This window comes from Triticum urartu, chromosome 1 (genome assembly GCF_003073215.2).
Source record: "Triticum urartu cultivar G1812 chromosome 1, Tu2.1, whole genome shotgun sequence".
Taxonomy (NCBI): Eukaryota; Viridiplantae; Streptophyta; class Magnoliopsida; order Poales; family Poaceae; genus Triticum; species Triticum urartu.
In genome coordinates this window covers 393,914,863-393,983,283 of record NC_053022.1, presented here as the reverse complement: position 1 = coordinate 393,983,283, position 68,421 = coordinate 393,914,863, and the positions used below count along the sequence as shown (strand labels likewise).

Here is a 68,421-nt window from a genome sequence, read left to right as displayed (position 1 = left end):
AACCTCTAACCCATCATGTCCTAGCAAACCGTTGATTGGCTATGTTACCGCTTTGCTCAGCCCTTCTTATAGCGTTGCTAGTTGCAGGTGAAGATTGGAGACCGTTCCTTATTGGAACATTATTTACTTGTTGGGATATCATTATTTTGCCATGTTATCTTAATGCATCTATATACTTGGTAAAGGGTGGAAGGCTCGGCCTCTCGCCTAGTGTTTTGTTCCACTCTTGCCGCCCTAGTTTCCGTCATATCGGTGTTATGTTCCCGGATTTTTGCGTTCCTTACGTGGTTGGGTTATAATGGGAACCCCTTGATAGTTTGCCTTGATTAAAGCTTTTCCAGCAATGCCCAATCTTGGTTTTACCATTTGCCACCTAGCCTCTTTTTCCCTTGGGTTTCCGGAGCCCGAGGGTCATCTTATTTTAACCCCCCCCCCCCCGGGCCAGTGCTCCTTTGAGTGTTGGTCCACCTGTCAGCTGTCGGTGGCCACCAGGGGCAACTCTGGGCTGGCCTACCCGTACCTAGGACAATCTAAGTGTGCCCTGAGAAAGAGATATGTGCAGCTCCTACTGGGATTTGTCGGCACATTCGGGCGGTGTTGCTGGATTTGTTTTAGCTTGTCGAAGTGTCTTGAAGAACCGGGATACCGAGTCTGATCGGAACGTCTCGGGAGGAGGTCTATTCCTTCGTTGACCGTGAGAGCTTGTCATGGGCTAAGTTGGGACTCCCCTGCAGGGATTTGAACTTTCGAAAGCCGTGCCCACGATTATGGGCAGATGGGAATTTGTTAATGTCTGGTTGTAGTTAACTTGAACCTTAATTTAATTAAAATGAATCAACTGTGTGAGCTGCCGTGTTGGTCTCTTCTCGGCGGAGTCCGGGAAGTGAACACGGTGTTGGAGTAATGCTTGCGTAGGTTGTCCTCTAGTTACTCGCTCGCGCTTTGCCTCCTCTTCTCGCTCTCTTTTGCGAACAGGGTAGCCACCATATATGCTAGTCGCTTGCTGCAGCTCCACATATTTTCCTTGCCTTACCCATTAAGCTTAAATAGTCTTGATTGCGAGGGTGCGAGATTGCTGAGTCCCTGTGGCTCACAGATTACTTCCAAACCAGATGCAGGGCCTGATGATTCCGCTCCAGATGACGCGCTTGAGCTCAAGTGGGAGTTCGACAAGGACTCACGCCGATACTACGTGTCTTTCCCTGATGATCAGTAGTGGTGCCTAGTTGGGGTGATCGGGACCGTGTCGCATGTTGGGTTATCTTTTATTTTGGCGCCGTAGTCGGGCCATGAGTTTTTGAATGTTGTAATGCTATTTTATGTATTTTGATTGACGTGGCGAGTGTAAGCCAACTATGTATCTCCCCTTTTATTATATATATTACATGGGATGTTGTGATGATTGCCTAACTTGCGACATTGCTTTCAATGCGGTTATGCCTCTAAGTCGTGCCTCGACACGTGGGAGATATAGCCGCATCGAGGGCGTTACATTGGCCCACCGCCTCTTGCGAGACATGGCACTATATGCCGCATTCTGATTCTCGGTGAGGGGGTTGGGAGTATGTTTTGACCCCAGGTAGATGTGCCCTCACCCGAGTGGCCTCGGGCGCAACTTGTGTTCAAAGACTTGATGGTTCGCGGGATTATACAATTCACACCAGGTAGTTGTTTGTAGTTTTTATATGTTTTAGATCGATGGTAGGGCTAGTATGATGTCAATTTGGTCTCTGACGTAGTAGGCTTGAACTGTTAGTTATGGTATGTAAGATGTTAACGTCATGAAAGTGCCTAGTTTAAATATGCGTGTTCAAATGAGCATATGTGCGAAAATGTTTGATCTTTAAGGGCTTAAGTTTCAGGGGGTATGCTTGGTGAAAAAATGTTTAATCCTTTAAAAACTTATAAGAAAATGGGATAGGAGGAGGAAGGTTTTGCAGTTTTAAGATAGGCCCTCAACTATTTAGGCCAAAAGCGATGCAAAATTCACTTTTGCTTCATTTGACACCGGTGCCCTCCATTGTCCAGCTAGTGCCATAATTGTTTTTCAGAGAACCAGAGCATCTACTTGCTCCGATGACACATCCAACAAAGCAATAAACTAAGCCTGTCACTCATGGGAAGAACCGGCTGTGAGCCAGGAACAAGTCGCTGGTAGTGGGGCAACTGTCGCTGATATATAACTAGTTTATATGTATGAGTCTGACCTCCAATCGATGCCCAATTCTTTCACAGTGTGCGGGAGGTACTAAATATATTTCATCTGGCATCATCGTGTGCGTGGCATACTTTTCAGAGTTGTGGCATCGAACACACTGTGAAAGGCCTAAGGGTCCTGCTACACGTACATGTTCTAAAAGAAATCTCTTCGAAGGTAACACTAGACAGGTGAAGTATTACCATATCGTATGGTAGAAGGTTTACTACCACAACGATGACGTGCATGTCGTATAGTATCAGTTATAAATTATAACGTGTCTAATTTTTGAGAAAGATATAGCAATGAAGATCTTTTAAGAACAAATACAACAATACCATTCTTGCATGCTAAGGGCATCTACAATGCAGGCTCTTACGACGGGCGCTAGGGTCCCAATCCTGGCCGTTTCATCCAATTCCTGGTCGATACCAGGATTTCGGCTTGCACCGACGCAACTCCAGTCATCGGGTGCCTGTCTTTTTTTTTCTGCGCCAGTTTGTTTCAGAGGAGCCGGGCGCTATCATGGGCGCTAAAAAGTAGCTGGAAAATCTCGTGGCCTCAACTGTTGGTACAACACTCCTGCGATGGGGAGAATGGCGCTAGCGTAGCTGCATGTTCCTTTTTTTTGTGTGTGCAGCGCCTATGCATAGCATCGAGCATTGGAGACATGGACTATTACACGGGTGCTAAACATAAAATCCTTTTTTTTTATTTTCTCTTAGCGCCTATACAAGAGTCTCTCTATTGGAGATGCCCTAAGGGCAACGCGGACGCTTAGCATAGACGCCAGGATTTGATTCCGGTAGTTTCGTTCTAATCCAGTTCAATCCTGGTATTTAGGCTGGCATTGATGCCGAGGGAGTCACTGAGGGCTTAGTTTTTTTTTCTTTCAGTATAACCCTTTTTTGCGGCAGCATGCGTTGGAGAGAACCAGTGCTAAACTTTTTTTTAGCAAAAAAGTAATCTTGTAAGTGCTCAAACTTGTGGATAAAGACTCTTTCATCGATGCTAACTGATTAATTATTAATTTTAATAGTCTAAGTGTCTACGCAGGTGCGGTGCCCTAAATCTATGTGCGTTTACACATACTAGTGCCAAATAATGTGAATGTTGTTTTTTCGGATTTTTTTTTGAAACTATGATAATTTTTATAGCAAATTCGAAAACTACACACACTAATGGAGAAAAATCAAAAATATCACCCCGTCGGCCTCTTGCTGGCCGAAAAGGGACTTTTCGGTCTCCTGTTGGCCGAAGAGTCACTTTTCGGCCAACGGTTGGCTAAAAAGGACTTTTCGGTCAACAGTTGGCCAAAAAGTATTTTTCGGTCAACGGTTGGCCAAAGAGTCTCTCTTTGGCCAACATCTGCTCTACTTTTTAGAAAATTCATATAAAATAGGATTTTTAGTATTTTAATTTGATTCTTTTTGCATTAGATTAGAAATTTTATGAAGCTTCTGTAGATATCAAGTTTGACTAGATTTGGAAGTTTGAATTTGAATTTTCATGAATTTTTTCAAATCACTAGATTGCCTATAATTTGAGCTAGGAGTATTCTTTTTAGATGATTCTTTTTGCTACTGGTTCTTTGTGACTTTGTTTATCAGTACTAATTAATTGGTGAATTTTAGGATGATATTGACCGAACCTCGAGGCGAGATCCGATCCGTTATTGCGGCCCGACCTTTCACGACACTCCACCTTCAGCAGCAGTAGCCTCTCACCTGCGCACGCGATATGCACGAAATAGAGGGTTTGAACCTTACGGCCCAGCACGAGAAAATCAATCTCGACGATGATACTCACGCGCAATAACAATTTCTACAAAGAAATCGCAACACAGAGGTTTTCTAAAGATCCCTCTAAAACTTGATACGGGTGTCTACCCTTGAAAATACATCGTGTCTATTTTATCAAATAACCTGCCTTTACATTGACCGTACTATGGCTATTTATACTAGTATAGCCGACCCTTTTAACTTAACCGACAAACAATAAAACTAGTGTACGTAAACAAGTCAAACTCTTATCTCTAATTAAACTGCCTTTTACATCTCGGCATATATGATAATCTGAGGTGGACCCCAGCCCGTATCCTTTAATGAAAGCAAATCACGTACTAGCAACCTCCAAGTCTTGCCAGATTGACGGACATTCTTTTTACGTGGAAGTGGCAAGAATAAAAACAAATTCCTTTCTTTGATTTTATTGGCTGAGTCAAATAGATCACAGATCCTATATTCCCATGTATGTACGTAGGCTCCATTAGCTTTCCAAAATTTGGAGAGTGTTTCTGTTTCCTTGCCAGACCTTGCTTGATCAATGTTGCATGCAGATGTCACGTCTTGATTTACCTCTTCACCTTGCATGTAATTACTCTCCTTTAATACATGCACGTCCAGAGACTTCTCTTCCTTCTCGTTGGTGCAAAGATCAAACAAAACAATGTCCTGTTTTATTTTAACAGAAAATAATTCCTCTAACCCACTGACATGCGGTACTATTTTGCGATCATCAACGCTAACATCAGTTGCGGCCATATCATCCTCTCCTCCTTGAAACGAAACCGTCCTCGGTTTCGAATCTATCTCTTCAACAATATTTGTATTTGCAGTTTGAACGATGCTTGGAAAATTTTCAGCGGCTTCAACCTTCTTCTTCTTTACTTCTGATGCAGCTTGAGCAATGTCCCGCTTCTTGCGATCAGCCATATACTTCTCCAATGTGTACGAATCAAGTGCTACGTATTGTCCTCCACGAACAAAAGAAAATTCGCCAACCGAATGATATGTCAACTATCTTTTATCTGTCCATGGTTTTCCTAGCAGTATTGAACATGTATGTATGTGCGTAGGAAGCACATCACACATGACCATATCGTCATATCCACATAGAATAAACTGTACCTCAACGCGATGCATGATCTTGACAAACTTGTCCTTCCACCAAAGCTCATACGGTTCTGGATGTTCAATCAATGACAAGTTCAAAGCATCAACCATAGTCTGACTCACCATATTCATACTAGAGTAGCAATTCATCAATGTTGCACAACTCGTCGGCCCGACGCGCACGCGTAAAGCATTGGTACCAAGGCAAGGAACGCAAGGGATCCTTCTCGACCGCCATCATCATTTGCGAGCTACAATCTTTTCTCATGATAAAAAAACTTCAATAGTAACTCGAAGAAAAATATTGTGTCGTGAACAACCTGGCTCTGATACCACTTGATATTGACCGAACCTCGAGGCGAGATCCGATCCGTTATTGCGGCCCGACCTTTCACGACACTCCACCTTCAGCAGCAGTAGCCTCTCACCTGCGCACGCGATATGCACGAAATAGAGGGTTTGAACCTTACGGCCCAGCACGAGAAAATTCTTGACGATGATACTCACGCGCAATAACAATTTCTACAAAGAAATCGCAACACGGAGGTTTTCTAAAGATCCCTCTAAAACTTGATACGGGTGTCTACCCTTGAAAACACATCGTGTCTATTTTATCAAAAATAACCTGCATTTATATTGACCGTACTATGGCTATTTATACTAGTATAGCCGACCCTTTTAACTTAACCGACAAACAATAAAACTAGTGTACGTAAACAAGTCAAACTCTTATCTCTAATTAAACTGCCTTTTATATCTTGGCATATATGATAATCTGAGATGGACCCCAGCCCGTATCCTTTAATGAAAGCAAATCACGTACTAGCAACCTCCAAGTCTTGCCAGATTGAGGGACCTTCTTTTTACGTGGAAGTGGCAAGAATAAAAACAAATTCCTTTCTTTGATTTTATTGGCTGAGTCAAATAGATCACAGATCCTATACTCCAATGTATGTACGTAAGCTCCATAGGCTTTCCAAAATTTGGAGAGTGTTTCTGTTCCTTGCCAGACCTGCCTTGATCAATGTTGCATGCAGATGTCACGTCTTGATTACCTCTTTCACCTTGCATTAATTACTCTCCTTTTAATACATGCACGTCCAGAGGACTTCTCTTCCTTCTCGTTGGCGCAAAGATCAAACAAAACAATGTCCTGTTTTATTTAAACAGAAAATAATCCTCTAAACCCACTGACATGCGGTACTATTTTGCGATCATCAACGCTAACATCAGTTGCGGCCATATCATTTATTTAAAATTATGTTTTTACGTCATTCTCTCCCTCCATTTTCTCCCGCCATTTTATTTCCCGCCATTCTCTCCCTCCATTTTCTTTCCCGCCATTCTCTCCCGCCATCTTCTTTCCCGCCATCTTCTTTCTTGCCATCTTCACTTCTCAACTTATAAAACGAGCCTCATGGTGTCGACGATCGTAGATAACATCGTCTGACACGGTCTGTGTCTCCTGCGTCGGTGCTGCAAACACTTATGACTTCTCTCGGACAGTGTTTCACACTCCACATGAAGGCATCATCGTCATCCTCCGTTGATGCAGCACTCCTTAGTGTGGCGGGAGAGAATGGCGGGAAATAAAATGGCGGCAAAGAAAATGGAGGGAAAAAGATTGCGGGAAAGTATTTTTTTTCATGTATAAAATGGCAATGGTTGTACAGGATTTACAAGGCACTTTTAAATATAAACTCCTATGAAGCTCAAAACAAGTTTTCTAGTAGGATAAAAAAATAAAATACAAAAAAATACTACAAATAAAATAGCTACTGATAACTAAACAGAAACAAAAAGAATATGTAAAAAAACTAAAGAAAAAATTTAAAGCAATTAAAATTAAAAGAAATAGCATAAAACCTAACAAACACTAAAACAGAACTGTTTTCATAAAAACCTAATTTTAAATAATTATAAATTCGCCAATTAATTACTACTAATAAACAAATTCACAAAGAACCAGTAGCAAAAAGAATCATCTTAAAAAATACTCCTAACTTAAATTATAGGCAATCTAGTTATTTGAGCAAATTCATGAAAAAATTAAATTCAAACTTTCAAATCTAGTCAAACTTGATATCTACAGAAACTTCATAAAATTTCGAATCTAATGCAAAAAGAATCAAATTAAAATACTAAAAATCCTATTTGATATAAATTTTTTTAAACAGTAAAGCAGGTGTTGGCCGAAGAGGGACTCTTTGGCCAACTGTTGGCCGAAAAGTACTTTTTGGCCAACGGTTGGCCGAAAAGTCCCTCTTCGGCCAACAGGAGGCCGAAAAGTCCCTTTTCGACCAACAGGAGGCCGACGGAGTGATACTTTTGATTTTTCTCCATTAGGGTGTATACTTTCCGAATTTGCTATAAAAATCATCATAGTTTCAAAAAAAATCGTTTTTCGCAAAAAAAAGTGAATGTTATTGCCTATAAAAACTTGTCATCACCACTCCATGAATAATGAGGAAGGAGATACTAAGATTTGTAAGAATATTCCTTTTTCTTTCAAAGTTTTCATTTCATTAGATAGGAATATGGCAAACACCCTCTTAGAGTAAGCACGAGAATCACCACACAAGGAATATTTGTATAATGGTTAGTTCTTTCTTTCTACCAGTTCCTTTTTCTCTGATTTCCCCTATTTTATCGTAAGGAGGCTGAGAAATACATTAGACAGACAATAGAAATGCATTAGTCAAATGACACAAATGCAATTGACCTAATTAGAAAATGCTTGTTCAAATAAAGTCGGAGACTGAGGTAAACTTATACAAATAACACAGTCCCTTTTGTACATTAATTTGAAGTGCAAAAAACGTCTTACATTAGTGTACGGAGGTAATAATAGATAAACTAAGAAGATGCAATGTACTATTCAAAATATAAAATGCCATGCAGCAACCTAGAAAAATGTACAATTCACATTAGTACAAAATGCAATAGGAACTAATGTAATGTCGCAAGCCACTAACTAGTGTAAACTATATAATAGACAGAAAAAAAACAGTAAAACAATACAATGGGGATACACCTTTTGAAACAAAGCGAAACGAATAATGAAAAAAAATATTTCGACTGGACATGCTATTCACGAGCATCTAAAACTGGTGGAAAAGGGTGAGAAGGATGTTCGGGCAAAAATAATCCTTGTTGCGAGCAGCTAAATTATAGAATAACAATATAAATTATGTACTGATACTATATGAAAAGTGAACATGCATAATAAGATTCTTGCTATTTTTTTAGTATTAAACTTCCTTTTTGTGTTTCCTCCATACTCCTCCCAGTTTCCAGAATAATCCATCAAGCATTCGAGGAACGCCAGAACAATCCAATAAACTGTTCAACTCATGAAATGAAAAGAATATAAAAAATAGAAGTTGGTTCGCCGTCACGGATTGGATTTGAGACGTACGCGTGGCGAATACTGTCATTGCCGCCGACGGCACGTCACATTTGCGCCTATTCTGTTGAGCCTGGCTAGTTCGAGTCGTCCACGCAAAGTCGTAGCTCCGGTAAATCCATCTCGCACGCCCTGAGCCGTCCGATCCAAATCCCACGCTCTTTCTCCCTTCCCCCCCATTCCCGTCCCGCCGTGGTCCTCCTCCCCCGTGTCCAGCCCACCCACGCCACCACCGACCAGTCGACCGCCATCAATCCCTTCCCAAGTTCCCATCTCCACCTCCCCACCCCACCGCGGCGCTTCTCTCCTCGTCATGCAGACCTAGTGCTTGCTAAGGCCACCGCCACCGCTAGGTTTAAGCTTCTCCCTCCGTCTCCGCCACCATGGCCGTCGACGCCGCCACCGCCCCCTCCGAGCTCGACGGCAGCATCCGCGGCGAGGGGGAGGTCGCGGCCAAGCCGCCCCCCTCCGCCGCTGCACCGGCGGCGCAGGAGAGCCCCGAGGAGCTGGACCGGAGGTACGCTCCGTACGCGCGGCGGGACGCGTACGGGCCCATGGGCCGCGGCCCCCTGGGGGCGGCGGAGGCGGCGCGGATGGCCGTGGCCGCGGCCGTGCTCCTCCCGCTCCGGGTCGTGGCCGGCGTGCTCGTGCTCGTCGCCTACTACCTCGTGTGCCGCGTGTGCACGCTGTGGGTGGAGGAGGAGCGGGCGGGGGGCGAGGGCGAGGGCTACGCGCGGCTCCAGGGGTGGAGGCGGGCGTGGGTCGTGCGCTGCGGCCGCGCCCTCTCACGTGCCATGCTCTTCGTCTTTGGCTTCTACTGGATCCGCGAGCACGACCGCCGCTTCCCCGATGCCGAGGTAGCAATTGTAAACTAGTATAGTACTATTTTCTACTTCTGTATACGGCGTAGCCCAATGTGCCTATTTCCTGTTGCCTGCTTGCTTGATACCTCTGCAATGGTAGAACTGGATGCTGTGATAGCCCGTAGTATGTGATGCCTAGTTTGTTCATTGTTGTGGTGCTTGTCTGGTCTGGTCTGACGTAGTTGGAGATGCATATTTTGGGGGACGTCTCTGCTGCCTAGTCCGTTTCCTTGGACTGAATCAACGTGTTGTTCTAGCATATGTACTTACTTAAATTTGGTCAGGCATATGCCCATCCTGTCAGCCTAGCATCCCTTCATCAGTATACTTTGCGAATACTTGCCTGCTGCTGACACTCATGACATGATGCATGGGGATCATTCCTTCTGGTGCAAATGTTTCTACTATTATAGAACTATTTGTTCGTCACGGGGTTAAAATTGGTAGATCAAATAGTAGGATGCAACTATACTGTGCTGGACCTGTTTGTTATCTGAATTAGTATTCATTCATGGCTTTGTTCAAGGTCCTCTGTCATCTTCCAGTAAGCGAAAATAAGACCGTTCAAGATAAAGTGACACGTGTTCCTGTATCTCACTGTATCTCCAGACAGTTCTGTGCCAGCAGCCGTGTTGGCGTCGGCCACTCGGGTGAGGGCATAGCAGTTTTTGACTTAGTACAGCTCTTCCTTTTTTAGGCCTTGATCTTGTTTTGATTTGTTGTGCTTTTCTTTTCTGCGTCGGGCCTCTTGGCCTTATGTACTCTTGCACCTTCTTGGTGTTTCTTCTAATACAAAATGATTCATGTTTGAGAACAAAAAAGTGACACATTTCCCTTTTTAGTCAGTGAACTATGAATTTGAACTAATGTTTAGTGTTTGTTCTGAATTATGTATGACATATTAAATTTGTTTCCTATTTAAGACGGATGCAGATTATGAATGCTTGGGCTTTGTTCCATAATGCTACACCTATCTCTATTCTCTTATAAAAATATAAATAATGTTACATTGTTACGATGACTGATAATAGATGGCTAAGTATGGAGTATTTGTACGTATAAGGTTAACAGTCTGTTCAACAGTTTACCTAACCTTCTTTAATAATTGAGTATTGCATGCCACTGCTTTTGCGTCTATCGTATATCCAACTGGACAGTTCATTTCTTTTAGGGCAAGGATCTGGGCCACTCTGAATTATTGGAAAGACCAGGGGCAATCGTATCTAATCATGTATCATATGTGGATATTCTTTATCACATGTCATCTTCTCTTCCAAGTTTTGTTGCTAAGGTACTTCAGTTATGTATGTTCTAATGTTGATGTATTCATATGATTTCTTGAAAATCATGTCGTCAGAATATATTGATTTTGACATGCTTATTTTGCACATGACTATCATTCTTGAAGAGATCAGTGGCCAGATTGCCCCTAGTTGGTCTCATAAGGTAATGGCATTCTCTACTGTATTGAGTCTCTTGCTTCTCTACTTTTTGGTTGAAACAAGTCCACATAACCCCCTGAGATTTCACAGAACGACTACATAACCCCCTGAACTTTAAAACCGGGTATTCCACCCCCTGAATTTTACAATACCATTCAAAACACCCCCGGGAGCTTTGGAGATGGTTTTAAGAGTGGTTTTGTGTTTTGTCCACGTGTTGGGCTACAACCGGCATGCTTCTCCTGGAGCGCATCGCCGGCCCAAGGGCCGAGCAAACAGTGCATCCTTTGGAATCCCCACCTCCATCTCATGCTGCAACTCCCTCTCGCTCCCTTTCCATCCCCGTTGCTTGTGTCCAACCACTCAGCCCGTGGCCACGCACCCCGAGAGCATAGCGCCATGGCCACCCTGGCTTCGTCGCTTGTTGGGTCCAGCTCCGGAGAGGGCCTTCGTCTTGCTGTCGTCCATGGATATGAAGAACTCGTGGAGCTCTTGCCACGCCCAATTCCGGCGATGCCATTGCGCTAACGTCTAACTTGGCGCAACCATGCATGCCAGGAACCTGCACACGTCTTTGCGGCGGGTCTAAACCCTCATTCCGCCTGCTACGCGCCAGTGACATGAACCACTCCAACTACTGCTCGTCCTGCCGCCATCAAAAGAATCCAAAACAGGAGCACAAACAGCCGTCAGGCACTACTGGGTGGTGTGCCGCAAGCAGGCACTGCCGCCGGGTGTGGATACAAGGCTCTACCCATGGGTCCATGATCGACATGTACGCACCTCAGGACAGCAACTGCACCCGCCGGCCGGGCTGCTCTGGCAATGTGGTCATCCGCACATCGACGGCGGCCACCGTTGGAGAAGTGATTTCCAGCCCAATCTGCTACAGTGCAGCGACTAGCCAGGGACTGACTACGCTACTTGCAATGACTCGTCGACGTTATGGACAGGCTGACTTGCAACATCCCCGCGCGCACATATCCCCTTTTAGCTAGATGGGCATGTCGCTCAGCGACACGGACTTCAGGTGTGGTGCGCCCTCGTTCATAGGGCCGGCGCGTTATACATATGAACCAACGGGGCAAGGACAAAGTCGTCGAGCTCGAGCCATTGCTAGAGCCATAGAGATGCCGGATTTCCTGAAGGTGTCGGTCTGCCTCTGCCTGGAGGCTTAGACTGCGTAGGAATAGCAGCTGGACGCATGCCCACATGTGCATGCATGCATTGTTTGAGCTTCCATGCTTAAACTGCTTCCAGGCTTAAACTGTTTCCGTGCTTCCATATTTGGTTGTTTGATTTTTCTCCTTTGGCAGTTCCTGTGTAGTGTATTTTCAACCGTGTGGCAAAACCACCTGCTGAAACCACTTGTAACAGAGTGAGGGGGTGATATGACTGGTTTTGTAAACATCAGGGAGCCAAATACCCGGTTTTGTAGTTTAGGGGGTTAAGTGTCCGATTCGTGAAACTTTGGGGGGTTATGTGGACTTCTTTCCTTTTTGGTTAGAGCAACATTGTATTTTAGCGGATAGTATATGGCTAGATAGTTGCTTGTATTTTTTGTTAACTGAATTTACAACATGATTTCTGTTGTGATGCAGCAAATGCATTGGTTGTATTTTTGTTCAGCGAGAGTCTAAAACTTCGGATTTCAAAGGTGTTTCAGGTATATGACGATATCTAACCTTAAGTGATCATACTTAAAGTTTCTCATGCTTCAGTTATGGATTTCTTTTCATCGTCGTGGTTCATGCTTAGATTATGGCTTATGCAATTCATACTCGAAGAGTTACTATATTGGCACAATGAATCTCCACAAACTGATCGGTGCCTGCACTCTACAAGTATATCTTATTCATAATCATCATCGTGGTGACCTTTCAATATAGTCATGCCAGTCTTGAACTGTTAGTTTAATTGACGTTTGTTTATACAGTTACTGTAGGCAGATTCACTTCCGTTTATACAAAAATAGCTAGTTTTTTGTGGTCAGGCTTGTTGAAACAACATACCCTATATCATTCTATGTTGAATATACAGTTGCTGCAGATAGATTCACTTCTGTTTGTACATAAATGACTTTGTTTTTTGTGGTCAGGATTTGTTGAAACAATGTACCTTACGCCATTCTATTTTGCTTGTTGTTGCTTTCTAATTTGTACCATACAGGTGCTGTAACTGAAAGAATCCAGCGAGCTCATCAGCAAAAGAATTCTCCAATGATGTTGCTCTTTCCTGGTTGGTGTATAATAATACCTCTTTCTTTTGCCATTCAATCTGCATATGTACAGTAACTAAGCATTTTCTAGTTTATTGTTCTTCTGTGATGCATATTTGCATTGCTAGTGACCTGGTATATTTTCCTTTTCTTGTGGAACGCATTTTGTTCTTAGGAGTATATTTTTGTTTATTCACTATATCTTCTAATTACATCTATGATGTGACTAGTCTTATTTTAATCTTATTTTCCTTTTTGCTGGGATTGCAATCCAATCTTGATATAAGATCGAGATGCTGTATCTGTATTTGACTTGCAGTAGCTTTCCTGCTTGATGAATTTGGATTGTTAACTGCATTGGCTTTAAGTATGCATATGTTTACGTGCTCCTTGTATAAAAAGATACTTCAATATTTCATGCTATAGCTGTTCAAATTTAGCACAATCTATTTTACTACTACTTCCATACACTAATATAAGACGTTTTTGTAGTTCAATTTGGACTGCAAAAATGTCTTACATTAGTTTACAGAGGGAGTTCTTCTATATTTGTACTCAAAACTGAAATTGTGAAATTACGTATTGTGCTCCAAGAGCACTTGGATTAAGTGTTTGTAAATCTGCCTCTGTTTTTATATATAGTCTTCGTTTTATGCATCTTACTTACACTTGGTTATATTCCTAATTGTAGAGGGCACAACTACAAACGGGGATTATCTCCTTCCATTCAAGACAGGGGCCTTTCTTGCAAGAGCACCAGTACAACCTGTCATTTTAAGATACCCTTACAAGAGATTCAGTCCAGCATGGGACTCCATGGATGGGGTGAGTGTCAATGGCAAGTCTGCACACATTTGTACTTGTCAGTTCCAAATGCCTATAATGACCACATGTATGAACAATAAAATGAAATGCTCTTTATAGAATTGATGATGTCTTCACTAAAATAACATTTCATCGATATCATTTTGTGTTGGTTTCATTAGTGCATATATTCAGGACGTTACATTGATGAACTTCCTGTTATTAGCTACCATTTTGCCCATGTATCCTTTATATTTTTTTCACAATGGAATATACTGAGGTACACCTTTTGTTTTCTTAATTTATTTTCTCACCCTAAAGTCTAAAACAGTTTATATAGAAATTACATATAATGGACAGTTGACCTGAGAAAACTAGTACTTTAGTGATCTAAACGATCTTGAATTTCTTTACAGAGGGAGTAAGACTTGTGCGCAATTCATTCGATAATAATGGTTATAGCATGTTTTCTAATGTTTGTAAGGTCCATCCATAATGAGTGTGTTCTATGGTACTACCTCTGTCTGGAATTAGTTGACGCTCAAACGGATGTATCTAAACATATTTCAGTGCTAGATACATCCGTTTGAGCGTCAACTAATTCCAGACGGAGGGAGTGCTTTCCTGAAGTTACCCCAACTGATTTTAGCAGTCATCCAGATAACCTCAGTTAATTAAATATACGAAAGAGCACTTCCATATATGAGCATCTAGTATCCATTTTAACTTCGGTGAAACTTTCAGGCACGCCATGTATTTCTGCTCCTTTGTCAGTTTGTGAATCATCTAGAGGTTGTGCATTTGCCTGTGTACTATCCTTCTGAGCAAGAAAAGGATGATCCGAAGCTCTACGCAGATAATGTACGGAAATTAATGGCAGTGGAGGTACATATATTCATCTTTCTTGTTGATCCATCAGCCTTTGAAATCTTTTGTGTTAGATGTATATACCAAGTTATTAACTCTTCTTGACTTCCATGTTTCAGGGAAACTTGATTCTTTCAGATCTTGGGTTAGCGGAGAAGCGAGTGTACCATGCAGCCCTGAATGGTAATAATAGTCTGCCTCGTGCCTTACACAAGAAAGATGATTGAAATGTATTACCATTGGGATTAGTATACTGACAGTCTGAGTGTCTTGCTTGTAACAATAAATAAAAGTGGGTGTGTTACATGGCATCCATCCTCATGTTTGAGAGGAGCGTTGTGAATATTACCCTGATGTTTCACTGTAGAAAACAAGCAACTAACTGTTGTGGTACAGCGAATATGTGAGCAATAAATGTACACAACGGGCTTTCATACACCTCTTCCTAAGTTCCTATGGTCCATGTGAGCCTTTTAAACACTGCTTGTTCTGAAAACTGAATCGTCTATCTACTTGGTCGCCCCTGCAGGCTTATCATGTCGAAGTTAATTTGGATACCACTGCTGTTTATTTTCCTACATGTGCCTGAGAGCAGAAATCGAAGTTTTGTCACTAATCTTTCCCGTTAGGGGAGGACCCTTTGTAGATGACCACTGGCCACCCATTTTTTGCAGCAAGAATCAGGCAGGCATTTAATCGGGAAGGAGGTGAAACTTTAGGGATTAAGGCCTCACTTCGATCGACGGTAAAATTTGTGTGCTCTATGGTGTTTAGCTCAAGTTTTAACTGAACAACAGGCAGCAGACAAAATTTACACCCAATCCAGACAGGGCCCAAGGGGAAACTCCCCAATATATGGGGAGCAGCGATTTGGCTCCCGAGCTCATCTGCTCACTTCACACTCAACATCGAGAATTACAACCAGCATGGTAGAAGTCTGTCAACATCTTCATGACCAAAGCATAACCAAACCGCCGTACAAGCACTAGCATAATTGGCCACAAAGTGACTAGTAGACATGACGTGGAGTTTCTACACCTGAGCTCATATGTCCGCGTGTGAACAGTAAAATAAATAAAATAGATAAGCATTTAAAAAATTCTGAATTTTTTTGTGGCATACTTTAAGAAATATTTGTTGTGCATGCAAATTTTTATCATGAAATGACATTCGTGGAAGGCGTGGTAAAGAAAACAAAATTGATGTTATGTAAATGTTACTTTCAAACGCATTTGGGGCTTTGATATTTTTTTTGCCACGACTTCGATCAATATGATTTCATGATGAATTTACATGCACAACAAACATTTCTTAAAGCATGTCACAAAAAAATTCAAAAGTTTTTGAAATATTTTTCTATTTTATTTATTTTACTGTTCACACCAGGAGCATATGAGCTCAGGTGTAAAAAGGCACTTTCGTTTGACTATGCTTAACATGTGTCGTACAAGTTTGACGGGACTTTAGCAAAGTTTTAATTTCTTCCACCAAGGACGTGTGCACCAAGAGATTTTTGTCGATTTACTTGAAGGAAATATGCCCTAGAGGCAATAATAAAGTTATTAATTATTTCCTTATATCATGATAAATGTTTATTATTCATGCTAGAATTGTATTAACCGGAAACATAATACATGTGTGAATACATAGACAAACAGAGTGTCACTAGTATGCCTCTACTTGACTAGCTCGTTGATCAAAGATGGTTAAGTTTCTTAACCATTGACATGGGTTGTCATTTGATTAACGGGATCACATCATTAGGAGAATGATGTGATTGACTTGACCCATTCCGTTAGCTTAGCACTCGATCGTTTAGTATGTTGCTATTGCTTTCTTCATGACTTATACATGTTCCTATGACTATGAGATTATGCAACTCCCGTTTACCGGAGGAACACTTTGTGTGCTACCAAACGTCACAACGTAACTGGGTGATTATAAAGGTGCTCTACAGGTGTCTCCGAAGGTACTTGTTGGGTTGGCGTATTTCGAGATTAGGATTTGTCACTCCGATTGTTGGAGAGGTATCTCTGGGCCCTCTCGGTAATGCACATCACTTAAGCCTTGCAAGCATTGCAACTAATGAGTTAGTTGCGAGATGATGTATTACAGAACGAGTAAAGAGACTTGCCGGTAACGAGATTGAACTAGGTATTGAGATACCGACGATCGAATCTCAGGCAAGTAACATACCGATGACAAAGGGAACAACGTATGTTGTTATGCGGTCTGACCGATAAAGATCTCCGTAGAATATGTGGGAGCCAATATGAGCATCCAGGTTCCGCTATTGGTTATTGACCGGAGACGTGTCTCGGTCATGTCTACATAGTTCTCGAACCCGTAGGGTCCGCACGCTTAACATTTCGATGACAGGTATATTATGAGTTTATATGTTTTGATGCACCGAAGGTTGTTCGGAGTCCCGTATGTGCTCATAGACTTGACGAGGAGTCTCGAAGTGGTCGAGACATGAAGATTAATATATTGGAATCCTATGTTTGGATATCGGAAGTGTTCTGGGTGAAATCGAGATTTTACCGGAGTACCGGGAGGTTACCGGAACCCCCCGGGAGCTTAATGGGTCATAGTGGGCCTTGTGGAGAAGAGGAGAGGCAGCCAGGGCAGGGCCGCGCCCCCCTCCCCCCTAGTCTGAATAGGACAAGGAGAGGGGGGCGGCGCCCCCCCTTTTCCTTCCTCTCTCCCTCCTCTTTCCCCCTCCACTCCTAGTCCAACAAGGAAAAGGGAGGGAGTCCTATTCCCGGTAGGAGTAGGACTCCTCCTGGCGCGCCCCTCCTGGCCGGCCGCACCTCCCCCCTTGCTCCTTTATATACGGGGGCAGGGGGCACCCTAGAGACACAACAATTGATCGTTTAATCTTTTAGCCGTGTGCGGTACCCCTGATACGTCCATTTTGCATCATGCTTTTATATCGATATTTATTGCATTATGGGCTGTTATTACATGTTATGTCACAATACTTATGCCTATTCTCTCTTATTTTACAAGGTTTACATAAGGAGGGAGAATGCCGGCAGCTGGAATTCTGGGCTGGAAAAGGAGCAAATATTAGAGACCTATTCTGCACAACTCCAAAAGTCCTGAAACTCCACGAAAGTCATCTTTGGAAATAATAAAAAATATCCAGCGGAAGAAGCTCACCAGAGGGGGCCCCACCTGTCCACGAGGGTGGGGGGCGCGCCCCCCTACCTCGTGGGCCCCCTGTTGGCTCTCCGATGCCCATCTTCTGCTATATGAGGTCTTTCGATGAGAAAAAAAAAATCATAAGCAACCTTTCGGGACGAGACTCCGCCGCCACGAGGTGGAACCTTGGCGGAACCAATCTAGGGCTCCAGCAGAGCTGTTCTACCGGGACACTTCCCTCCGGGAGGGGGAAATCATCGCCATCATCATCACCAACGCTCCTCTCATCGGGAGAGGGCAATCTCCATCAACATCTTCACCAGCACCATCTCATCTCAAAACCCTAGTTTATCTCTTGTATCCAATTCTTGTCTCCAAGTCCGGGAATGGTACTAGTAGGTTGCTAGTAGTGTTGATTACTCCTTGTAGTTGATGCTAGTTGGTTTATTTGGTGGAAGATCATATGTTCAGATCCTTTATGCATATTATTAACCCTCTGATTATGAACATGAATATGCTTTGTGAGTAGTTACGTTTGTTCCTGAGGACATGGGAGAAGTCTTGCTATTAGTAGTCATGTGAATTTGGTATTCGTTCGATATTTTGATGAGATGTATGTTATCTAGCCTCTAGTGGTGTTATGTGAACGTCGACTACATAACACTTCACCATTATTTGGGCCTAGAGGAAGGCATTGGGAAGTAATAAGTAGATGATGGGTTGCTAGAGTGACAGAAGCTTAAACCCTAGTTTATGCGTTGCTTCGTAAGGGGCTAATTTGGATCCATATGTTTCATGCTATGGTTAGGTTTACCTTAATACTTTTGTTGTAGTTGTGGATGCTTGCAATAGAGGTTAATCATAAGTGGGATGCTTGTTCAAGTAAGAACAACACCCAAGCACCGGTCCACCCACATATCAAATTATCAAAGTACCGAACGCGAATCATATGAACGTGATGAAAACTAGCTTGACGATATTCCCATGTGTCCTCGGGAGAGCTTTTCCTTATATAAGAGTTTGTCCAGGCTTGTCCTTTGCTACAAAAAGGATTGGGCCACCTTGCTGCACTTTATTTACTTTTGTTACTTGTTGCTCGTTACAAATTATCCTATCACAAAACTATCTGTTACCACTTATTTCAGTACTTGCAGAGAATACCTTGCTGAAAATCGCTTATCATTTCCTTCTGCTCCTCGTTGGGTTCGACACTCTTACTTATCGAAAGGACTACGATAGATCCCCTATACTTGTGGGTCATCAGCCCCCCTCCACCATAGTCCACCTCGATAATACTGTAGCGGTGCTTAGGCGAAGCCCTGCATCGGTAGAACATCATCATCGTCACCACACCGTCGTGCTGATGAAACTCTCCCTCAACACTCGGCTGGATCGGAGTTCGAGGGACGTCATCGGGCTGAACGTGTGCTGAACTCGGAGGTGCCGTGCATTCGGTACTTGATCGGTCGGATCATGAAGACGTACGACTACATGAACCGCGTTGTGCTAACGCTTCCGCTTTCGGTCTACGAGGGTACGTGGACAACACTCTCCCCTCTCGTTGCTATGCATCACCATGATCTTGCGTGTGCGTAGGAAATTTTTTGAAATTACTACGTTCTCCAACATTACTATCTCCAGGCAATGGACCTCAAGAAACTAAAAAGATGCCTTTCATAGGTACACATAACTCTGTTTCCAGGACTTTCCTACAAGAGAACAATTGCCGACACAAGGGGAAACAACCACACCACACCCATGTGATCCTGAAGAACCATACCAACTCTTGCACTTCCATCTGCTGCGAGCGAACCGTCCATATTGAGCTTACACCAACTTGGAGAAAGAGGCACCCACCGAGGCATATTCACGGTTCTAGAGTCAGTAGCAGCCAATTTAGGACGGTCTTCGTCAAGCAATACATACTTTCCTTTTACGTGGAATCTTGTAGGTGGCAGTATTGAATCTAAGATAAGGACTCCATGTAACTCACAAGAAATCGTCGAGAGTCATCATTCGGTGGGGGATATTTGTGATGATCCACTTCATTCCGCACATGGCAACATCGTCACAACCCACAGGGTCATCAGCACCATTGCATTCTGAAAGATTTCTGATGGCGCTTAGAAGGACTTCCCTCCCCGTATTTTGGATACCTTCTAGTGCTGGAAGTTGATACACCTCGGCCATATAATTCGAACCTCGGCCATAGTCCATGGTGCACCACTCCCTCTCATCCATGCATGAGTGGGCCTTCGACCTCAAAAGATAATAATTGATCCTTGACTTCATTGTCGGCTTTGTTAATTTATTTTGCTCTTTTCTTTGACTTGTTGACCATGACAATTTGCTTGGACTTCCTTTGATCGGCTTGAACTTTATTTTCTGGCTTGGAATTTTGTTGAACACCTTGGATCTTGTTGACTGACAAGGTATGACTAGGTGAGAACCTCAGGTAGAATTAGTTATTTTTCCCTAACATGAGTGTTTCCTGCCAACCTATTTTCCTTATACGTGTGGTGCATTCTTAGAAAGCACAATTGTTAGCTACAGTTCTATATTAGCATGGCCAATGTGTTGTAGGCTCAACCTTATCAATTTTGTCGCACTTATGGCTTACTTTTGTGGTAAACCATAGTTTACCTTAACTTAGTTATGGCAATGTTATCATATCCAATATTGCATGTTTGGCTTAAGCACCATCCCACAACTAAGCTACTCATATTGATTTCTTTATGTCAATACAACAGTTATTTCTTAACATTTCGCGCATCAGTGGAGTTAGCTTAGTCTATAAATAAGACAAAAACAGAGAAATATGAATGTCATGTCATCTGCCTTGAGAATGTCACTTGTCACACTTGCAACATCAGTATAGATAATTTTGCATCATGAACATATGTGCATATATGAAATGTTCAATCCTCAATTTGTGCGATGATGTTGATATGTTAAGATTACTTATGAATGAGAACTATTTCATGATGTTTGCATGTCATCTACTACTAGAATGTGTGGTTCCATGTTCATTTTTTTAAAATTTGAATTATGATATTTGAAATTGTGAATTTGAATATGGTTTAATTATATATATTTGAATTATTGTGGTGTGAAACATGGAGAAATATAAAATGTATATGGAGATTGAAGACAAAAGGTAGTTGGGGTTGAGAAATAGGGGACTACGGTTGCTGGAGTTAGATCCACTATATTGGGGCTTGGGAGTTGGGACCAGCCCTAGAGGGCTATGTAGGGGCTACTGTTGGAGATGCACTAACAAAGTTGAATCCACAACTGCAACAAACATTGGCCAAAGAATTATGTCTAAAACACATAATCACATGGATGAAAAAGTGTGGCTAAGTTCACGAAACCTCACCAAGAGGACAAGGTTCACTAAGACTGGCCTGTTTTTTTAGGAAAACAAGAAAACAAGAAGGAATGCCATACAAGAGGATGGTTGATTAGAGGACAACCAGTAGCGGAGCTTGACCAAGTTCTTTGGGGGGGGGGGCAAATGGAATATATGAGCTAGTGCGGGCAAACCCATAAAATTTCATCATCTATGCTTTCTCTCTAAAAAGAATATGCCTGCATGTGCCAATCCGGTGGGGGGGGGGGCACAGACCCCCAGGCATGCACTAAGCTCCGCCATTGAGGACAACTGTGAAAAAGCCCAACAGTGAAAAAACTACTTTACAAGACTAGATCTCGAGCACCATCCATCAAACCGGCAACCCGATGTCGGGGGCATGATGGAAGCACCCATGGCCCCCAAGATCAAAGTCACAACCATCAACCCTTGAAGTCAGCCTCCACCATGAAACACATCTTCGGCCGATGGCATGGTGTGAAAATAACTCTTTAGTGACCCCTACAAGGAGAAACACGACGTCATGAGCGTCTCCATCACCGGTTTCAACCCCTATTGGAGTAAGACTTTCGCCCAGTACGCACCATCACCTCACCGATCCTAGGAATGAGCCGGAAGCATGGCAAGTTGTGCTTAAAACAAGCAACCCCTTGGCTACCATCCTAGTTGTCTTGTTGACCACTTATCGCAGGTGTAAAATGGCAGAGACAATGACTCGGTGTGATAACCTAACACATCTACAATTGGCACGACAAGTGAGGGACAATGACCAGGTGAGATATCGTCGGCGATCACACCTCATTGGCACCGCACCCCTAAGACATAAATACAACACAAAACCGACCCCATCGCATCGGGACTGAGATCCTCTAACTTAATTCACCTTACTTTGCCATGGTTAACATGTGGGTCCCACAATAAGTTGGCCTATATGTCAACTACCCAAAGTTAGGGAACATAAAAAAATGACGGAAAAAATGAATGAACCCAATTTCCATATGATTGGTTCCTTTGGGGCGCCCAGAAAACATAAATTGTGTACATAGTAAAACACAAGAAAATTCTCCGCTCATGCACCTTTCGCACAAATTTCAGAGAACAATGGGATTTCACATAATCCGGTGAAGTGTTTGTGCGTGAACGAGGGAAGAGGGGTCACAACTCTTGTTTTATGTTTGCACCCCTCTTCAGGACAGATTTCCAAGGCTGTTCTCTTTTTGCATGCGCAAGAATCTCTCAGTTATGGAAATGTTTCAGGCTGGAAATTTTCAACAGATGTTCTCTTTGCCTCTGTCTAAATTGGCTTTTCAAGAGCTAAATCAGCTCTCATCTATGATGGCAGATGTCACTTTGGATAATGGATGCAATGACATCTGGGCTTGGAGACATGGGAAGAGGTCTGAATATTCGGCCAAGAAATTTTATGATTCTGTGCACCAACCAGTTTTGGCCAATCCCATACTGAGTTGGGTCTGGAAGAGTTGTTGCACCATGACAATTAAAATGTTTGCCTGGCTAGTCATAATGGAGAGAGTCAACACCAAGGATATGATTCAGCGTAGACATTGGAAAATTAATGATGGGCCTGAGTGTGTTCTCTGCCTAACTAGAGCGCTTGAAGACAGGAACCACCTCTTCTTCCAATGCAACTTCAGTATGCGCATATGGAATTATCTTCAAGTCACCTGGCTGGATAGCAATGACATGGTGGAAATTGCTTTACATGCTAGGAAGGATTTCAATAAGCCATTCTTTTCAGAAGTGGTCTTCCTTGCATGGTGGAACATTTGGAAAGTCAGGAATGATAAGGCTTTTAGACACATCAGTCCTTCTTTTAGGCAGTGGAGGAATGGTTTCATACATGACATTACCCTCCTCTCCCACAGGATCAAGAGAAGATTCAAGGATGCTCTGCTAAAGTGGATTGACTTCTTACCTCCTTGATGAGACATCATATGTATTTTCTTTTACTTTTAGATATAGCCCCTCTTTCTTTTCTTGCTTAGTTTAGTTTGCTTTGTATAGCTCTTTCTTTGTTTTTGTTCCTCTCCACCTTTTGTATTCTTTGCTGGTGAGTTTTAATAAAATGTTGTGGGGTGTAAGCCCTGCAGTCTTCAAGGTCAAAAAAAACTCTTGTTTTATGTGCCCTTCACGTAGGAACAAGGAAATACACGCTCCCTTTACTCTACTCCACGCTGAAACCAACTCCTCTGTTGTGACCAGAGTTTTGGATTTCGTCCGAAAAAAACAAGTCCCGTCCGAAATTCGTCCATCTCGTTTGGGCCTGGTATTATGTAACCAGGCCCAACAATTCGTCCACTTTTGAATGTTCAGCCTAGTCCAACATCAAAAATAGCCTACAAATATTCCCCACTAATATAAAAACTGCAATCGAGCCATCCCTAACCCTAAATTTCATTTTCCCCATCTCCGCTCCTCTCTGTGGTTGCTGTAGGGAACACGAGCCAAAGGAGGAGATGCAACGACGCCTCCTCCTCCTCCAGTCTCCACCTGCATCCACCCTCCTCCCTGTTCCGCCCTTTCCCAGTGGAGGGTGAAGTCGCCGCCGTGATAGCACCCGTGCATGGGGCGACCCGGTCGACAGCTGCAACACCGTGGAGCGCATCTACATGAGATCGAGGCTTCCTTGATGCACATGTCGTACTATACTCTTAATACAATGTTTGAGTTGCTAATGATCTGCTGTACTTTTATGTTCTAGTTTATTTCAATGTTTTCACAAATATCTGTCAAATTCATTCCAAACTTTAATTTTTGGTTTGTCATTTTTGTCCAAAATTTTCTAAAAGAAAATCTGAAAAACCAAATTTCCTTGCGGTGCTCAATCCCAGCGACAGAAAGGGACATGACACATAATTGTATTTTTCCCCTAAGGATAAAAAGATGGGATTTATTCATATTGCTTAGATCTATCTTTCTACATCATGTCATCTTGCTTAAGGCATTACACCGTTCTTGTTAACTTAATACACTAGATGCATGGTGGATAGCGGTCGATATGTGGAATAATAGTAGTAGATGCAGGCAAGAGTCGGTCTAATTACCTCGGACGTGATGCCTATATTCATGATCATTGCCTTGGATATCGTCATAACTATGCACTTTTCTATCAATTGCTCAACAGTAGTTTGTTTACCCATTGTATCATTTTCTTTCAAGAGAGAAGCCTCTGGTGAACACTATGGCCCTGCGTCTATCTTTTATCATATTATTTTCAGATCTATACAACTAAAAACACAAAAATGCATTGCTGTAATTTATATACTTCTATTTTATTTTGCATTATCTTGTACATCTACCACTATCAGATATCTCATCCTTGCAAGTAACCGTGAAGGGGTTGACACCCCTTTATCGCGCTGGGTGCAATTATTTGTTTATTTGTGCAGGTACTACTATTGGAAATTTGTGTGTTCCTCCTACTGGATTGATACCTTGGTTATTAACTGAGGGAAATACTTATCTCTACTTTGCTGCATCACCCTTTCCACTTCAAGGAAAAAACCAAGGCAAGCTCAAGAAGTACCAGCCTACTCAAATCACATATCTAAACCCGTCAGTGTGTTGGGAACTCACAGAGACGATTAGTGATCCTGTCGCCCCGTCTCGCGGACTTACGACAAGGGCCAGGCCCATCCCTGTCCTGGGGCGGTCTCTTCCTGCCCGGTCGTGTCGCATCAATAAATCTCACGGGTACCCTTGGGGCCGGCCCGACTTATGAAGAGACTGTTGGGAACTCAAGTCCACCTCTACCAGGGTGGTACCACCTGTCCCTTCAGTCCCGCGGTAACAGTTAACAGGGTAACCGTTAAAGGTAACGGTGTGTCCTTACCATCAAGGTGAACTCAGAGGAATCACCCTCAATAGGTTCACACCTGAGGTAAAATGTCAAGGTGAACTTGGAGGAATCACCGTCGATGGGTTCATGCTTGAGGTGCTGCACGATAGTGTCATCATTAGAGTGATCAGCGAGGAATAACCCTCGGTAAACTTCACCTGATGTGCTACACTACAGAGATATCATCGTAAGTGGTATACGAGGCATCACACCCTCAGCACTCGATGGTAGCTCTGAAGAGTCATACAACTAAGAGGGGTGCTGGTGTGTGTTCGATCTCTACACCTCGATCACATGGATCATATCGCCGGTAGTAGAGCATGGCAACAAGCACAAGGGTGTGGGGCCTCTGATGGATCACTAACCAGTATATACTAAGCATCTAGGACAAGAGGTAAAGTATCAACAGCTGTTGGGAATCGTTGCATGGAAAACAAAAACAAAAATCTACGCGCACGCAATGATCTATCCGTGGAGATGCATAGCAACGAGGGGGAGAGTGTGTCTACATACCCTTGTAGACCGTAAGCAGAAGCGTTTCACAACGCGGTTGATGTAGTCGGACTTTCTTCGCGCTCCAACCGATCTAGTACCGAACACACGGCACCTCCACGTTGTGCACACGCTCAGCTCGGGGATGTCCTACGCCTTATTGATCCAGCAAGATGGCGAGAGGTAGTAGATGAGTTCCGACAGCACGACGGCGTGGTGACTTGATGGTGATGTGATCTCCGCAAGGCTTCGCCTAAGCACTATGAAAATATATGACCGAGGGAGTAAACGATGGACGGGGGCGCCACACACGGCTGAGACAATGTTGTCCTTGTACGGTGCCCCCTCCCCACATATATATAGGTGGGAGGGGAGGAGGCAGCCCCTAGGGCACTCCAAGAGACCTGGCGGCAGCCCTAGGGCTGCTGCCTTGCCCTGCACCCCCCTTTCCTTAATTGGACATGAGGAGGAAAGGAAACGGAGATGGCTGCCTTGGGGTGCCTCGCCTTTCCTTCCCTCCCTCCTTTGGTGCGTGGGCAGGGGGTAGAGGGGCGTACCAGCCTCTTGTGGGCTGGTGTGCTCTTCCCCTTTTGGCCCACAAGGCCCAAAAACCTATCGGGGCTGCCCGGAACCCCTTCTGGTGACCCGATAAGTACCCGGTACCACTCGAAACATTTCCGGTGTCCAAATACCATCGTCCTATATATCAATCTTTATCTCTCGACCATTTCGAGACTCCTCGTCATGTCCGTGACCTCATCCGGGACTCCGGGAAACATTCGGTTACCAAATCACATAACTCATATAATACTATATCGTCAACAAGAACGTTAAGCATGCAGACGCCTATGGGTTCGAGAACTATGTAGACATGACCGAGACACCTCTCCAGTCAATAACCAATAGTGGAACCTCAATGCCCATATTGGGCCCTACATATTCTACGAAGATCTTTATCGGTCAAACCGTTATGACAACATACGTAATTCCTTTTGTCATCGGTATGTTACTTGCCCGAGATTCGATCGTTGGTATCTCTATACCTAGTTCAATCTCATTACTGGCAAGTCTCTTTACTCGTTCCGTAATACATCACCTCGTGAATAACTCCTTAGTCATTTACTTGCAAGCTTATGACGTGTATTACCGAGAGGGCCCAGAGATACCTCTCCGATACTCAGAGTGACAAATCCTAATCTCGATCTATGCCAACTCAACAAAAACCTTCGGAGATACATGTAGAGCATCTTTATGATCACCTAGTTATGTTGTGACGTTTGATAGCACATAAGGCATTCCTCTGGTATCCAGGAGTTGCATAATCTCATAGTCGAAGGAATATGTATTTGACATGAAGAAAGCAATAGCAATAAACTAACCGATCAATATGCTAAGCTAACGGATGGGACTTGTCCATCACATCATTCTCCTAATGATGTGATCCTGTTTATCAAATGACAACACATGTCTATGGTTAGGAAACCTTAATCATCATCAACGAGCTAGTCTAGTAAAGGCTTACTAGGGACACGGTATTTGTTTATGTATTCACACATGTATTTAAGTTTCTGATAAATACAATTCTAGCATGAATAATAAAACATTTATCATGAATAAGGAAATATAAAATAACAACTTTATTATTGCCTCTAGGGCATATTTCCTTCAGTCTCCCACCTGCACTAGAGTCAATAATCTAGTTCACATCGTCATGTGATTAACACCCATAGTTCACATCGCCATGTGACTAACACCCAAAGAGCCGCTCTCCGCTACATCCTCCCGACACCTTCGCCTCCGCCCACGACGGCCGGAGCCGCCCCCCCCCACGCCACAGCTCCACCTCGTTCTTCACTGTAAGCATGAACCCTCCTCCTCTATTCGCTCCTGTTGTTTTTTTCCTTAGATCGAATCGTTATGTTAGATTAGATCGGTTTATTAGATCGTTTTTAGATGGTTTTTCTTTGCGGTTTAGATCAAACCAGCCGATTGGTTTTATTCTTAAAAACGCACGCGTACGTTTTGTTAAGTTATTGCCCGAGCGCTGTTTAGTTACTGACCGCACACCCCGTAGGCCCAGTTACAGCCAGCTATGTAGCTAGCGCATCATCTGTTTTTTTTTCGTTTCTGTTTTTAGTTTTAGATCCGGTTTTGTTTTTTTAATATCTTTAGATCTACAACTTCGATTTTGATGATTCTTTTTGCTACGGATTCACAAAAATCCCATCTATCCCGTGGACACAAAGAAAAATATTTTTTTAACTTTTTAAAATTTCGAATTCAATTAGATTTGTTACAAATATTAGATTACTAATAACTTTTATTTAAAAGTAGCTTTTTGATTAATTCTTTTTGCTAGTGATCACTTGATCTTTTGTCTAAACAGTATGATTTTTAAAATTAGTTTTTGTTTATTTTAAATTAGGATTTTAGGCAAAATAGTACTGTTTTATATAGTTTAGTGTTATTTTCTTTTTCCTTAGCATTGAAATGTTTTTAATTATAACTTTTCGTCACTTTTAACAAATTTAGTTTTGTTTTTGTTACTTAGCAATAGAATATTTTGTTCTTATTTAAAAGGTGCATCAGTATTAGTTCTCTGAGAATCTTACTCAACTCTCTTAGGATGACCCTCAGGATACAAAGGTTCCTGAGTCATTCTACCAGTTCTAGTAGCCACTCTAACAGCATAATCATTTTTTCTTACTATTCATTTCATTGAGCAAATCATTTTGAGCCTTAAGTACTTGTTCTACTTGAGTGGTAACCATAGAAGCATGTTTAGTAATGAGTTTAAGTTCACCTTTAACATTAGACATATAATCACCCAAGTGTTCAAGCGTATCGGAATTGTATTTCAATTGTCTACCAAAATAAGCATTGAAGTTTTCTTGTTTGACAATAAAATTATCAAACTCTTCTAAGCATTGTCTAGCAGACTTATAGTGAGGAATATCACCTTCATCAAATCTATAGAGAGAATTTACCTTTACTACCCGTGTCGGGTTATCGAGACCATGAGTTTCTTCAATAGGTGGAGAATTAAGATCATATGTTTCTTCAACAGGCGGTAGATTAAGACCATGTATTTCTTCAATACGAGGTAAATTCTTAACATCTTCAGCTATAATACCTTTTTCTTTCATAGATTTCTTTGCCTCTTGCATATCTTCAGGACTGAGAAATAGAACACCTCTCTTCTTCGGAGTTGGTTTAGGAATAGGCTCAGGAGCTGGCTCAGGAAGTGTCCAATTATTTTCATTTGTCAACATATTATTCAATAGAATTTCAGCTTCATCCAGTGTTCTTTCCCTGAAAACAGAACCAGCACAGCTATCCAGGTAATCTCTGAAAGTATCGGTTAGTCCATTATAAAAGATATCAAGTATTTCATTTTTCTTAAGAGGATGATCAGGCAAAGCATTAAGTAACTTGAGAAGCCTCCCCCAAGCTTGTGGGAGACTCTGTTCTTCAATTTGCACAAAATTGTATATTTCCCTCAAAGCAGCTTGTTTCTTATGAGCAGGGAAATATTTAGCAGAGAAGTAATAAATCATATCCTGGGGACTACACACACAACCAGGATCAAGAGAATTAAACCATATCTTAGCATCACCCTTTAATGAGAACGAAAATATTTTAAGGATATAAAGATAGCGAGATCTCTCATCATTAGTGAGGGTGGCTATATCATTTAATTTAGTAAGATGTGCCACAACAGTTTCAGATTCATAGCCATAAAAAGGATCAGGATTCAACCAAAGTAATTACATCAGGATCAACAAAGAATTCATAATCCTTATCAGTAACACAGATAGGTGAAGTAGAAAAAGCAGGATCAGGTTTCATTCTAGCATTAAGAGATTGCTGCTTCCATTTAGCTAATAACCTCTTGAGCTCCTATCTATCTTTGCAAGCTCAAATAGCTATAGCAGCTTCTTTTTCCAAAACATAACCCTCAAGAATAACAGGCAATTCATAATTATTAGGGGGAGAATCTTCATCATCACTTTCTTCAATATTATAAATAATTTCATTCTCCCTAGCCCTAGCAAGTTGTTCATCAAGAAATTCACCAAGTGGCATAGTAGTATCAAGCATAGAAGCAGTTTCATCATAAGTATCATGCATAGCAGAAGTGGCATCATCAATAACATGCGACATATCAGAACGAATAGCAGAAACAAGTTTAGGTGTCGCAAGCTTACTCAAAACAGAAGGTGAATCAAGTGAAGAGCTAGATGGTAGTTCCTTACCTCCCCTCGTAGTTGAGGGATAAATTGTTATTTTAGCGTCTTTCAAGTTCTTCATAGTGACCAGCAGATATAAATCCCAAGTGACTCAAAGAATAGAGCTATGCTCCCCAGCAACGGCGCCGGAAAATAGTCTTGATAACCCACAAGTATAGGGGATCGCAATAGTTTTCGAGGGTAAAGTATTCAACCCAAATTTGTTGATTTGACACAAGGGGAGCCAAAGAATATTCTCAAGTATTAGCAGTTGAGTTGTCAATTCAACCACACCTGGATAACTTAGTATTTGCAGCAAAGTATTTAGTAGCAAAGTAATATGGAAGTAACGATAACAGAAGCAAAAGTATTATTTTTGGGTTTTGTAGTGATTGTTACAGTAGCAACGGAAAAGTAAATAAGCAAAGAACAGTATGTGAAAAGCTCGTAGGCATTGGATCAGTGATGGAGAATTATGCCGGATGCGGTTCATCATGTAACAGTCATAACATAGGGTGACACAAAACTAGCTCCAGTTCATCAATGTAATGTAGGCATGTATTCCGAATATAGTCATACGTGCTTATGGAAAAGAATTTGCATGACATCTTTTGTCCTACCCTCCCGTAGGTTCCTATTGGAAACTAAGAGATACTACGACCTCCTTTTAATAGAGTATCGGACCAAAGCATTAGCACTTAGTGAATACATGAACTCCTCAAACTACGATCATCACCGGGAAGTGTCCCGACTATTGTCACTCCAGGGTTGCCGGATCATAACACGTAGTAGGTGACTATAATTTGCAAGATAGGATCAAGAACACAAATATATTCATGAAAACATAATAGGTTCAGATCTGAAATTATGGCAATCGGACCCTAGTGACAAGCATTAAACATAGCAAAGTCATAGCAACATCAATCTTAGAACATAGTGGATATTAGAGATCAAACCCTAACAAAACTAACTCAACTACATGGTAAATCTCATCCAACCCATCACCGCCCAGTAAGACTACGATGGAATTACTCAGGCACGGCGGTGAGCATCATGAAATTTGTGATGGAGGATGGTTGTTGATGATGATGGCGATGATTTCCCCTCTCCGGAGCCCAGAACGGATCCTAGATCTGCCCTCCCGAGGAAGAACAGGGCTTGGCGGCGGCTCTGTATCGTAAAACACGATGAATCCTTATCTCTGATTTTTTTTTCTCCCCGAACGTGAATATATGGAGTTGGAGTTGAGGCCGGTGGAGGTCCAGGGGGGCCACAAGGACAGAGGGCGCGCCTCCCACCCTTGTGGCCAGGGTGTGGCCCCCCTTCGGTTGATTCTTTCGCCAATATTTCTTATTGATTCCAAAAATCATCTCCGTGAAGTTTCAGGTCATTCTGAGAACTTTTATTTGTGCACAAAAATAACACCATGGCAATTCTGCTGAAAATAGCGTCAGTCCGGGTTAGTTCCATTCAAATCATGCATGTTAGAGTCCAAAACAAGGTAATTTTTTTTGGAAAAGTATATACGATGGAGACGTATCAATATGCTACACTAGGGGTGACCTAATGCAGTGCTATGCGTTACAAATGGAGTAGGAAAATTTCTCAAGATATTTTCCTTGCTTTAGGCATTTATCAGACAAACGGACCGGAGAAGAAGATTCCATGTTTACAGTGTTGTAGGTATGGGACAGGTACATGGAGGGCACAAACAGATTCGTCTCATTTTTCATATGTAAAACATTTTCATCCGAACTGAGATTGAATATATATGATTTTACAAAGTTTTAACAATATTCTGAAATTACTAGAATTATTTAAATTCGAATTATCCAGAACAGTAAAATACCTTTTACACCCATCGTAGGCTAGCCACAATGGATGACTGGTGGGGCCAGTTGACTTAGTCAACTACCCAGTCAACAGTCAACTAGGTTGTCAAATGTGACACACTGACTAGGTTGACTGTTGACTTGGTCGAACTGACGGGCGGGTACATGCCTGCCAGCATTGCACCTCGGGTTGCTTGGAAAATGCTAAGTCAGTGTATGTAGCGCCTATACAGTTCATACGTCGTACGAATGTCGCCTGAGGATTTGTCACATCCTGACATGCTCACGTCGTACCAATGGATGCATGCATGCATGCACGTGGTTGAAGCAGCAGTGTACGTCTAAGTACCGCGCGTGGGACACTGGAAGTGACATGGAGCTAGCTATCGAGTCCGATTGTGTGCCGGACGATCGATGAGCGCACTTAAAACAAACCGAACGAAACCCAATCGAATCAAATCAAATCGTTTTGCTGTCTCTCGCTGGCGCTGCGTATCCATCCAGTGTACGTACACGCGGTCACTTCATCGGATCGTAAACGGAAACAAGGCGGGAGCGGCACCGATCGAGATGAATCGCAAGCTTGCGAGTTGCGAAATGTGTGCCAGACGACGATCGATCATCGCGCGTGCTAGCTAGCTAAGTTGAAACACCGAATCCGAATGCGAAATGAAGAAGGCTAGCTAGCTAGCCAGACAGCTAATTAAGCAACTCGATCTACCGCTTACAATACGTCGCTCTTCTTCTCTCTTCCTTCCAATCCATCTCTGTTCTTCTCCTTCCCAGCGCATCGATCCAATCTATCCCCCCTTCTATTCCCGGCGATGGCAACCCTCCCCGTGTCAACGCCGCCGGGACTTCTCCCGCGCCACCATACCTACCCTCACTAGTAGAAAACAGGGTTTTGGTCCAGGCCGGGTCAGCCCATTAGTCCCGGTTCAGTCTAGAACCGGGACCAATGTGGGCATTGGTCCCGGTTCGTGAGCCCAGGGGCCGGCCGGGCCACGTGGGCCATTGGTCCCGGTTCATCTGGACCTTTTGATCCCGGTTGGTGGGATGAACCGGGACCAATAGGCCTTGCTCCTGGCCCACCACCATTGGTCCCGGTTTGTAACACCCTCGATGCGACTATAGCTCCCACGTGTCGAGGCACGACTTAGAGACATAACCGCATTGAAGGCATATGTCGCAAGTTAGGCAATCTTCACAAACATCCCATGTAATATAATAATAAAAGGGGAGATAACATAGTTGGCTTACACTCGCCACGTCAATCAAGTGCATAAATAACATTACATCAACCAAACACTCATGGCCCGACTACGGCGCCAAAATAAAAGAGAACCCAACATGCGACAACGGTCCCAATCACCCCCAACTGGGCACCACTACTGATCATCGGGAAAAGAAACATAGTAACGTTGAGAGTCTTCGTCGAACTCCCACTTGAGCTCATACGCGTCTCCTGGAGCGGAATCATCAGGCCCTGCATCTGGTGTAATAGTAATCTGTGAGCCACAGGGACTCAGCAATCTCGCACCCTCGCGATCAAGACTATTTAAGCTTATAGGTAAGGCAAGATAAAATATGAGTGGAGCTGCAGCAAGCGACTAGCAAGTATGGTGGCTAACTTATTCGCAAAAGAGAGTGAGAAGAGGAGGCGAAGCACGAGCGAGAAACTAGAGAACAACCTGCGCAAACATTACTCCAACACCGTGTCCACGTCCCAGACTCCGCCGAGAAGAGGCCATCATGGTAACACACTCAGTTGATTCATTTTAATTAAGTTAAGGTTCAAGTTATCTACAACCGGACATTAACAAATTCCCATCTGCCCATAACCACGGGCACGGCTTTCGAAAGTTCAATCCCTGCAGGAGAGTCCTAACTTAGCCCATGACAAGCTCTCATGGTCAACGAAGGAATAGACCTCCTCCCAAGACGTTCCGATCAGACTCGGTATCTCGGTTACTCAAGACACTTTGACAGGTTAAAACAAATCCAGCAACACCGCCCGAATGTGCCGACAAATCCCGATAGGAGCTGCACATATCTCTTTCTCAGGGCACACTCAGATGAAGACTACGTACAACTAAAACCAACCCTCAAGTTGCCCCGAGGTGGCGCTGCAAGTGGCTCTATTTGGACCAACACTCAGAGGAGCACTGGCCCGGGGGGGGGTTTAAAATAAGATGACCCTCGGGCTCTGGAAACCCAAGGGAAAAAGAGGCTAGGTGGCAAAAGGTAAGACCAATGTTGGGCATTGCTGGAAAAGCTTTAATCAAGGCGAAATATCAAGGGGTTCCCATTATAACCCAACCGCGGAAGGAACGTAAAATCCGGGAACATAACACCGATATGACGGAAACTAGGACGACAAGAGTGGAACAAAACACTAGGCGAGAGGCCGAGCCTTCCACCCTTTACCAAGTATATAGATGCATTAAGATAACAAGATAATATAATGATATTCCAACAATTAAAATAAATGTTCCAACAAGGAACGGCCTCCAATCTTCACCTACAACTAGCAACGCTATAAGAGGGGCTGAGCAAAGCAGTAACATAGCCAATCAACGGTTTGCTAGGACAATGGAGGGTTAGAGGTTTGACATGACAATTTGGGAGGCTTGCAAGCAAGTGGTAGGCATCGTAGCAATGGCATAGCAAAAGAGCGAGCAAACTAGCATAGCAAAGATAGTAGTGATTTCGAGGGTATGATCATCTTGCCTGCACAGTTGTCAGAGTTGATTGGATCCTCGAAAGCAAACTCAACGGGCTCCTCGTTAGCGAACTCGTCTCCCGGCTCTACCAAACAAGACAAACAAGCAACAAGGATACAATCAACCACGTGCAAACTCAAACAACACGATGCAAAGATGATATGCTATGCGGGATGCAAAATGCAAGATATGACAGGAAATGCATGAACCTGGCCTCAACTTGGAATTCCAAGTGTGCCACTAGAAAGATGAGATGAAATTGCTTGAAAACGATATAAAGAACGCCGGAATCGGAGTTACGGTTTGGAAATGGCAAGCGATTCAAAAATGACACCGGTCTGCGATTTACAGCAAGTAGGCATCTAAATGCAATGAGATGAACATGCTACAGCACCCAAACAAGACAACAAAATACATGGAAGGGATGCATACAAGATGCTTAACAAAAGTCTAGCATTGAGCTACGGCCAATTCATCCATTAACAGGTTCAAACAAGCATGGCAAAAATGCATATGGCAAACAGATCTCAGACTTAGTGAAATTAACACTTGTTTGGAATTTCAGACCAGGTAGCTCTCTTCGGAGCAACAAAACTACATGCTACAGGATCTGAACATGGCAAAGTAAAGCATGGTATGGAGCTACCCAAAGAGCTTAACTAAAGTCCCTTAGTGACCTTGAGCCAAAAAGGATCAGAAAATACAATTGCAAGCACGTGAACATAGCAAAAACATAATCGGTTTTCATACTTAGTGAAAACTGGCACATGCTGAAATATAACTCAAGTAGGCATGTTTACGAGCTCGATGCACTCACTACGGTGCAAGTCATGGCAAGATAAGCATACATCCATCAAGAAGGCACAAAATGCAATCTAGACATGGCAAGAACAATATCATAGCATGCACGGATCAACTACAACATCATCGGCAAAATTGCAAACAAGTTGACAATCTGCCCAGATTCACAAAGTAGCAAAAGTAGAGCTCGATTGACTCAAGCTAGGGTGCTCCATAATTTCAAACAAAGACATGGATGGATAGAGCACTACAATATTAACAAAACATCCTTACTGATCATCCTCAAAAGAGGCACGGATCAATAGGAAACAACATGAACATATGGCATCATGAGATAAACAGCTGCAGGACTTAGTGAAATTACCAAGTCCCTGAAAACAGAATTAGCAAGTGCACCACTTTGCAAGGTTGCACTAGAAACCACACACATCACAAAAATACACGGGTTGCACCTCTGCAAAGATGACAAAACCCTTAACAAAACACATGTAGAGCATCAGGGCATATCATGCACACATTAATCATGGCAAAAATGACAAAAGAGCTAAACGGAGTAGCAGATCTGACAATTAACTCAAGTAGCCTTCTTTTAATAGCATTTCGGGCATCAAGATAAACTCAAATGAAAATGATGCAATGGAATGAAATGATGTACTCTTTGAGTTGAACATTTTGATATGCTATATGCATGAATCGGAGCTACGGATGCAAAGTTACGGAGCCGTGAACATGAGCACTTGAACTGAAAATTTCGGGACTTAGAGAAAAAACGACCTAGTGTTTCACTGTTCACAGATCTGGGATCCGGGCACGGATTACGAAGTTCGCTAGAATTACTGTTCACGTCGGAGAAGAAGAGGACGGCGGCCGGGGCGGCAAGAAGACGGCGAGGAGGTGGAGAGGAGGCGGCGCCGGCGGGCACGGACGCCGAGGTGGCGGGCGCGGCGGACGAGGTGCGGCGACGCGCCGGCGTCGAGGCGGCGGGGCGGAGCGGCCGGCCGGCGTCGGGGCGAAGGGCGCGGGCGAGGGGCGCGGGCGGCGCTGCCCGGGGGGAGGCGCGGGGCGCGCGTGGGCCGGGAGGGCCCGTCCCGGGCCCCGCGGGCTGGTAGCGGCAGCGAAGTGGGGCTGAGGGCGCGGGCGAATGACGCGGCGACAAGTGGCGGCGGGGATGATCCGGACAATGTCCGTCGGTGCAGTATTGTCTGGCGGCGCGCGATAAGGTGGATCTAGGGTTTTTCGGGAGGAAGGGGAACGAGATTTCGGAGAGGGTCTATTTATAGGCCTAGAGGGAGCTAGGAGAGTCCAAATGAGGTGCGGTTTTCGGCCACGCGATCATGATCGAACGCTCTAGATGATGGAGCAAAGTTAGGTGGGTTTTGGGCCAAATTGGAGGGGTGTTGGGCTGCAACACACACGAGGCCTTTTCGGTCCCTCGGTTAACCGTTGGAGTATCAAACGAAGTCCAAATGATACGAAACTTGACAGGCGGTCTACCGGTAGTAAACCAAGGCCGCTTGGCAAGTCCCGGTCCAATCCGGAAATGTTTAATCCCCACACACGAAAGAAAGCTAGAAATGACCACCGGAGGAGAACGAAGCGCCGGAATGCAAAACGGACAACGGGGAAAATGCTCGAATGTATGAGACGAACACGTATGCAAATGCAATGCACATGATGACATGATATGAGATGCATGACAACGACAACAACACACGGAGACAAAACCCGAACCTGAGGAAATAAATATAACTTAACGCCGGAAACGGCAAGAGTTGGAGTACGAATAGGGAAAGTTACATCCGGGGTGTTACACGGTTGGTGGCTTGAACCGGGACCAAAGGCTCCCCTTTAGTCCCGGCTCATGTCACTAACCGGGACCAATGAGGTGCCTATATATACCCCTCGCTCGCGAGCAGAGCACCTAGTGCTCTGTTTTCTCTGGCCGAGGGGGGAGAGGGCTTTGTGGTGCTCTAGCTCACCTCCTATGCACATGAGGTGTTCGATGGAATGCCCGAGCCACACTACTTAAGCTTTCTCCTCTCGAAGCTCGACCTCCAAACTCCATTTTCCTCGAGATTTGTCTAGATTTAGCGGTCCGTCATGCCCCGTCCCCGTCTTCACCGCCGTCGATCACCCGCGCCGATCTCATCACCGACACCACCGTGGTGAGCCTCTTGTTCTTATCTTCTTTCTGAAAGGAAAAATATTCTTACTTGTATGTTTAGATAGATACTTGTATCATTTTCTTACATTTATTATTGCATCTTATATAGTGCGATGGTTTTGGTATCCGCCCCCGTCGGCCCTCGTCCTGTCTATGATTCGGATGTGGTATGTATATTATCTTTATAACTATTGGTTCATTTATTGTTTATGAAAATTATGCCGACCAACGTGACATAGATTTTATTTATCTAGGATGTATGTGAATCGGAAATGCCAACCGACCCTATTGTTGAGAGGTTAAATTTAGTTGAAGAAGAAAACAATTTGTTGAAGGAAAAAATAAAAAAATTGAGGAGGAGAAGATGATATTGGAGTTGCATGTTGCGGATGTCGTTGATGATCACAAGATCAAGATGGATGCAATGCGCTTGAAGATTAGAAAGATTAGAAAATATGCCATTCATACCGAGGCTTGGTATCATTATGCCGTTGGATCAATTGTTACCTTGGTTGCGATTATGATCGCATTTGTTTTCGCATTGAAATGTTTTACATAGTTTCAATGTATGGTTTAATTAATTAGATGCTCTGGAGAGCTATATGTTGTTAGATGAGAACTATGTATGCACTTTGGTTTTAATGTGATGATGAACTTCTATTAATTTGGACACTTAATTATATATAATGCACGCAGATGAACCGGCAATGGATGTACGGTGACAGACACACCCGCGAGTACATTAAGGGCGTGCATGAGTTTCTCGATGCGGCTGAGGCAAACAAGCAGAATGGTTTTATGTATTGTCCATGCACTGAATGTGGGAATACGAGGTCTTACTCTAACCGGAAAATCCTTCACTCCCACCTGCTTTACAAGGGTTTCATGCCACACTATAGTGTTTGGACGAGGCACAGAGAAATAGGGGTTATGATGGAAGACGGCGAAGAAGAAGACTACGATGACAACTATGTGCACCCTGAATACGGTGATGCTGCAACGGGGGGAGCTAGTGAAGATCAAGAGGAACCAGACGATGTGCCCAATGATGCTGCAACGGGTGAAGCTGCTGAAGATCAAGAGGAACCATACGATGTGCCCGATGATGATGATCTCCGCCGGGTCATTGTCGATGCAAGGACACAATGCATTAGTCAAAAGGAGAAGCTGAAGTTCGATCGCATGTTAGAGGATCACAAAAAAGGGTTATACCCCAATTGCGAAGATGGCAACACAAAGCTCGGTACCGTACTGGAATTGCTGCAGTGGAAGGCAGAGAATGTTGTGGCTGACAAAGGATTTGAGAAGCTACTGAAAATATTGAAGAAGAAGCTTCCAAAGGATAACGAATTGCCTGACAGTACATACGCAGCAAAGAAGGTCGTATGCCCTCTAGGATTGGAGGTGGAGAAGATACATGTATGCCCTAATGACTGCATCCTCTACCGCGGTGCATACAAGGATCTGAATGCATGCCCGGTATGCGGTGCATTGCGATATAAGATCAGACGAGATGACCCTGGTGATGTTGACGGCGAGCCCCCCAGGAAGAGGGTTCCTGCGAAGGTGATGTGGTATGCTCCTATAATACCACGGTTGAAACGTCTGTTCAGAAACGAAGAGCATGCCAAGTTGATGCGATGGCACAGTGAGAACCGAAAGAAAGATGGGAAGTTGAGAGCACCTGCTGACGGGTCGCAGTGGAGAAAAATCGAGAGGAAGTACTGGGATGAGTTTGCAAAGGACCCAAGGAATGTATGATTTGCTTTAAGCGCGGATGGCATTAATCCTTTCGGGGAGCAGAGCAGCAATCACAGCACCTGGCCCGTGACTCTATGTATGTATAACCTTCCTCCTTGGATGTGCATGAAGCGGAAGTTCATTATGATGCCAGTTCTCATCCAAGGCCCTAAGCAACCCGGCAACGAAATTGATGTGTACCTAAGGCCATTAGTTGAAGAACTTTTACAGCTGTGGAATGAAAACGGTGTACGTATGTGGGATGAGCACAGACAGGAGGAATTTAACCTTAAGGTGTTGCTGTTCGTGACCATCAACGATTGGCCCGCTCTCAGTAACCTTTCAGGACAGACAAACAAAGGATACCACGCATGCACGCACTGTTTAGATGACACTGAAAGTATATACCTAGAGAAATGCAGGAAGAATGTGTACCTGGGCCATCGTCGATTTCTTCCGACCAACCATCAATGTCGAAAGAAAGGCAAGCATTTCAAAGGCGAGGCAGATCACCGGAAGAAGCCCGCCATGCGCACCGGTGATCACGTGCTTGCTATGGTCAATGATTTACACTACATAATCTTTGGAAAGGGTCCCGGTGGACTAGCTGTTCCGAATGACGCTGAGGGACACGCACCCATGTGGAAGAAGAAATCTATATTTTGGGACCTACCCTACTGGAAAGACCTAGAGGTCCGCTCCTCAATCGACGTGATGCACGTGACGAAGAACCTTTGCGTGAACCTGCTAGGCTTCTTGGGCGTGTATGGGAAGACAAAAGATACACCTGAGGCACGGGAGGACCTGCAACGTTGGCATGAAAAAGACGGCATGCCTCCGAAGCAGTATAAAGGTCCTACCAGCTACGCTCTTACGAAAGAAGAGAAAGAAATCTTCTTTGAATGCCTGCTCAGTATGAAGGTCACGACTGGCTTCTCGTCGAATATAAAGGGAATAATAAATATGCCACAGAAAAAGTTTCAGAACCTAAAGTCTCATGACTGCCACGTGATTATGACACAACTGCTTCCGGTTGCATTGAGGGGGCTTCTACCGGAAAACGTCTGATTAGCCATTATGAAGCTATGTGCATTCCTCAATGCAATCTCTCAGAAGGTGATCGATCCAGAAATCGTACCAAGGCTAAGGAGTGATGTGGCACAATGTCTTGTCAGTTTCGAGCTGGTGTTCCCACCATCCTTCTTCAATATCATGATGCACGTCCTAGTTCATCTAGTCGACGAGATTGTCATCCTAGGGCCCGTATTTCTACACAATATGTTCCCCTTTGAGAGGTTCATGGGAGTCCTAAAGAAATATGTCCGTAATCGCGCTAGGCCAGAAGGAAGCATATCCATGGGCCATCAAACAGAGGATGTTATCGGGTTTTGTGTTGACTTCATTCCTGGCCTTAACAAGATAGGTCTCCCTAAATTGCGGTATGAGGGGAGACTGACTGGAAAAGGCACTCTTGGAAGAGACTCAATAATATGCAGGGACGGATATTCTTGGTCTCAAGCACACTACACAGTTCTATAGAACTCTACCTTGGTGACCCCATATGTCGATGAACACAAGAACAGTCTGCGATCCAAACACCTGGAGCAGTGCGACGACTGGATTACATGTGAACACATGAGGACTTTCAGCAGTTGGTTGGAAACACGTCTCAGAGGTGACAACACTGTTTGTGATGAGTTGTACTTGTTGTCCAGGGGACCATCTTTGACTGTATTGACTTACAAAGGATACGAGATAAATGGGAATACATTTTACACGATCGCCCAAGATCAAAAGAGCACCAACCAAAACAGCGGTGTCCGCTTTGATGCAGCAACCGAGAGCGGAAAGGATACATATTATGGTTACATAGTGGACATATGGGAACTTGACTACGGACCTGATTTTAAGGTCCCTTTGTTTAAGTGCAAATGGGTCAATCTGTTAGGCGGCGGGGTACAGGTAGACCCACAGTACGGAATGACAACAGTGGATCTGAAAAATCTTGGGTACACTGACGAACCGTTCGTCCTAGCCAATGATGTGGCACAGGTTATCTATGTGAAGGACATGTCTACCAAACCGAGAAAAAGAAAAGATAAGGAAGCGAATACATCATACGATGAGCCAAAGCGCCACATAGTTCTTTCAGGAAAAAGGGACATCCTGGGAGTGGACGGCAAGACAGACATGTCTAAAGATTATGAAAAGTTTCATGAAATTCCTCCCTTCAATGTCAAGGCTGACCCAAGCATCCTGATAAACAATGAAGATTATCCATGGTTACGGCGCAATAAGCAAATGACACAAGCGAAGAAAAAGTGAAGACTTTCTTCCGCAACTTTGTAACACACGAACATGCTACCATTGTCTGTTTTGTACATGCACATGCTATGTGGGTGAAATTATGATACCATCCCAACTTTCAAATTTTTCAGAGTTCATTTGAAATGCTTTCATGTCTTATGGTTCGGCCCTCGTAATACCATGACCATTAGTCCCTGGCCCATGCCAACTTTCAAACCGGGACTAAAGGGTTGGTCCTCATTGCGGGCCGAGTTTAGTCCCACCTCGCCAACCGAAGGGGGCTCACACCGGTTTATAAGCCCTTCCCTCTCTGCCTTGTTGAGCTCCTCTCAAAGTGAAAATAGATGCCCTAATAAAGAAAGTTTATAATTTTGCTAACCTAAAAGCAAACAAAATTAAAAATTAAAACAAAAAACAAAAGAAAATAAATAATGCAAAAAATAAATCAAAAAAACAGGAAAAAACTATTTTTATAGTAAAGTTAATCACAAAATAAAATAAATAAAGCAACAAAGAAAACAAAAAAACTAAAAAAGTGTTTTCAAATTTGAAAACTAATGGCACTAACAGAAAGTTTATAATTTTTCTAAAACTAATGACACTAACAGATAGTTTATAATTTTGCTAACCTAAAAGCAAACAGAATTAAAAATTAAAGCAAAAAATAAAAGAAAATAAATAATGCAAAAAACAAATCAAAAAAACAGGAAAAAACTATTTTTATAGTAAAGTTAATCACAAAATAAAATAAATAAAGCAACAAAGAAAACTAAAAAACTAAAAAAGTGTTTTCAAATTTGAAAACTAATGGCACTAACAGAAAGTTTATAATTTTTCTAAAACTAATGGCACTAACAGAAAGTTTATAATTTTGCTAACCTAAAAGCAAACAGAATTAAAAATTAAAGCAAAAAACAAAAGAAAATCAATAATGCAAAAAACAAATCAAAAAAACAGGAAAAAACTATTTTTAAAGTAAAGTTAATCACAAAATAAAATTTGAAAACTAATGGCATTAACAAAAAGTTTATAATTTTTCTAAAACTAAAAGCATAAAGAATTAAAAAATAAAGCAAAAAACAAAAAAATAAAGCAACAAAAAAAAAGCCACCTACTGGGCCACCACGGCCTGAATACGACTAGAAACCCTACCATGGGCCAGGATTCAGGCCTGCAGCAGGCCCAGTAGGCCCACATGCATTGCAGTGACAGATTAGGCCTGAAAGCCTGCAGTTGAGAGGAGCTCGGGAGGGTGGGCGCAGCAGCGCTTATAAACCACTCCCAAACCCTCTCAACTAGTGAGGTGGGACTAAACTTTTGGGTGCGGGGCAGCACAAGGCCATTGGTCCCGGTTGGTGGCACCAACCGGGACTAAAGGGGGGCATTGGTCACGGTTGGTGCCACGAACCGTGACCAATGCCCCCTTTAGTCCCGGTTGGTGCCACCAACCGGGACCAAAGGCCGCCGCCTCCCGCCCTTTGGGCTGCTGAAAAGAGGCCTTTGGTTCTGGTTGGTGGCACCAACCGGGACTAAAGGGGGGCATTGGTCCCGGTTGAAGCCACGAACCGGGACCAAAGCCTTTTCTATATAACCAAACACTTAAGAAATTTCCCCCACCCGCCATTCTTCGCTCCAACGCCGCCAGGCTGCTGCGCTGCTCCTCGACGCCGGCCCCTGCCCCGACGTCGCCGTCGCCTCCCCTAGCCGCCCGAGGTCGCCGTCGCCGCCCGCTCGCCGTCGCCCGTGCCCTCGCCCGACGCCGTCGCCGATCGCCGCCCTGCTCCGACGCGCGTGGCGCGCCCCGGCCTGCGCGCCCCCGTCATCGCCGTCGCCCTGCCCCAGCCCATTCCTCGCTGCCGAACGCGCGCCCCCTGCCCCGTCGCCGTCCTCGCCGCCGAACCCGCACCCCTGCCCCTCCCTTGGTCCGGCCGGCGCCGCCCCTCCCCTGTTCCTTTTTTTCATATATTATACGCTTGTTTTTTTAGATTATATATATATATATGTATATATGTGAGTATATGTATTGTGTATGCTGCTTCTTTTCAGATTTTTTTTCATACATATGATGATTTGTATTTTGCTTTTTTATAAAAATGTATATATGTTTGTATGTTCTCTGTGTATATATGTTCATATATGCAAAAAAGTTAGATTTATATATTTAGAAAAGGATTATCTATATATGTTCTCTGATTTAGTACATTTTAGGTTAGTTTCATTTTTAGAAAAGTTTTATATATTTAGGACAGGAAAAGGAAAATAAGAAGAGGAAAAAGGAGAAGAAAAGGAGAGGAAGAAAAGGAAGAGGAGAAGAAGAAAGGAATAGAGGAGAAGAAGAAAAAATAGAAAAAAAATTCTATTTTTTCTTCTTCTCCTCTATTCCTTTCTTCTTCTCCTCTTTTTTTTCTTTTTTTTCTTCGATCTTCTCCTCTATTCCTTTCTATATGCAAAAGTTACAATTTTAGAAAAGTTTTATATATGCAAAAGTTACAATTTTAGAAAAAGAAGGATAGGAAAGAAGAAAATAAGAAGAGGAAAGAAAGAAGAAGAGGAGAGGAAAAGAAGAGGAGAAATAAATAATTAAGAAGAAGAAGAAAGAAGAAAAAGAAGAGGAGAAGAAGAAAGGAATAGTGGAGAGGAAGAGAAAATAGAATCTATTTTCTCTTCCTCTCCACTATTCCTTTCTTCTTCTCCTCTTTTTTTTCATCTTTTTTTCTTCGATCTTCTCCTCTAGCTATTCCTTTCTTCTTCTCCTCTTTCTTCTTCTTCTTCTTCTTCTTCTTCTTCTTCTTCTTAATTTTTATCGGGAACGAGGGTGTCGAGGATCGCCGAGGGGTCGAGGGTCGGGAACTAGGGTAGAGGGTCGAGGGTCGTTAAGGGGTCAAGGGTCGAGGGTTTCAGGGTCGAGGGTTCGAGGGTTCTATAGGGTCTAGGGATCGAGGGTCGAGGGTTCCAGGGTCATCTAGGGGTCGAGGGTTCCAGGGTCGTCGAGGGTTCGAGGGGTCGAGGATCGCCGAGGGGTCGAGAGAGGTTTCCTAGTGTCAAAGTATTGAAGAAATCCATGGCTTCATCATTAGCCGGAAGTAACCAGGGCATGACGAAGTCCTCCAAAGTTATTTTGGAATGGTGTCCCGGATAGGATAATTTGCCTTTTTGTATGAATTTCAGCAAAGGCCTTCCAAATAACGATATTTGGAAGGTGTTGCTGAACTTTGTACCAAAAAGCGAATTATCTTATCTGGGACTCCGTTCCAAAATAACTTTGGAGAGCTTCGTACCATCATGCACATGTTACTTTCGCCTAATGATGAAGACATGGTTTTGTTGAATCCTTTGACACTAGGCAACCTTCCGACCCCTCGACGATCCTCTCGAACATGAGAGGAAGAACAGGATAAAAAAAGAAGAGGAAGAAGGAAAAAAGAGTAGAAGAAAGAATAGAGGAGTTCTTCTCCTCTATTCTTTCTTCTCCTCTTTTTTTTCTTCTTCTTCCTCTTTTTTTATCGGGAACGAGGGTCGTCGAGGGACATATAGATGTAGTGTCGTCGTTGTCGATATATACCCCCTCCCGATAGCTTCAACACGTGGGGGGGGGTCGAGGCCACTAATTAATATATATGATTCCTTACTATGATTAGGTAGCTAGTTCTACGTTTGGCACTAATATATCCATCTGTCATGTTTGAATAATAATTGCCATGTTGTAAATATTTGTAGAAACTATGGACACTGCCCTAGACGAAGCAAAATAAGCGTTGTTGAGGGACATAATCGTAGAAGGAAGTGATGCCGTCTCGATGTTTCTCAACGACACCGATGGTCTGGAAGGAGAGAGTGAACAAGCTGGCTACGGTGACCTAATGCCGGTGCAAGAAGAAGAACATGAGGACGGCTCCGGTGACCCAATGCCGGTGCAAGAAGGAGACCGTGATGACGGCTCCGGTGACCGAATCGAGTCCGGACAGGTATATATATTAGTTAAGCCTGTGCTGACTAGCTGATTGATGCATTCATTGTTTTGGTATGTACACATATTAATTAAGTCTTTGTTCTTTTTTCTAGCCCTCCGGATCGAGCACAACTTCGGTAAAGAGACGAGGCCCGAAGAAAAAGTTGAGCTCGGATGAAAAGTTTGAGATCATAGCAATCGCGCCCGACGGCCAACCGATTGAACCCCTCCGGACAAAGAGCGCATTTGTTGCTCAGTGCGGGGTTCTGGTTAGGGACAAGATCCCGATAAGCATCCAGCAATGGTTTAAGCCAGCTACAGAAGACCCTGAGGTGTCTTATGTCAATGATATGCAGAAAAATGATCTTTGGACTGAGCTGAAGTCAAATTTCACCCTACCGCCAGAGGATAATCCAGAGAACCCAGTTAAAGAGAAATTAATCAAGTCTTTTGCTCTTAAGAGGATGGCAGAACTATTCAGGAGGTGGAAGAAAGAGCTGAATAAGTTTGTCGAAAATAATGAGACACCAGAATTCAAGGGCAGATATGAGAAGATCAGAGATCACTGGCCCGCATTTGTGGCCCACAAGACATCGGAAAAGAGTAAGAAGATGTCGGTGGCAAACAAGCAAAATGCTGCGAAGAAGATGCTTCACCATCGCACGGGGTCAGGTGGCTACCTCATAGCCCGGCCTAAGTGGGCCAAAACTGAGAATGATCTGGTTGATAAAGGGATCGAACCAGAGACAATTAGCTGGCCAGACCGTTGCCGGACTTGGTTCTTCGGGGCTGGCGGAACCTTGGACCCTGTAACAGGGAAGTGCATTTGGACGAACGATCAAATGGACATACCAGTCAGGAAGCTTAAGCAGTATATCGAAGCAGCGCAGCAAGGGAAGTTCTTTCCAGACAGAGAGAACGATGAGCTCACAATGGCCCTCGGGAATCCTGAGCACCCTGGACGGACACGAGGCACGCCAGGATCCATTCCGTGGAAGGTTGGGTTTCCGGACGCAGCGGTTACAAATCCCATGAGAGGAGGAAAAAAGTGCAGCAGACCCAAATGCAGGCACAGCAAGCAAGGGTAGACGCGATAGAAGAACGAGAAGCAAATCGCAGCAAACGTACTGCCGAAGCCTCCCCCAAAGCTACCCCGCCATCTCAGCGCAGAAGCAGCGTGGTTTCCACCGAGCTACTTCAGCCGGAGCATGCCTTGATGGCTCCTGCCAGCTATCCCGTGGATGCTATCACGGAGTCTCAAAATTGCCACCTTATGACGCAATAGATGAATTTGAAGGTCAAGGCGGCTGTTGGCTCTGTTTATCCTACTGAATCCGGCGCAACTTTTCACTGCCGGCTGATTCCAGAAGGATATGCTAGAGTGATGGTGGATGGAATAACGGAGGGATTTGAGGACCTCCAGCTTGACCACCCTACCGGTGAAGGGGAGACTCGGCTGGGGTCTGCTCTGAAGACTCCATGCCTATGGCGGAAGGAGCTCATCAACCTTCCGAACTGGACGCCTCCGCCTCCTCCTCCTCCTCCGGCGAGTCAGGGCACTCCGCCTCCTCCTCCGGCGAGTGACGATCAGGGCCCTCGGCCGGCTCCTTCTCCGGTGCGTGGCGGCACTCCGCCTCCTTCTCCGCCTGCGCCGACGCGCCCGAGCAGCCAGCCTCCTCCTTCTCCGCCTCGTCAGCAAGGGCGGAAGAGACCTGCCGCCGCTCCAGCTGCTCCGGCGCGTCGTAGTCCTTCTCCTCCGCCTCGTAAGCAAGTAAAGAAGACAACCGCTCCGTCTGCTCGGTCGGCGTCTAGCAGTACAACCAGAGACGGGAGGACATACAGATTCGGTCCTTCTCTGAAGACTCCAGAGAAGTTACCATATGAGAGGACCCCGGAGGAGAACGCTGAGATCGCGCGAACCGAAGTGGATGACTGGTTTCAAGGGTTGAGAGCAAAGAGACATCCACCTCCGGAGGAGAAGGTAGATCCGGTGAAAGTGAAGCGCACTCTGGCTGCCCTGGCAAAACGACCCAAGTCTCCGCCGAAAGGCAACTATGAGCGCATTATTGCAAAGACATGGGCCGAAGCGGAGCGGTCGGGAAGTACAGTCAGTGATCAAAGGCTGAAAGAACGACGAGCATCTGGGAAACAAATTGCCTAGCTCGGCGAACAAGCGAAGCAATCGTGCCCCCCCTCAAGGTGCCTAGCGACATCGTCGATCCGAGGATGGTGCCTGGTTATGGCAATGTTGACGATTACCTGCCCGACGATGTACATTATGATCCCATGGAGGTGCAGATACACAGATACGAGTACGGGAAGCCCCTCGTCAAAGATGAAAAATCTTTAACAACGATGATGCGAAGATTACATGATTGGTACTTGAAAATCTACAGAGAGTCTGGGAGGAGTACTTTGTATGCGAGAGTTAAACCGGAGCATGACCTCGTTGGAATTGAACTGTTGCCTATTCCATTTGAGGAGTTCTATCAGTTTTTCAATCAATTGGCCCTCGATAAAACAACGATCACCTGCTACTGTCTGTAAGTACTACTACTTCTGTCATTAAGTCTCTCTATATAGCTCATCTCTTTCATTGCATGTATTTATAATTATCCTCACTATATTATGCAGAATGAAGATCGCCGAATTGAAGAAAAGACAAATCGGTGATATTGGGTTCGTTAACACATATCTCATAGATGCAACTGAGGTTCAACATCGTCCCGGAGATACCGAGGCCAACTTGCTACGATCATTCAAAAAAATGAAAACAAAGATATAATACTCTTTCCTTACAACTTCAAGTGAGTGTTACTATCTTGTGCATATTCGGTTTCCCTTATATATTAGTCCAGGTTATAGTAATGTAATTGATGAGTTATGCATGCGTGTGCAGTTTCCACTATATTCTCCTAGAGATTAGGCTTGATCAGGGAGTAGTAACCGTCTTGGACTCTAAACAAAAAGATCCCCAGGAGTATCCGGACATGACTGAAATCCTCAAGAAGTAAGTTAAATCGATCATTATCCACCATATCAGCAACTTTGTTCATTTCCTGATATCAAGTAATTGTTTTTTTTGTCCGGCAGGGTTTGAAGAAAATTCACCAGAAAAGTTCCGGGACTGCCGAAGGAGCTGGAATTTAGACACCTGAAAGTAAGTACTATAGTAGCATGTTCCGCGCATCTCCTAGTGATTCAAGCGCTAGTTTCATCAATACCATTTATCAGTCTTGCTTATCAGTTTGATTGACCTCTATTTCTTATAAAGTGGTTGTGGCAGGAAAAAGGGAATGATTTCTGTGGATACTACGTCTGCGAGTCCATCCGCCACACGACCTGTGAGCGGGGCGGGTACTCTGACGAACAATATGAAGTACGTAAATAACAACATTCACAATTTTATTTTATTATCATCATTTGTATTGAGTTTCATTCATATATATATATATATATATATATATATATATATATGTATTGACCCCCTTCTTCAAATTAGATGTTTCGGAAGCGGGATGAACTCCTAGCACCAGCTCGCATGCGAGCAATTCAAGAGGAATTGGCGGCATTCTTTCTTGACCAAGTGATCGCTGAAGACGGAGAATACGATGTGGACCATGAGTCCGTATGATTATATTTGTAAGAGATAATTATTGTATATATGTAGCCGGTAGTGTCGGATAGATATACGAGAACTTGTTGTTCGACCAATCTCTCGGAGAAGGAGAGGTGGTCGATATCACTTCTCTCTGTATGCATATATGTTCATGACGATCTTCTGTTCGTTTGCTTACTAGCTAACTAGCGTGTCTAGTCCTCTTTATACGTATGTATAGTACGTAGCGTCGACCAAGCACGGACATAAGAGATGACACTTCTCTCTATTAATTATAGCTAGCTAACACAATATATGAAACACCTAAATTAACCCCCCAAAACCCTCAAACCCCCCCTTTCAAAAAAAAACAAAAACTCCAGCTACAGAAATGCTGACGCGTGGATGCCTATTGGTCCTGGTTGGTGCCACCAACCGGGACCAAAGGGTCTCCTGCCTGGGCTCCGCGCACAGGCCACGTGGAGGCCCATCAGTCCCGGTTCTGGATTGAACCGGGACTAAAGGTACAGGGCATTAGTACCGACACTTTAATCCCGGTTCAGGAACCGGGACTAAAGGCCCTTACGAACCGGAACAACAGGCCCTTTTTCTATCAGTGCCTACCGCCACGTCGCCGCCGTACGTGCTGGCGGTCAGCCGCCCATCCGCCGCCTATCGCGTCGTCGCCCTCGTCCAATGGACCCGGCCTTACCCAGGCTGGCACAAGCTCAACTTTGACGGGTCCGTCCACCACGACGGCTCCGGGCGTGCGAGCATCGGAGGCGTCATCAGGGACTCATACGGCCACACCATGCTCGCGTTCGCTGAGAGGACGCCGCACGCGGGTGTCGGCCAGGTCGAAGCTAGGGCGCTTATTCGTGGGCTCAACCACGCGCTTGCGATCGGATGCAATCGGCTCGTTGTCGAGGGCGACGACCTCACCTTGGTGAGGCTGTTTCGCCGTGAGTCGGCGCACACGCGCATTCCTTGGGACATGTACCACCACATCGTCCGTCTCCTTTGCTGCTTCGAGGATGTCGAGGTGCGGCACGTCTACCGAGAAGGCAACCAGGTGGCCGACACCCTCTGCCATGAAGCGTATCGGCGCCCCGGAGTGTGGGGATTGCACCAGCTGCTCCCACCTGCCGTCTGGGCCAAGGTCGAGGACGACCGTCACGGTGCAGTATACGAGCGACTCCGACGGTCACGAAGATGATGACTACCGACTGGCGAAACTGCAAGCGGATGCAAGACCCCATGCATGAAGTGTTAGTATCGCTTCCTATACTATGCATGCATGCGTCTCTTTATCCTTTGTCACTCTACTAGGTTCTGCAGCTACTACGCTTAGAGACGATTCCAGTGGTCTTTGAATCTCCGTCAAGCACTAGTAATTTTACTAGAGCTTTAGCAAGTCTCCAATCGGGCAGCAAACCATATAATGACGTGCATAACATAGTTCACTATATCCTAATTAATCTGGTCCTAAGCTAAAGGGTTTAAGTAAATAAAGGGCCTTTACAATAACAAAATAGCAGATAACTGAGGAAAACTCATTTATGTACTGCAAGCAAGCACGGGACGGAGCGTAAAACGCACTCGTTGTAAAAAAAAGAGTAAATAGAGGTAAAACGCCCGTTTGCTACCCGGCTTGTAGCAGGATTGGGAGTAGAATTGAACTTGTTGATGCACGCGTAATTGTGTGAGCTGCCTAAAGGTCTGGAGACTGTGCTAATAGTTCTGTAAAATTATTCTTGGTTGATCTAGATTCTTTGGCACTGGTGTCTTCTTTCAGCTAAACCTGCAGTTTCCTACGACCGACAAGGGTTATTGAACTATTGTGTGCATGCATGTGTGGGTGAAGCTTTGAGCCAAAGCAAGTCCTCGATGTAACCGGTCGAGTTGTAACCGATCTATGTAATGGAACGAAACATTGTTGACTTGAATTTTTATGCAAATTTGGAGTTACTCTTCTTTCGATACATTTATCCTAGTATGCTTATTCTATATAGCTTGTTTTGGTCGGAAATGTGTGCATCTTGCATACGATTGCAATAGTTGACTATCATTGGTAACCGTGCCATCATCTCGGCCCCGCCCCTAATCTCCCGCCGCATCTGACAACCATGGGCACTCTCACATGGTTTGTTGCATATGACACCGACGAGGCACTGTGACGGTGTCCTGGATAGGGGGGGTGCTAACCTGGTCGTCCCGTCTCTTCGGGTGGGCCGATGGGACCTCATGTGTGATCAAGATGGACTCCGGAGGCCATGTAAAGGAGGCGTGATCTAGACTACCTCCACCGAAGACTTGATGTATACTCCAAGATCTCTCCTGTCGCCTTCCTCCTAGATACCGACCTTGTAACCCTAGATCCCCTCCCTGGCGTGTATATAAGCCAAATGGTGTAGCCCATAGAAGGGAGATCAACGCAATATCATTCACCTAGCCTTAGAATTAGACCACACATTACAATCTTGAGGTAGATCAACTATGTATTCGATACATCTCCATCAATATAAACAAGAGCATGACATAAGGTTTTACCTCCATCAAGAGAGCCCGAACATGGGTAAACATTGTTTCCCTACTTGTCCCTATTACCATTGATCCAAGATCCACATCTCGGGACACCCTATCCCGAGGTCTGCCGGTTTTCACACCGACACTAGTGCTTTCATTAAGAGTTCCGTTGTACGGTCGATAGAAGAATCAATGGGATCACTGGTCAACAGCTCCGAGCTCGCAGGGATGGATTTTACGCCCGAAGCATCGAGCATGAGGACGTCTCCACGTAAACTGGAGGCAAAGCATAACCCCTCCTTTGCCCCTGCGGGGGATTCTCCTAAAGACGATGGGCTAAGGTACTTTTTGGAAATCGATTCAGATGGCGGCCAACCAGCGGTCCAGAAGGTTGATCTTCGAATCAACTCACCCAGGCCAATGGCCGCTGGTCCAACATTTGGTGGGGATAATAGGTTTTAAGACACTCAATCTCTACTCACCCAGGCCAATGGCCGCTGGTCCAACATTTGGTGGGGATAATAGGTTTTAAGACACTCAATCTCTAGAGGTTGAGACGCATCAGCTCGTCTCCCACCCGGAGAGTATCGTCCCGATGACTCCGGCCCGCCTGATGTCTGGGACCTAGCTTACGTACAACAGCTCCTAGACGAACTTATTAGGTGTTTATGGGCTAGATTCTCATCTGTCAAAGACATGATATCGGCCTACCAGGACTCTGATATAATCGCGGCCCTCCAGTGTGGGTGTAAGGATAAAAGCATGTCGAACGCCCTTGCCCGTTGCTGCGTTCAAATGCTTCCGGAATTGACCAACGTGGTAGCACAATTCTGCGCCATTGAAGATGCCTGGTTGGCCGAGGAAAACGTGGATTCGATCTACGGAGATTACTCAGAACACGACCGATCGGCACCTTGGCGTGAACCTCGCAAACGGGGCCAGGATAGACACGCCGATAACCTTCGACCGTAATGACCAGCCAAGATCGGCCCTGGATAGGTGTCCCTCCGCGCTGGTCCGCGACCCCATTGTGGATAACTGCTGACTTTGGAAGGTTCTTATGGACGGAGGCAGCAGTTTAAATTTGATATATGCTAATACTCTGGAAAAGATGCACGTTGATAAATCGCGTATAGAATAGAGTGCCACCACCTTTAAAGGCATAGTTCCCAAACGAGAGGCACGTTGTAGCGGGAAGATAACTCTGGATGTAGTCTTCGGAACTTCGGATAATTATTTTTTCGAGGAGATTACGTTCCATGTCGCCTCTTTCAAAACTGGATACCACGCCCTTCTCGGACGGGACGCTTTTTCCAGATTTCAAACTATACCGCATTACAGTTAGATGAAGCTCAAGATGGCAGGCCCTGAAGGGATAATTACCATCTCTAGTGACCCCGACAGGGCACTCAAAACCAAGAATAAGACGACGTCTCTCACCCTCGAAACTCTCGCCGGAGCTTTCGAGGCCAAAGAGCTAACCACACTACGCGCCAAAGTCGACCAGGACGATATCATCCTCGACAAGAGATCGAAATCCACTTCTTTCAAACTGGCCGATGAGATAATCAAATTCCAAGTACACCCCACGGACCTTGCTAAAACGGCATCCATAGGGGCAAACCTCAAACTAGAGATTGTCGAGGCCCTACATACTTTCCTTAAGGAAAACTGGGACATATTCGGCTGGCACCCTTCCGATATGCCAGGATACCTCGCAAGCTCGCAGAGCATAGCTTGAACATATTAAAAGGCTATAAACCTGTCAAGCAAACACTTCGACGTTTCTCTAAGTCCAAGCGTCAAGAAATGGGCGAGGAACTGGCTAAACTATTGGAGACATGGTTTATCCGAGATATAAAAAACCCCGACTGGCTGGCCAATTTGGTTATGGTACCAAAGAAGGATAAGTCATGGCGCTTGTGGGTCGATTTTAAATACCTCAACAAAGCTTGCCCCCAAAGACCCCTTCCCCTTACCCTGTATCGACCAAATCATATATGCCACAGGGGGCAACGACGCGCTATGCTTCCTGGATGCCTACTCAGGATATCATCAAATGAAGATGCAGGAATCCGACCAGGTAGCAACGGCATTCATTACACCCTACGGGCCGTTTTGCTTCAACACAATGCCTTTTGGACTAAAGAACGTTGGCGCCACGTACTAACGTATGTTCCAAACATGCCTGGAGAAACACATCGGAAAGACCGTCGAAGCGTATGTTGACGATGTGGTTGTCAAAACCAAACACGTCGGCCATTTGGTAGACAACCTTCGTGACACATTTGCCAGCCTGCGTCGCACCCTGGCCAAGTTGACTAGGTTGACTGTTGACTTGGTCAAACTCACAGGCGAGCCTACCCGTTATAGACTAAAACAATATAACAGTGGATTAAATTAACTAATTAAGCTAATTAGATACTGGGACCCACTTGTCAGTGTCATATTAGTTAATAGATTAAGTTTATTTTAGAAAATAAGTTAATTAGCATGTGGGGTCCACATGTCAGTGACCAGGGGTTACCCAGCTAGCAAGTTGACTTGGTCAGCGCAGTCAACGGGGCTCATGAGACCCACCAACAGTGACTCAGGGTGGGTCCCAGGGCCAGCCACGTCAGCGGCGGCACCGGAGCAAGCTCTGGCGACCATTTTCGCGACGGAGGGGCTCAGGCCGGCGTCAGATTTTGCCTACAGTGCACCATTTGGAGCGTGCGGCGACACGTTCAAACGGGCGTTCAGCGCCATGTCGTTTGGTGGCGGTGTCACGGACGGGTGTGGCGCGTAGCGACGACGGCGACCACCTAGGTGGACGCCGGAGCTCGGGCCTCGGCGCATTCGAGCATAGAGCATGGGGAGGCGTGTGCGTGTGCTTGTTGGGCTCGTGCAAGCACTAGGAGCACAATGTCATGCCCAGACGGGAGTCAGGATGGCTATGGCCGCGACGGCGAGGCAAGGCCATGACAGCGGCTATGGCTACGGGCGATGGGAGACATCGCTAAGGGAGGGGAAACGAGCAATAGGTCACCGGGTGGCACACGGTTGCCGGCGATGGTTTAGTAGCTGTAGAGGGCGACAAATTCAACGTCGAACGTCGGCTGGTCCAGAGGAAGAAGACGGTGGCGATCTAGCGATGTAGGGGATCCCAGGTTCGTCGTGTGGCAGCAGTCGACACGGTGGAGCAGAACGGAGCTAACGGGCACGGTGGCGCGGCGCGGGGAGGTAGGTGGCTATGCGGGCGAGCTGGCGACGGCGATGGATGAGGCGGCCATGGCGGGAGAGGAAGGAGTGGAGCGAGAGGAGGGGGGAAATCTAGGTCGTGTCCAGGCGTCGACGATGGCGGTCTCATCCCCCCACGGCCGTCTATAGAGGCGCGGGCGACGAGGTGGCTCGACGGGGACGGGCGCGTGCACGAGCGCTCGGTCGCGTTTGACAGGTGGAGAACGTCGGGGGAAGCAGGCTGGGCAGGCACTGTGCACAGTGCCATTTCTCCCTTTCTTTCTAATTTTTTTTCTCTTTTGCATTTCTTTTTAGTACCAAATGAGTTTTGTAAAATATGGAACTTGGCCACTTAATTACATTGCAATATTTGGCACCACAAAAGGTTTCGGAGATATTTGAATTTTTCATAAATGAAAAAATATTTAAATATGCTGATTTGACGCTGTTTTAATTGCTAGAGCCCTTTAAGCAATTAAGTGAACAAACCAAAAAAATCGAAAAAATGCACCTCCCTTTAGGTACAGATATCTATATACTCTCATAAAAAGCAGAGTTGGTGATAATGGTGTGCCTGCCATCCTGCAATATAGGCCATCTGATCTATATCTAACGGATACGAAGGAAACTATGAGAATTTACCCGCATTCCTCTCCACATTTGCAGATAAAGCCTTCCCTCGTTCATCATTTTCTCCCACAAGATCTAGATGTTCCGTGCAACGCACGGGCATCTTGCTAGTAGTTATATGAATAGAAAGGCTGTAGGTGCGGAAGTATCCTTTTCTACTCCTGGGTGCCTTTGCACCCAGGATTTTTTGAATAGTAAAATGCGAAAAGTTAGTAAACAAATTTGTTCCGTTCATACGTTTTCTAATCTCTGTCTACTGCAACCCAAATAGAACACCAAAACTGGCTAGATTTTCTCATGAACTAGCTAGGATAGCTAGATTTTCTCCTCCAGATATCTGGATGGACACCACCCTGGATGTGGTTATTCCTCTTGTTGCAAGCGATGCTACGACGAATGAATAAAGGAGGAGATAATTGTCAAAAAGAACACAAAAACTGCATGATGCACAAAGTTACAAGGCTTAAAGCAGAATCTTCAAAGCTAAACCAATTTGACATGATTAGTTCCCTAAAAAAATTGACATGATTAGTTTGAAGAGCCATACGATGCCGGCTTTGGACAAGTCTTTCAAAACAAAAATTGACAGCCTTCTGATCCTTGGCGAACAATTGCTGAATTGCAAGAGAAGGGCAAGCTAGCTACAAGAATGTATTTTACAACAACGACAGAAGCGATCCAGAACGGATGCAGCATTGTTCCCCACGCTCAGTTCTGTGCTAACTCCATCTGCAGTAACCATGCCAGCAACTGCATCCGTCTAACCTCGCATTGTACAGTTTTGGACTTGTAGCAGGGAAAAGAAGGCAAAAGAAGGATACTGAGCCGGCCAGAAACGCTAGCGATGTCACTCCTGGAACACAGATAAGCACCGGGGAGAAGTTTTACAACTTTGCATGAGCTTACTTTTCTTTCTTCAGAGAAAGAACATCATATGCACATACCTCTTGTTCGCGGTGATGAGAACGCAGGCAAACCCATCATGTTACACAATATGTGAGCAACAATAGGAGGCACAAGATTCCCTGCAGTTTTTTAGAACAAAAGTTGATCAATATGTCATGTTTGTCAAGACAAAATTAAAGTACACTTTCAGTCAAAACATATGAACCAGCTCACCCATGCAACATGTTACCAAGCGAAAAGGCATGGCACTTAGTACAAGTGAAATTTCATTTTTCTAACCAGTTCACAGGGCATAAGCTTAGTGAGTGCCATAGCAGAAAGATAGAGTAAATTTACCAGAACAACGCCTGTTCTCAAGAAACTTTTCTTAGTTCATAACAAGGCCATCACAAACAACACGGCTTTTGTATCAGTATCACTGTTGTAGGCTTTTAGCAAACCACACCTTCTACGATTTCACCTGAACAAACATTTGTGGGGGCCATCATCAACCACACGACCGTTACGGGGCCAGAGCAACTTCGTAACAGTGCCGTCAGGTTTGTCTCACTAACTACCGAGTCACGCTTTTCAATTCTCTTGAAAACCTACAAGGCATAATTTCTAACGCTGACACAGATGAAGTCTGCTTTTACAAAACTAATCCTAAAAGGGTGTAATTATTTGATAGTTTGCCAAAATATATGGTTTCACAAAATTAGACTGTCATGTTGGATCAGCAGATGGGTTTAATGAGCACAATATTTTCAATTGTGTTTATAAATTTGGTCCATGTGGGAAGCCCAGTTTCTAAATTTCAGACCTTGCATGGTTTAGTTCCATATTGCCGAAGTAAGGCAGGAGAGAGCAATAAAAGTCAGCACACTTGTCATTCCTTAAAACTTGAAACACATGGCACAAAGAGGTTTGGCTACTCACAAGCCAAACACACGGCCGCATGACTTGAGACACAAGTCAGACAAGTCCCCCTTACTTTTCTTGAACCATGCCCCCTCACAGAAAAATGAATGTGATTCAAACAGTTGAATTCTAGGCTTAATCTGTATTAACTCTGTCAGTTAATGCTAAGTGCACACTAGGACCCAAATTGCGTCTCGTCCCATTCTTCCTCGTTATTAATCTATGTTGGGCATTACAGTGCTAAACATCATCCTCCCTCTATGCATGCATTGATAAGGAAGGTGGGCAGAATCTCCAAACCGTTGCCAGAGCCCACAGAGATCTCCTGCATGGGGCAGCAACAATGTTTGCGGCGGCGTTTTCCATGCAAACACTTTCTGCATCCTCAACGTACGAGCATTGCATTGCTTTGTTTTCAACAGCATCCTTACTGTAAGTTTTTCAAGAGAAAGTAGCAGTAAGAAGAGGAAAGTTCTCAAGAAGAACTTACTATACGGTTCATGTCGAAATTAAAGCAATGCAGTGCTGGAACACCATGGATGCAGAGGACACAGCAAGCAGTCAAGTGGATAACGCTACCAAGAAACCTGTGTCAATGGTTTGGAGATTCCACTCACACTCCTCAGTGAAGATGAGAAGGGACGATGATGTTTAGCAGTGCCAGGGACGGAGCCAGAAAAGTTGTATGAGGAGGTGCAATTGTTGCTGCATCATCGTTGGGGAGGGCCAGAACAGCTAAAATACAATATTTTGCTACCAAAACATCATATTAGTAGCTCTAACAGTGTTGTTTTATCATTGTTGGCCTGGGCCATGGCCCCAGCTCGCCCCCTACTGCCTCCGTCCCTGAGCAGTGCAGCATCCCAGCAGAGAATAACAAAGAGGAAGAAGTTGTGAGGCCAAAATTCAGGTCCTGAACTTGGACATCTCCTGCTCCTCGTGTACCACTAGCTTACAAAAACTGCTACAATCAACAGCCCTAATACATTAATATTTGACTCGCTGTTCTGATTTGATCACCCAGACACCCACTAGTAACTGACAGAGTTAATACAAATTAAGCACAATATACAAATATTTGAAATTTTGAATTGCATTCAGTATGAATTAACAGATAAGCAAGGTTCAGCAAAATTAAATGCACTTGAACTGCCATGTAGCGCCACATCAGAGAGCTCAGCCACGAATCTTAAGGCACGAATACTGAAAAGTCACCAAGAGTACACAAGTTTGTGTTTAACCAAAGTTCTTTCATGCCATGCCTCCCAAGTTGGGATCGAACCAACTTTACATTACCAAAAGGGATTAAACCAACCTTATGCTAGCAATTTGGGACTAGGAACTACAAACTTTGGAATATAGAGGCTAATACTTTAGAAGTTAATCTGACTAGCATTTGCCGCAGCACGAACTAGGACCAACGGCAAGTAAACCTAACATCTTTAAAAAAAGCTAGAAATATAAGAGCTAATTGGAAAAGGAGTACTAGGAAGGTATAAGCAATAGTGACGAATCAATGATATAGCTGAAATAAATAATCCCTCAATTTTCTGTTTTCAAAAACAAAAAGGGAATTAGTAGGACCTGTTCGGATGAACAAAAATGCAGCATACCACCCGAAAATTACAGTGTAGCCTAATTGGACACCTGAGAATGGAAGAAAAGAGTCATGGTAAGTTCAGCAAGGGAAGGAAAAGGTGTTCGCAAATGGTGAAACCAAAGTAATTGTGCAATCTCTGATGATAAGTTTCAAAAAATACATGCAGAACTACGGACAAACAGAAGACTAATGTGTGTAATATGACTAGCTATCAAAAAGTCAGAATGAATATAATCTGTACCAGCAATCACGATTCCCTAACACATATAGTATGTGAGCTAAGAAATGATTCTTATAAACGAACGCTACGAAGGAAGTAAACACTAAATAGCATGACAGAATAAAGACATCACATTCATATTTGAAGTACAATTAATTGTTTTGACAACAATTAGGCATGTGCAGTGTTACTCGCCCTATAAATATATAACGTATAACATGATGCTCCAAATGTTTAGAAGGGACCATTTGAGACCATGGTGTGACTAAATAAAATGTAACGGAAAAAGATAGGTGCTTATACAAGCTACTGCTTGCACTTTGGCAGGGACATTGGAATATACCAAAATATTCTTCGATAGATCACAGGTGCAGGCATAAAGGACACTCCAGCATGTAAAGTTAAATCATGGGCTCTTCTTAATTGCCCATGCTATCAATGAAGTTATACGGAGATTGTACAGCATTAAAGGAGAAAATCAGATGGTGCGAACAAAAATACCAACAATCAGGAGAGATCTCATAAAGTTGCATCCTTGTTGGTGAAGTTCAAACAAGTGGTTTAGGTGTGCTGTGAACAGAAAGACCCAGTTACTAACTGAGAGTAACACAAAACATAAAGGTAAAACTGAATGTGGTCATGCACCATTTCTAAACTCATACACCAATTGCAAGTTAGAAAAGGACGAATTACATAAATTAGCTGAAGGATTTGTGCCAGGCTGGTTCCTTTGAAGTGAAAACTGGTGCAATATATTATACCTATTTACCTAGGCTGAAGAAGATTGGACTCAGAAATATAATGTTATACATTTTGAATCCTCCACACAGAAGAAGAGGTATCATGCACGCCCTGAAAACCAGCTCCTCCGTAAACGGTGCCTGGTCAAAAGATCATCCTCAAATAACATCACCGAAAATAGAAAATGACACTGTTATCTCACTTTTCAGTTGTAACAATAATATAAACGGTGGCAGAGGGAGAATGGAGCTAGCAGGGGTCATGGCCAGCAGAAGTACTGGTCCAAATTATATTTTAGGTGCCGATGCTTGGCCTTCCTTGTGAAATATAATGGAATTGCATTGCTTATCTGATCCCCATAACCACTGATTCATGGCTCTGCTTGCATTCTTATGTTAACAACTTGCACACATGAACTTGTTAGCTGATAATGTAGTCCTACAATTAGATGTTCAGTTAATAATCCCGCATTCACTGACACTAATACTATGTGACATTTCCACATCATCCAATAGGCAGTGTCAAACAATGGTATCAAGGGGAATAAGAACAAACCACTACGTAGTTCCGCCACACCATTACATCCTGTAAGGAGGTTTGCATCCAGCGAGCAAGCTTCTCGGTGCAGCTGACTCCCACCCCATCATCATCCGTGCCACACGAGCTTGACATGACCCAGAGTCTTGCGACGAATGACCCAGCATACACTAGGGATGTAAGGAGAAGTGGGATCACTACTGCCTCGAGCTGATCCATCAAAGCATTTCAGTCCAAGCATCAGAAGCTCACCACTTATTAGTGTATAATCAGAAGCAAAAAGTGGTAGTAATCGAGATACAGCTTGATTACCAAGTGATCACTACGGATGCCGAACACCGCGAGCGCCTTAGACGAGTCGCTCAAGCTCCATACCTGAGAGGTAGCAAGATAGGTCAGGGGATTTGAGATTCCTTCCGGGTATCAAACACTAGGGCTTAGATGGGGACTGGAAGGAGAGAAAGGGGGCACCTACGCCTAGGAGCGCCGCGGTGGCGAGGACGGAGGCGGCGGAGGACACGGCCGCGCACACGAAGCGGCGGTGGAAGAAGGCGCGGAGCGAGGTGGCGGGCGGGAGGCGGAGGAGGAGCGTGGGGGCGTAGAGGACGGCGACGTAGGAAACGGCCATGGCGGCGCACGCTGCCCCCGCAGCCTTCCCGGGTATCGCCGGCGGCGAGGCGGGGTGGGAACCCGCCGGCGTCGCCATTAGCTCCGGTGAACTGGTTTTGCGCGGGGGAACTGATTTGGCGGCCGTGCTGTTACACGGCCCAGGACTTCGACCTCTTCGGGCAGATCGCGGGCGTTGCTTCCGGCCAGGAAGCGGCGGCGCTCTTCGTCGGGGTCGCGGACTGGTTGAGTTCAGCAGAGGCGCCGGTGCGGCTACTTGGACTTTGATTTTTTTTTTTTGTGTGTGTGCGCGCCCTGAACTTGGGACTCGGGTCTGTGACTACCGTCAGTTCGTGTTGCTGCTGTTGTGGGCAAATTTTACATTTTTGTGGGCAAATTTACCAATTTTGACCTGTGGATTAAAACAATTCAGAAAGTGAAGTGGTGCGAAAAAGAAATATACTCAGCTGACCGTTTATATGGCGCACGACACGCAGGTGCCACATCTTACTGTGCAGCGTCTTGCTCTCAGGCGTTGCAGGCCTGGTCAGTCGTTGCATTATAATTTAGAGGCAGTCGTGCCAAGCCCCAGTTGCAGAAACCACGCGCCGGCGGCCTCCTCCTCTCCCCCTCTCAAGCATCTCCCAAATTATTCAGATCTGACGATTTGGTCCGTGGATTTCTTCACCAATCCATCCTAGAAGGTACTCTCCTCCGATCCCCTTCTTTCTATCCAAAAAATGTATCTTATGTTGAAGATTTGTGGAACCCTTGTTTGATTGAATTAGAATCTTGCATGTATATATATTTGTGGGATTTAAGATTTGTAGATGATATGTATTTATTTTGTAACCCTGATTTAGTTTATTTCTATTGAAAAGATATGTTTTCTATGTTGAAAACCTAGATTGTTAAGCTGGGCCTTATACATGTTTAGATGTTTGTGTTGATGTTTTTTAGATGAGTTAGATGAAATCCTAGATTCGTATTGACAAGAATGCTTTGGATACATATGTTGAGATGTTATTTACATGAAACCATTATAGATATTACATTATTATTCAATTTTCCTTTTAGTTTTTACCAATTGTAGGCATTATTTGTGTTGATTGATGGCATGCTTTGATTAGGAAGCATAAGGAGTTAGCTAACGTATGTTTATTGTTTGAAATTTGTAGGATGATTTGACTTCTCGATGATCACTATGACACTCAACACCGGGCCTACATTATGTCGAAGGAGCATAAGGTAATAATGAAAGTGGTTGGTATGTTAAATTTTGTGTTTATTTGAAACACACATGTCACATATGTAATATTCTGATTTGCTTGTTTGTAGCCGCTTCAACCTCTGAAGGTTCGGTCTCACGGGGTCACCCTTGGGGGGATGCACTATGATGAGCAGCACACACCGTGCATAAGAGACACGGGACTCCTCCCTTTCATTCAATTGGTCAGCCGGTCAATGCTGAACCTCAATGCTGCAGCAATAGCCGCGCTTGTTGATCAATGGAGGCCGGAGACACACATTTTTCATCTTCGGACCAGGGAGATGACCATGACGCTCCAGGATATTGCTATGATCGCCGGTCTTCCTATCGAGGGGAATCCTCTTTGTATGAGCACCGATTCTGATGGGTGGCGCGAGTAGATGAAGGCCCTTATCGGTATGGTTCCTCCAGAGCCTCCGGTACCAGAAGGAGACAAGAAGAGGGAAAGAGTCGCAGCCGGTGCTCCTTTCACCTGGATTGCATTCCACTTTGGGAATTGCCCTGAGGATGCTAATGATGATCAGGTCAAGACATATGCTCGTGTCTACATGTGGTACGTTATATCCAGGACTATGTTTGCTGATGGCACATGCAAGAATGCTCCATGGATGTGGCTGAATGCGTTGACCGTCTTCGATAGCAAATGGAGTTGGGTTTGGCGACACTGGCTTACTTGTATAGACAGGTAGGCAGTTGTTTCTTTTTTACTTCGTTGCTATATTATCAATGCAATCTTGTTGTTAATTGAACCATGTTTTTTTATGTGCAGTTGGATGAAGCCTGTTGTAGGACCTCGAAGGACGGATGTATTGGTGGTTGTATGCTCGTACTTTCTGTATGGAACTGGGAGCGATTGTCGATTGGACGACCGAAGACCGTGAAGTACGAGCAATGGGACGACAAAGACGACCCACTACGATTCCCCACTTGGGCTTACAAGTGGGATGTGTTAAGTGAGACGGCGGATGATCCCTTGGTCATGTACAAGCAGTACATGAGCGAGTTGGACACGATTACGACTGAGCAGGTGACTTGACATTGCATCGGTCATTCTCATGATTTTATCGTAACTCGACATCAATGTTGCCTTGTTTTACGCTATGTTGCAGGTGGAATGGGAGCCGTATGAAAAAGGGGATAGATTTGGTAACCCTGGAGATTTCGTGTTGAATCCGATGTGCCTTAGGGATAGGGATCTTTGGCATATGTGGTGCCCACTCATGTGCAACTGGGCGGTTGAGTTTCATATGCCATATCGGGTGTTCCGCTAGTTTGGTTTGTTCCAGCCTCACCCGCCATTATGGGAGGACACAGACAAGTTGCTACACGGGTAAGACAGGATGAACCTTGTGCACTTAGCAGCTTCTCAGCGGTTTCGATGGTGTTAATATTGTGTTTTCTAACATGCAGGTTGGATAGGAGAAAGCAGCGCAAGATCAAGGATTGGACAAGCATCACAGGAAGTATGTCATACAGTTCACGCTTAGTGTGGAGGAAGCTAAGGCTGGTTCATGATCCAAGATTCGTGAGCACTGCCCGACCACGTTCAACAACTACCTCACATGGTTTCTTGAAGTACATGTGTGGAGATATGCAAGCCGGCGTATAATGAGGAGATTTTGAAGATCCCACCGTCTTTGATGAGCTAACTGATACGTCTCCGTCGTATCTACTTTTCCAAACACTTTTGCCCTTGTTTTGGACTCTAACTTGCATGATTTGAATGGAACTAACCCTGACTGACGCTATTTTCAGCAGACTTTGCATGGTGTTATTTATGTGCAGAAACAAAAGTTTTCGGAATGACCTGAAACTCCACGGAACATCTATTTGGAAAATAAGAAAAATACTGGAAGAAAAATCCACGTCAGGGGGCCCACACCCTTCTCACGAGGGTGGGGGTGCGCCTGCCCCCTAGGGCACGCCCCCTACCTCGTGGGCCCCCTGACGCTCCACCGACCTCAACTCCAACTCCATATATTCACTTTCGGGGAGAAAAAATCAGAGAGAAGGATTCATCGCGTTTTATGATACAGAGCCGCCACCAAGCCCTAAAACCTCTCGGGAGGGCTGATCTGGAGTCCGTTCGGGGCTCCGGAGAGGGGGATTCATCGCCATCGTCATCATCAACCATCCTCCATCACCAATTTCATGATGCTCACCGCCGTGCGTGAGTAATTCCATCGTAGGCTTGCTGGACAGTGCTGGGTTGGATGAGATCTATCATGTAATTGAGTTAGTTTTGTTAGGGTTTGATCCCTAGTATCCACTATGTTCTGAGATTGATGTTGCTATGACTTTGCTATGCTTAATGCTTGTCACTAGGGCCCGAGTGACATGATTTTAGATCTGAACCCATTATGTTTTCATGAATATATGTGAGTTCTTGGTCCTATCTTGCAAGTCTATAGTCACCTACTATGTGTTATGATCCGGCAACCCTGAAGTGACAATAATCGGGACCACTCCCGGTGATGACCATAGTTTGAGGAGTTCATGTATTCACTATGTGCTAATGCTTTGTTCCGGTACTCTATTAAAAGGAGGCCTTAATATCCCTTAGTTTCCATTAGGACCCCGCTTCCACGGGAGGGTAGGACAAAAGATGTCATGCAAGTTCTTTTCCATAAGCACGTATGACTATATTCGGAATACATGCCTACATTACATTGATGAATTGGAGCTAGTTCTGTGTCACCCTATGTTATGATTGTTACATGATGAACCGAATCCGGCATAATTCTCCATCACCGATCCAATGCCTACGAGCTTTTCACATATTGTTCTTCGCTTATTTACTTTTCCAAACACCAAAAATATTACTTTTGCTACCGTTACTTTTGTTACCGTTACCACTACTATCATATTACTTTGCTACTAAACACTTTGCTGCAGATACTAAGTTATCCAGGTGTGGTTGAATTGACAACTCAACTGCTAATACTTGAGAATATTCTTTGGCTCCCCTTGTGTCGAATCAATAAATTTGGGTTGAATACTCTACCCTCGAAAACTGTTGCGATCCCCTATACTTGTGGGTTATCACTAACCCAGTACTAGTACAACAAACTTGTCGAGGAAGGCACCCGAGTCCCTTCAGCTCCAGTGATGAACTTTGTGTTAAAGACTTCCCCTCTGTGCTTTCCCGTTTGCCCTATTCACATATTTGTAGTCACATTTTTTTCTTTTTTAGCCATGAGGCGTTGCACTACATGATGTGGCACCTAGCCCGTAGGCGCTGCACATCTGAAAAAATGCCCAGAGAACAACAGAAGTTTACAGCCAGAAACAGAGTAGTGTGACGCCTAGCCCAGAGGCGCGACACTATATGGTGTAGCGCCTAGCCCATAGGCGTTGCACATCTAGAAAAATGTCCAGAGAACAACAGAACGTTACAGAGTAGTGTGATGCCTAGCTATTAGGCATTGCACTATGTGGTGTGGTGCCTCAGCCGTAGGCGTTGCACTGTGCATTTATGAAGCACTAGTGATGGCAGCAGATTTTTGTGACTATTGAAGAAAACACATATTGAAAAAGACAACAAGTGGCACACATAGTAGTTCACAACACATAGTACTTCACATAGAGGAGGAGTTCATACAACCAAATCGAGGAGGAGTCCTAAACACATACTGGTTCACAACACATAATAGTTCACATAGAGGAGTGCATATAACCAAATCGAGGAGGAGTCCTAAACACATAGTAGTTCACAACCAAATCAAAGATCATAGTTTAGAGGATAACACGGTCATAGTCCACAACCAAATCGAAGATGACATAGCTCTATTGCGTCGAGCAAGGCCCCTTTCCATTCTTCTTCTTCCTCTTCCTCCTCCCTTTTCCTTATGCGATGATCCTCCTTAACCACACTCTCCATGAATATCTTGTTCTCCCTCTCTTTCTTTTCAGCTTCGAAAGCCCAAAGTTTCAAGGTTCTTTCTTGAAAATCCTTTAGAGGTTTCTTATCTTCCTCCTCACATTTCATCTTCAACTTGTGCTGCCTCGTGATATACTCAAAAACCCCTCTCTCATGTTCCTTCCTCTTCTCTTTGATCTCCTCTTGCTTCTTCTTCTCTAGTGCGTCTGCATCCTCCTCTCTTAGCTTCTTCGTAGCCTTCTCCCACCACCCCACCATATCACCTTCGCCATCCTTCTCCTCCACTCCCTTCATTGTTGCTTTGTTGGGTTGATAAGCCGCCATACCTACGATGAGATACACGTAATAGTTGGTAATGACAAGAAGAACATATGGAAAAACATGTAAATTGCAACATATTAGTGAATAAGGACAACAAGAACATATAAAAAATATGTAAACTGGAACATTATAGTTAGTGAGTGATGTCTACTACGCAACCTTCTCCTTGTAGACGTTGTTGGGCCTCCAAATGCTGAGGTTTGTAGGACAGTAGCAAATTTCCCCCAAGTGGATGACCTAAGGTTTATCAATCCATGGGAGGTGTAGGATGAAGATGGTCTCTCTCAAACAACCCTGCAACCAAATAACAAAGAGTCTCTTGTGTCCCCAACACACCCAATACAATGGTAAATTGTATAGGTGTACTAGTTCGGCGAAGAGATGGTGATACAAGTGCAATATGGATGGTAGATATAGGTTTTTGTAATCTGAAAATATAAAAACAGCAAGGTAACTAATGATAAAAGTGAGCGTAAACGGTATTGCAATGCTAGGAAACAAGGCCTAGGGTTCATACTTTCACTAGTGCAAGTTCTCTCAACAATAATAACATAATTGGATCATATAACTATCCCTCAACATGCAACAAAGAGTCACTCCAAAGTCACTAATAGTGGAGAACAAACGAAGAGATTATTGTAGGGTACGAAACCACCTCAAAGTTATTCTTTCAGATCGATCTATTCAAGAGTTCGTACTAGAATAACACCTTAAGACACATATCAACCAAGACCCTAATGTCACCTAGATACTCCAATGTCACCTCAAGTATCCGTGGGTATGATTATACGATAGGCATCACACAATCTCACATTCATCTATTCAAACCAACACAAAGTACTTCAAAGAGTGCCCAAAGTTTCTACCGGAGAGTCAAGATGAAAACGTGTGCCAACCCCTATGCATAGGTTCATGGGAGGAACCCGCAATTTGATCACCAAAACATACATCAAGTGGATCACGTGATATCCCATTGTCACCACAGATAAGCACGACAAGACATACATCAAGTGTTCTCAAATCCTTAAAGACTCAATTCGATAAGATAACTTCAAAGGGAAAACTCAATCCATTATAAGAGAGTAGAGGGGGAGAAACATCATAAGATCCAACTATAATAGCAAAGCTCGCAATACATCAAGATCGTATCACCTCAAGAACACGAGAGAGAGAGAGAGAGATCAAACACATAGCTATTGGTACATACCCTCAGCCCCGAGGGTGAACTACTCCCTCCTCGTCATGGAGAGCGCCGGGATGATGAAGATGGCCACCGGTGAGGGATCCCCCCTCCGACAGGGTGCCGGAACAGGGTCCCGATTGGTTTTTGATGGCTACAGAGGCTTGCGGCGGCGGAAATCCCGATCTATTCCGTTCCCCGATGGTTTTAGGGTATATGGATATATATAGGTGAAAGAAGTCAGTCAGGGGAGCCACGAGGGGCCCACGAGGGTGGAGGCACGCCCAAGGGGGCAGGCGTGCCTCCCTGCCTCGTGGCCACCTTGAAGCTTCCCTGACTTCAACTCCAAGTCTCTTGGATCACGTTCGTTCCAAAAATCACGCTCCCGAAGGTTTCATTCCGTTTGGACTCCGTTTGATATTCCTTTTCTACGAAACACTGAAACAAGGGAAAAACAGAAACTGGCACTAGGCTCTGGGTTAATAGGTTAGTCCCAAAAATAATATAAAAGTGCATAGTAAAGCCCATTAAACATCCAAGATGGATAATATAATAGCATGAATACTTCATAAATTATAGATACGTTGGAGACGTATCAGTGAGCAACATACGGAAATGGTCCATTGAGGTATCCAAACATTCCTCTATAACGACCTTGCCCAAGACCACCACCACGGCCAATATCACCACCAAGGCCAAGACCAACACCATGGCCAAGACCGCTGCCACGGCCTAGAGCACCGCCATGGCCTAGACCACCACCACGGCCTCTGCCACCACCACGTCCACTTGTAAGTCCTAGCTACCTCCATATTTGTTGCCTAGTTCCTATTTGGCCCGCCCCTTGTTGGCTAGTACCTGGCCCGTTTGGTACTTGGTTGGCTACCACTTGCTTGACTTGGCAATTGTTGGCTACCACTTGCTTGGCTAGGACCTTGTGTACCTCCTTGTTGGTTTGTTCTTGCATAATTTTTCTTGGA

At 44.4% G+C, this 68,421-nt stretch overlaps 2 protein-coding genes across 3 annotated transcripts; one reads left to right on the top strand and one right to left on the bottom strand.

Annotated features, from left to right (window-relative positions):
• The first annotated feature begins 8,673 nt into the window (after positions 1-8,673).
• LOC125514378 (lysophospholipid acyltransferase LPEAT1-like) lies at positions 8,674-15,129 on the top strand. The gene is made up of 8 exons (XM_048679691.1): positions 8,674-9,354; positions 10,532-10,651; positions 10,769-10,806; positions 12,404-12,468; positions 12,972-13,040; positions 13,712-13,845; positions 14,569-14,709; positions 14,811-15,129. Exons 1-8 carry the CDS (start codon positions 8,881-8,883, stop codon positions 14,916-14,918), a joined length of 1,149 nt encoding a protein of 382 aa, XP_048535648.1. The 5' UTR covers positions 8,674-8,880; the 3' UTR covers positions 14,919-15,129.
• A 40,605-nt stretch (positions 15,130-55,734) lies between these two features.
• LOC125514366 (CAAX prenyl protease 2) lies at positions 55,735-61,123 on the bottom strand. Of its 2 annotated transcripts, XM_048679675.1 has the most exons (8): positions 60,660-61,121; positions 60,497-60,559; positions 60,203-60,394; positions 59,676-59,787; positions 59,408-59,476; positions 58,671-58,733; positions 56,225-56,305; positions 55,735-56,133 (listed from the first exon to the last, which is right to left on the bottom strand). In XM_048679675.1, exons 1-8 carry the CDS (start codon positions 60,888-60,890, stop codon positions 56,000-56,002), a joined length of 945 nt encoding a protein of 314 aa, XP_048535632.1. In that variant the 5' UTR covers positions 60,891-61,121; the 3' UTR covers positions 55,735-55,999. The 2 variants fall into 2 exon arrangements, with proteins under 2 accessions (XP_048535632.1, XP_048535638.1); XM_048679681.1 differs by lacking the exon at positions 59,408-59,476 and having other exon boundaries at positions 60,660-61,123.
• Between the last annotated feature and the right edge of the window lie 7,298 nt (positions 61,124-68,421).

What these genes read in the sequence shown, in the direction of transcription:
- LOC125514366 (XM_048679675.1), bottom strand. Translation starts at nt 60,890, where the DNA reads ATGGCGACGCCGGCGGGTTCCCACCCCGCCTCGCCGCCGGCGATACCC. An exon ending in GCATCCGTAGTGATCACTTG is followed by an intron (nt 60,395 to 60,496) that starts GTAATCAAGCTG and finishes TTGATGGATCAG; the next exon opens with CTCGAGGCAGTAGTGATCCC. An exon ending in CTCATCACCGCGAACAAGAG is followed by an intron (nt 56,134 to 56,224) that starts GTATGTGCATAT and finishes TCTGTGTTCCAG; the next exon opens with GAGTGACATCGCTAGCGTTT.
- LOC125514378 (XM_048679691.1), top strand. Translation starts at nt 8,881, where the DNA reads ATGGCCGTCGACGCCGCCACCGCCCCCTCCGAGCTCGACGGCAGCATC. An exon ending in AATGATGTTGCTCTTTCCTG is followed by an intron (nt 13,041 to 13,711) that starts GTTGGTGTATAA and finishes TCCTAATTGTAG; the next exon opens with AGGGCACAACTACAAACGGG. An exon ending in GGAAATTAATGGCAGTGGAG is followed by an intron (nt 14,710 to 14,810) that starts GTACATATATTC and finishes TCCATGTTTCAG; the next exon opens with GGAAACTTGATTCTTTCAGA.